This window comes from Micrasema longulum, unplaced genomic scaffold (assembly GCF_059751315.1).
Source record: "Micrasema longulum isolate JH-2025_06_02 unplaced genomic scaffold, ASM5975131v1 h1tg000929l, whole genome shotgun sequence".
Taxonomy (NCBI): Eukaryota; Metazoa; Arthropoda; class Insecta; order Trichoptera; family Brachycentridae; genus Micrasema; species Micrasema longulum.
In genome coordinates, this window is record NW_028278120.1 from 176,335 (window position 1) to 248,423 (window position 72,089).

The window sequence follows — 72,089 nt, forward strand, 5'->3', positions numbered from 1 at the left end:
ATAAAAGAAAATTCTTCAGTTTCAACATACTACAACGAAAACGAATAATATTTTTAAGAAGAAGATATAAAAGTTGAGACATTGATGTATCCGGGCCCATGAAGAATACAGTTACTGTTTCAGTTTTGGTGCCGAAGTACTGCGTCTATTGGCAAAAAAATAGTACAAATAGTTTCTTGCAATATAAATAAATAATATAAAATAGGGGCTTTACGTATTCAAATATGGTGCTATTTGACATGTAAAATTACAAGGAAATATGTATTCATTGCAGCATCACTAAGTAAAAAATTCCTATTCTAAAGCTACCACTCATTTTTTTAAATTGCGTATGAGTGTGCAATAAAAAAATTAAATAACGTAGACAAAATGTTTTTGAAACAGATGGATATCCTAGAATTTGTTACTGGCTTTGCTAGGAGTTGCGTTAAAATAAATTTTCACTGGTTCTCAAAAAATATTGTCCTGTTATTTTAATTAGGTATATAACAACATCTTAAAATAGTAGTGAATTTAAAACTTAACGTCGTTACAATTTACCTTTAGTGTATTTTATTTTATTCCGAAGAAGGACAAGAAAAAATCTGCGTAAAAACAGTTGGGATGATCAAGAACAATTGGTTATAAATTTTACGAATGTTACGAAAACTGACAGATGAAAAGTACTTTTTTGTACCAAAAATCCCTAAAAAAAAATTGGCTAAATACAGCACTGTTGACTTGGAGCAATGCCATATTAAATATTGATTTTAAATTTCACTTTGCTATGGCTTACCGTTAGAAACATAGATTCTATACAGAAAAAGTGTGTAAAAAATTTTGCTTAAAAAAAGGAAGATATATCCAAAAAACGCAATTTACACATTGATTATACATTTCTCGTTGCTGCGACTTACCCTTAAACAGTAAAATTTTATTCCGAAGAAGTCCGATAAAAATTTGGATCTGAAAATAGACCGGTTGATCCTAAAATTGTTTAATTCACGCATTTAACAGTTTAATTCACGCGGTTTGTCCAAAAATTTTAATACGAAATGTTATTTTAAATTTCACGTCTTTACGACTTAAAACCGTTAAAAAGTTTCATTCTTTAGCAAGGCAGGCCGAAAAAGGTTTAGTTAAAAAAAAACACCGTTAACTAGAAATTGCATTTAAAATGACTGGTCCAGATTTCACTTCTCTACGACTAACCGTTAAAAAGTTCGATTCTTTATCGAGTAAACGTCGAGTCGAATTTGACTCAAAAATAGTACGATTGACCTAGATCCAAATTTCACGTCGTTACAACTTACCGTTTCAAAAGAGATGTTGTAACAGGCAAACAGATACACACATGTATTTTGTATAGATAGATATTAAAATAAATATAAAAATAAAGTTATGAAACTTTTGAAATAAATAAGTAGTACCGTGTCGCAGTCGTTACGAAGCACGAGTTACGGTTTACGCTTTAAATGAAAACTTTCCCGCCGAGAGAATATTCTTCTCTCCGTGTTTGTAAAGCCCACAAATTGACTGCGCCATCTTGAAAATATGTGCCAAAATTACTTAACCTCAAAATGACACGTTTTGACCGTAATCTGAAGAGAAATGAAAACGGAACTTAAAAAGCAAATATTTTACAAGATTTTATGCCTGTTAAGAAAATGAAGGAGGTTTATTGTCAGCTATTAATCCAAATAAAATGTTATAATACGAGTAAATACTTTGCAAGATAGGCGCCGTGCCGTGCCGCAGTTGGTTAGATGGCTAACTGTGAAACTGGCGTTGCATTCGCGTTCGATTCCCGCCAGTTGCAAGAAAAAAAAAAAAGTATATTTTTCATAATTTTCATCCATATCCCGAATTTCCCACTTGCTGATAAGCCTCCATAATAGAGGCTTAGTGGGTTGCTCCACTAAAAAAAAGTTATTTTTACTGTCAATTTAAATAATAATTAGCGACGATAAAACATTAAAAAAGGCTATAAAAATAAATAGCGGAGGCAGGTAGAGTAAAATGAATTGTGTTAATCTCCCGAATCAATGTTGAAAAATCTACTCCACTACAATATTCAAGTAAACGTACAGTTTATTAATAATTTTTTGTGTATTTTTGAATATACATAATATATAGTTAAAATGGTTTTGATATTGAAATTTTCTTTCTGTTTTCTCCCAAAGTAATGAACCAGTACAATTATTTCTTTCGGCCTATAAAATACAACAAAACTTGTGAATATCACAGACTGGGTAAAGTGACTACTCAAAGAGCCTCTGACATATCTTGAGCTCTGAATATTTCAGGACCTTTTCATATCCCAATCAAAAAATAAATAATTAGTACAAAAAAAAAAAAAATTTTAAACTTATTACTAATAAATATATTTTATCCTTTTACTTAACATTATTATTCGTACCTTTCCTGAACATAAAAGTGGTTACAAAAAGCTTTAAAAATAAAGTAAAAAATAAGCCACCGATCTTTTGCGCCACCCAAAGTTTTTACGGTAACTTTTTCGTGCTTTAGAAATATCAATATCTCATTCTGACCCTCGCATTAGTGGGAGGGATCGACAACCAGCTAATGAAATAAATATTGCAAATAAATATTTTTAAAAATCTAGTTAGGAATTAATTCGTTCATTTTATGGCTCTGTAAAAAAACTTTTTTAAATTTGGAATTCCAGAAAGGAATATGATAGTTTATACATTTAAAGGGCTGTCTAACGCTGGCGACGAGCTTATTTTTAGCAAAAATATAAACATATGACGCCATTTAGATAGAGAGGATAGAACGTTACGTCAATTTTCATTTGCACACGGACCTCGCTTCCGGGACACCTATACTTCTAATCATGAGCACATTCCTCTATTTATGTTCAGTTTGCAAAAACGTGCAAATAGGGCTTTTAGTGCAATCATGAATTTGCCATGTGATAAGTTTAGCGACAACATTATTTCAAGAAATAATGTTTGCTTCTCATACTTTTATTTTGACATGTTCACAGCTAAAAATCACCTGTGGTACTACACTGAATTTTATTTACCCCCTAGAGAGCACTAGAGCTACGAAACGTCAAATTGATGTCGATCTATGAAATGTAAATGATCAGAAAGCTGTTTATAAAATGGTAAAAAAACGAACACGATTTGGTCAATTCAACCTAATTGGGTAATGCTTAAGTACTGTATAGTGTTCTAAAAGAAAATTCCCTTATTTGGTCTCTGGTATTTGTTTGACGTTTAATATCCAAAGCAAAGACGCTTGCAAAAAATATAAATTCCCAAATTACTTTCTTCAGTCCTGATACATACAAAAACAATATAAGTTATTGATAATATGCTGATAATTCAGTTTATGAACTGATATTTCTTAGTAGAACTGCAATTAAATTATAAAACGTTTTAAATGGGTTTCAGTTTTGTTCATCTTTAATATAGAATTATCCACCAGTGACCGGGTTTCGTTGTAAACGACATTGTTATACTGAAGAGAGACTAAAGAGGTTTTGTTTTATTTCCCACTATTCTGACGATACCGGTCATGACCAGTCGCGTGCACAGAGTTTTAAACTAGGGTAGGCAGTAGAAAAAAAATGTTTTATTTAAGAAATTTCTCTTACCAAACAGTTTCCTTTAGTTTGAATCACTATGTTGTTGACTTGTTTTTATTAAAATTACCTAAGACACATCGAATATCCAAATAAATGCTAAATTGATATTATATATTACAAGCCAAGTATTAAATACCTGAAGTGGCCAAAAACTTTGTTTACAATTCAAAAAGAATGAAGTCCGTTTATTATCTTATTTGTATGTCAAAATAAAACGTCTTTCTTTTTGTTAAATATTATGTTTTGTAACATCATCGTAAAAAATGCCAGAACGCTTCAAATCCAAAATGTATGCATTGATTAAATACACATTTTCGTCACTTTCACAAGTTTCACAAAACTCCATTTCATTTTTTTAATTAACAAAATAAACATAGACTCTATTCTCGAATGTAAAAAAGAAATAAATTTAAAGTTTTTTATCTGATATTTGATATTTGACTGTCTTTTGTAAAATAATAATTGAAAAAAACGCTAGATGTCAGTAACGTGTTAGTTTTTTCGTTCTAAAACAATTTCTAAAATAAGCGCTGTCTAAAAACTAACCCATACATGCGTAATTACAACTGAAAAATAACCCACACACACACGCATTTACCATGTATACAACACTAATACATGAAAAAAGATAGGCATATTTAGTTCGTGCCTCTGCCTTTAGCGGTGCACCGATCAGAACGAAATACGACTTAAAGCTAGGGTTTCCTAGGACAGCGGTCCCCGTATCTTAACGGCCGTAGTGAACAGTGATGCGATGGATAGCCGTCGTAACGTCGACTATAGAGTGGTTTTCTAGGGAAACGGTGTTAAATGGTGTTGATAACACCGTTTTCTTAGGAAACCACTCTCTAGTCACCGTTACGACGGTTATCCACCGCATCACCGTTCACTACGGCCGTTAAAATACGGACACCGCTGTCCTAGGAAACCCTAGCTTAACCGAAATACATTTGGCGCATTTTTCAAATTTTACAAATTCTAGTAGGGTAGGCACTGCTTAAGTGCATATATGGAACGCACGCCACTGGTCATGACGATACCCAGTCACCGATAAAATAAAATTTAGTAGTCAAACTTAAAAAAAATATACCTTACGTAGTTGTTAAATGTTGGCAACACCTGATCACTTCCTGCGCAGATTCGATAATTTATCATAAATTTGTTAACTTGTCGCATCTGCTTAAGAGCTTTTCTTAAATGGACACTCAATAGAAAACCTGAATTTTTATAGAATATAATATCTGTACCGTAAAGGATAACCCACGGGAGTCAGTCATACTTAACGAAACGTTCAGGAAACAAGATTTTGTGATTGTGTGATTTCCAAAATGAAATGAGATAATTTCAATTTATAAATAACTTTAGATGTAAAATAATAATTTTCTTGGTGATACTAAATACAAACCTTTTAAACTTTTACGAAGATGGTGAATGGGAATTAATACTTTAGTACAATTACTATGCGAAGCAGTAAATTTATGATTTTCGTGTTATATTAATCTTTTTGACTATTTTATAAAAAAAAAATAAAGTATTAACGCTGAAATGGATTTAGAATAATTAATTGTATTTTCAAAATCAATATTGTGGAGAAATGTTTTCATACACGAACGTAAAAAAGAATTTCAAAACAAATACGTTCGTAGCAAAACGCGACGTGTTTGGCCTTGGTTGTTGTGACATCAAGATTTGTAATATTGTTCTACACTAATATCAACGGTCACGAACAAATAAACATAAATCATGACGTATAAGGGGCGTGACCAATGGAATAACCGTTTTTGCGGGAATTCAAAATTACAAATTTAAAAGTATTTTTTATGCTACTAATAATTAGCAAAAAACTATTTTTTCACTGGAAAGTATTTCACTGTTCGAAAATTGAAATCAAGTTGGGAAAGAGTGGGGTTTGAACCCCGGACCCCTAAACCACGAGTCCGCAACACTAGCCACGGGACCACAACCCGATTGGAATGTGAATTGGATTTTCACATTTATTTTTAAATACTATTAAATTTCTACTAAATGTGTTTTATAATTTTTAGGTTTAATTTTTGTTGCTAATTCTTGGGTAAAAAAAATGTTTTAAAAAAAATAATTAAATTAAGTATGTTCATTTTGTTAGTTTTGAAAAAGGGAATTTGGCCGAATATGTTATAAATTAAGACAAAAGTAGATCATCTGAAAATACTGATGTTTTTTTTTTTAAAGAAGGAAATATCTGAATATTTATTTCAACATAAAAAACATTTTAATGACAAAAGTGGACTTCGGTGTTTTATTCACGTATAAAATAGCCCATTGCGATAATTTCTGCATTTTAAACGTCGAACCGACAAAAAGAGGATTCCCGTGTTTTATCACAAGGCACAGATATTATGTACTATCTTTCTGTCATAACGTCATCTTTTACATTAATATTTTATAATCAAGAGAACAAACTCATTTTACTCATATTTAAACATTACCAGCTTACTGAATAATGGCAAAAAAATAGGTTGATAAATTCACCGTGAAAGTTAAGTTAAGATAAAGAAAATATAAAATCGGTAGACGTTTTTAAATATTCCGAGGAATAAAATTAAAGGGAGATATTTTTTTTTATTTATTCGAATTCGTCAACGTTATGCTGTCAAGCGGATTTTTTCCGTGGTTTCAAATGGGCCAAAGGATATGTCTCTTCAGGTTTTTTCGTTTAACCTGAGCTACTGTAGAAACATCTTGAATGGTGGATGGAAGATGATTCTAACGTTGAGTTGCATGGATTCTATATGAGTTAGGGAATTAAGGGGGTGCTTTGAGAATTTTAGTATTTAAGTTGGAGCAGCAATTCAGAGCTCGTGATTCAGGGGCGGGCGGTGGGGTTTTTGATTAGGGAAGCAATTAATATATAAGTAAATGGTACATAATAATACACACTGCCCTTAAGAATTTAAAGACAAACTAAATACTATATACATATGATTAGAAATTGTAACAATAATTTTACATATCTATTAATAAATTGTAATAACAAATCATCCAACTTCACTGTTATATATACTATAATTAGTAACTGCGAAGTATTTTGTGGCATTATATTTTATTTGACAAAAAACATGACTTTTCAACGGAAAAGACTTGGTTACTATTTGAACCCGAAATATCAACATAATATGTAGTAAATTAGAAACTTTTTTCTTATAACAAATCAATAATATATTGATGTAATTTTTAAACTGAATTCTACATTTTATTTTGTATTCCCACTCCACGACAAAAGAATAACTGTAATATTATGTTCAGCGCCAAAATACCAAAATCGCATTCATGCTGCGCGGCGCGGTGCGGCGTTGCGTTCGCATCACATGTTAACTACGTGGAAAATAATGTATTGGTATGTTTCGATTGCTTCCGTTGCCCAGCGAGAATTTAAGTCTGCGTCTGCGCTCGAACAAGTTTTGGCAGAACGGGGTGCAAACCTCAAACTTTTGATCCGTATTTATTTATGTGATATGTAATATATTTTCTTTACTAACTTTGTATACTATGTGGAAATCTGTTATAAGTTCTGAGATTATACACTATATCTGTTTGTTTACTAAAAATATGTATGTAGAACTGTTGATTTCAAAAATAAAATAAAATAAGGGCCACTTAAACCAGCTAATGATGGGTCATAAGCCCTGTAGATGCCAAGATTTCTATATTACCTTCTTTAAAATGTTCTTCATCTCTGTTGTAATATGTTAATATTTATAACTCCCATGGGGATTAAATCTAGTTCTTGCCAACAAAAATTGGACAGACTCAGTGCCAATGCAATTGCTACATGTCGCTAGTGTTGATACATTTATAAAATGCCAATTAGTGTAATTTATTTATTTTTACATAAACGGCATCAATTACCTTTAACATATATTGAACATAAATTTGAAAAAAAAATACATGTATAAATACATAACAAAAAATTATAGAATTGCATAACCATAACAATGTAACAAGGAACCAAAAATATTGACGAAATAAATATGAAAAAACAAAAAAAGAAAAACATTTTTAAATGTAAGAAAAGTTTAAGAATAATATTGTGAGAGAAAAAAATAAATCAGATTCGTTTTATAAGTATCAAGTCCAGAACCAAATATATCAGCCTTGTCCTCATACTGATTACCATATCTGTAGAGCTTAGGGATAGACGAGTGCATGTGATAGTTGGTCCTAGAACTTGCTGAACAAAAAGGATATTTATGGCGGGTATGTCAACCAGGTACACGGAAACACACCAACTCCAGCAAATCAGGACAGTCTTTTAATGATATGATCACTTTACAAAGTTATATTAGGTCAGTTAGGATTCTTCTATCAGAAAGTCTTAAAATATTTGCTGAAGATAACAATTGATTATCATTAAATAAAGCAGCTGAAATATGAAGTTTAAAATTAAAATATTTTTTAAATTTCCTCTGGACGCGCTTGAGTGAATCAGAATGTACACGATAATGGGGCGACCAGACTGGAGAAATATATTCTATACGAATTCTAACCAGGGAGCAATAAAGTGACTTGATGGGTGCGATACTTTTAAATGTAACCCTACAAATAAATCCCAACATACTTAGCGCTTCATTTGAAATCTTGGCAACATGTTTGATAAATGTAAGTTTATCATCAAACATTACGCCAAGATCCCTAATTAAATCAACTATTTCAATTGTTACGTGGTTCAACAAATAGTTAAAAATTAAAGGTTTCTTACCTTTTGATAAAGAAATAACCTGGCATTCATCTATATTGATTTTAATAATTAATTAGTAATTATCAATATTAATAATTCATGGATTGTATATTGTAAAGTAAACTCTTTTAATAAGTAGATAGTCCCCATACACCACGAGAAACACAGGAAAAAAAGCCGTCCACCACAAAGTAAACGAATTCACTATCTGAAAGAGTCCATGCTCTGTCATTATCTGCCATTTTTACATTGAATTTGAGTACCTTTTGCTATTTTCCATGCGTTACAAACTTTTTCCTATCCAGCGTCCGTATACCAATGTTTAAAAACGTCCTTCTCATATTCTGTATTTTTTTTAATCTATCAAATTATTCTGATAAAAGTTATGGGGTTTTGCAAAATATAATTTCGTTTAACAGTAAAACAAGCTAGCACATATTATAATGTATGTGCGTAATAGTAATATACTTCCTAACTCCTGTTTGATTTCGGCCCTAAACAATAATTCATCGTACCCAATGTTTATCTAAGTTGCCAAGATCGGTGCTTGTGTGTACAGAGAGAGAGAGAGAAACCTTCATTTAATATTGCTTTAGCCAACGATGATGAGCTGGAGACGAAACTTTATAGCTAAACTACATACTTACTTTGTAAACTAATAACGCCTGGTGCGGCTTCTACGCCGTAGGGGTAGTAAATGGATTGTGAAACATTTTATTATTTAACTTGGCAACTGGTAAGCGATGTGTGTAACCAGTAAAAAAAGAGCTTTACATAACCGGTTTGTTTCGGGTTCGTGTATATTCAAGTGCCAAACCATATTATCCTATGAAATCCGGTGGCCCTTGTCTTGATTTCCACGGTCTCTGACGCCAAACACCGGCTGCGAGTCAAGAAAGCAACAGTACGTCTAAAGAAATTATATGTAAGGTTATTAATTAAAGTACAAAAAAGAGGAGGAAAAAAACATAAATAGAAGTTTTTTAAAAATAAAAATTAACATAAATTAATATAAATGAAGAAAATTTGTAAAAGTGATTATAAGTTAAAAATTAAAATGAAAAACATGCTCAAACGTAAAAATAAAATAAAATAAAAATAACATATTTAAAAAGAAAAAAAACATAAATATACACATACATATTTTAAGGGATTCAAAGAAACGATGAGAAAAATCTTTCAATAAGACAATAAACTTAAGTCAATTTAAAAACATGTGTTAAATTTATATGTGCTCTAATAATAACAATGTACATATATTTCATTTACAAGTTATTTAACACATATTTATAACCTTTTGCTTAAGATTTTTTTTTTTTCTTCAAAAATGTTTTTTCTTATTTTTTTATTTGTCTTTATTTTAAATGGGAGTCTGATTTTTTATTTTTCTCTTGTATTGTGATTATGTTCATGTTGGCTTTGATAATTTTTTTCCAAAATTCTGTGTTTTAAAAAAATATATATTATAAACAAACATCATCGTATTGTAAAATATCCCTTGCTTATTTGTTAATACATTTAATTCATTTAACATCAAATTTACAATTGTGTATCTGTTTTTTTATAAAATGATTATTAAAGCTTTGTTTTGTAATATGGTTAGTTTGTTTAAATTTTCTTGGTTTGATAAAAATAATATGCTGCTACAGTAGTAATGAATCCTCATCAACAAATCTTTTAATTCTTCCCAAAATATAATCTTTTTCGTAATAATCTAAGTATTTTGATGAAATCTAAGTTAGAAATCCATCATTACACCCGAATATTTAATTTCAGCTTTTATTCAGCATTCAGCTTTTCATTATCACTACAATTGACAGCATTACTTCTATTCTTTTATTTTCTATATTTATATGTTTTGTTTTGTTTGTATGTAAGTTTAATTTATTAATTTTTAGCCATAGAGAAACATCATTTAGATCATGATTCAATTTGTCCATTATTATTTTATAATTTTCTCCGGATATATATATTAACGCATCGTCTGCAAAAAGTCTAGTTTTAGAATATTTGAATGTCTCTACAATATCTTTTTTACAATATTTTAAATAATCCCACTTCGCTTGTTTATCTAAGAGAGCTCTTTCAACCTGTATCACAACACGGACTATCTCTTCGTTCTAGTAACGATAAAACCCCTTTATTACCCCTTTGTCGCTCTAATTTTCTTGCCTCCTCTTTCACAATAGTAGCTGCTCGATTATGGAATAATCTACCCACTTGTGTTACAGACGCCTCTTTTTATTTACATTTAAGTCAAGATTGAAATGTCACTATCTAAATATTTAAGTTGTTCCTTTATCCATCTTCTTTCCTCCCCATCCCATCTCCTCTCTTTAAACTTTAGTAATAATTTTTAAAATATTTTTATTTTGTTAATTTTGTTTGTAAATTTGTATAAAATTGTAAGATTCAATATGTCCATGTACTTGTATTTTTCAAACTGAACGGTTTGGGTAGGTAGGAAGAAATTGCCTTAAGGCAATTTACCCGCCCTTATATTTATTTATTTTATTTATTTATTCATATTTTTTCGCTTACAAACTATAATTAATAATAAAAATAATGTGACCTCACTGGGGTTTCCCGTGCCGAGGACACTTAACAATTTAGTTTTTTTTTTATTACATTTGAGAATAAACAAAGAAGACTCACTTAAAAAACAAACATAATTAACAAATATTCAGACAGTTTTAAAAATAAGGTATTTATATACATCTATATTATTTATTTAAAAAAACACACAATGAAAACAACAAAAACCTAACATAAGCCATACAGTTGTGGAGCAGTTGATTCAGCATTGGTATAGGCGAATGAGACAATCCATTTTACTTCTACCTAGCTCCACTATCCATTTTTTTATAGCCTTTTTAAAAATTTTCTCATTACTAATTGCTTTAATAGATAGTGGAAGTAGGTTATAGATTTTAATTGAATAATACTCAAAATCCCTTTGTCTGAAAGTGGTATTAGTTTGTATTTGTTTAAGTTGTTTATGTGTTGATGATCTAGTGATTATATTATTTGTATGTGATGTATTGTGGGGGTTATGTCTTTCATTTGAGTAAGAGTAGTTTTTGAATCTATAAGTGAGTATTGTTTTAGCGTATAATTGTTTTGGTGTCATAAGTTGTGATTTATTGAATATTTCTTCAGTAGATGTCTGTATCGGGACTCTGAGTATTATTTTAATGATGGATTTTTGTAAATAATTTTTATAAATTGTATATGTACATAAAGTGTAAAATAAATAAAATATCATAAATGTATATAAAAAATAGAACTGGTCCGAGAACAGATCCTTGTGGTACTCCTTATGTTATTTTTAGCGGCTCATTTCAATATCGATCGAAAATCCCGTGCGCGTACTATCGTATATCGTAAAGTGCTGCTTATTAAATCGACCGAGTGCTATCCTTGAACTAGTGTCAAAGGAAAGAAACCGTTAAGTCCTTCTCCTTTCATATTATTCCTGGATCGACACGTTGAATATATTATTACAACGTATATAGAAAATTCGAACATACCCAATTTTCTTCGAACACGTTTCGGGCAAAGGCGACAAACCCTTGTTTACAGTCCCAAGAAATCGAAGGAATTGACAAACATGGTGTGTAATAAATTTTGGTACGTATAAATAGTTTTTTTTTTAACAAAGAAGTTGCATATTTTTTGCCTTGCTTATTATGTACAAAGCTTATATCAACTGCAAAAGGTATGTTTCCTCTAATTTTTTGACTATAGTGTGAGGACCTGGTGGTGGAAACTCATACAAGAGAAGCCGGGCTATTGACAGGCATAAACGGATCTGACGTTCCACGTATAAATAGTACTTTGAGTTAGTATGCACTTTCTAGCGATGCGTTTAGTTTCTAATATTTAATAAAAAAATGTCATTCAACCTTTATTGCCAGCAGTTCAAAACACGACAAATCATCACCCGTCAAAAAAAGGATAAAGAAAACTGACCATTGAATATCCAATGGTGGTCCACTTCGATACCCTTTTTGTTGATCAATCCAATGTGGTGATTTGTATGGTTTTGATAAGCACAACGCGCGATAAAAATCTTGAAGAAATCAATCTTGATGAACAAGTCAAAGAGGAAACAAATGTGAATTATCACGTCCTCGCGTTTTTTCATTCACACTATCGGATCTTCTTCGAGAGCGATCATACGACCGAGCGAAAACGATGCGCGCCATCTTTGGGCGAGGGATTCTACTACACATTTAATTTAAAAATTCAATGAAATGTGAGGTAAGCAATCGATTGAATTTAACAGGGACAATCATCGCGTAAAATTGAACCGCCGCGCTGGCCACAACGCAACGTTATTAAAATAACCGATTTCTAATAATAATAGGAACAATCGATTTTAATAAAAAATATTATTTATTAATATTGAAAATATATGATTATTTGAATAGGGCTGTGATCCCGTGACTGGTGTTCCGGACTCACAGGCCAGAGGTCCGAGGTTCAAACCCCACTATACCCCAACTTGATTTTCATTTCATAACTCGTTGAAAATGGCCATCAAAATTGAAATATTTGGATAAATTATAAAAACACTAATATTTCTAATTAAACTTTGTATTAAAATTATTATTTATATAGTTTTATTAACCCCCTTGCAACCTGAATTCAATCATCATATTCATTCCCATTTCTGCATCTAATGATGCATAGGGCACTGCATTGGTACACCAACTGCAGCGTATCTTGATGTTTTCTTTTGTTACAAGAAGGTAAAATGATCAGTCTTACGCTTCAGGTGCCAGTCCAGGAACTATGAAAAGTTCTAGTGTTAAAACACCCCTTTGAATAAATACTTCGTATTAACCATGTCGGAAAACGAATTATTACTGGCAGTTGTAAAAAATATTTGAGTTGAGAGAATTATGTGAAAATTTCAGTTGTTTTTTTGCACTAGGCAATTGCAGGGCTTATGACTTGTCATTAGCTGGTTTAAGTGGCCGCTTTACACACGGTGTATTATTCACCATTCCGCTTATGTTTAAACATTAACATTTTCTCAACTCTTCCATCTGTTGACTTTTGTACTTGAGTGGATTATTTTCTTTCATCACAAAGATGCTAAGGCTACCAGATTTCAGAGAGCTCTTTTGGGCAGCTTTTTCGTTTGACAACGAGCAAATTTTCCGTGTATGTGGGCACCGCCAAAGAGACTTATGTCCTCAGATACGGTGTGCGGTATGTGATGGGCAAGCTGTTGACTTTTGTAAAGAAAAGGAGCTGAAACCTTTATCATGCGGGTGAGATTCATCCGGCTGAAGCATTTAACCTACTAGACAACGCCTCAAAACATTTTTTTTTTTAAATGCGTCTTCTCATACCAGTTTGTTTTGTCAACAATGTTTTGAGTATGTAAATGTTCATATTTCCCCCTTAAAAATGTTTTTCTTCTGTGTTGCAACAAATCGAAAAATTATGTTATATTTTCATGACCATTAAAAAAATAAAGACTTTGAATTTTGACCTGAAACCTGTCTATATACTTCATTAGTGAGAAGCCAGTTAGAGTATATCTCTACAATATGGACTCCTTACTACAACTGTCACTAAAACTCTCTTGAAAGACTTAAAAAAAAAATCTAACGGTATATAAATTTTAAACTTAGAATCAGTCATGAATTTTTAAATTAAGATTTTTTACTAAAAACATTAAATTTGTTAAAACTTAACGATAGAAGAAAAATTATAGACCTTTTAAATTTATTCAAAATTGTAAATTCAATATGGGATTGCCCTGAACTATTATCTCTCATCAACTTCAGGGTGCCTGGGAGAATGACTATACGGGTGTCACCGTTTTGTAGCAACAATTCACGGACAGTGTATGCTTGTAATGCCGTATTAAACAGACTTCATGAGTTATTCCCACGTATCCGATATATTAAGTGTAGGGTATTGTTCCTATAGAACAAACCTTTTGAACCTTTTCAAAGATGGTGAATGGTAATTATATTTATTTATTCATGCATTTCATAATATACACAGTTTATTGTTTACTTTGCCCAGCTGTATGAAAAGGTACTTATGGTTTTCTTGTTGTATTACTGTAAAATGTTTTATCATTTAAACTTTCTACTGAATTAAGGTTTAATTTTTTTTTATATAAATCTTAGGTGTAAGGAAATTTATGTTTTTAAAAAAATATTAAGTCAAATATTATTATAAATTATATAAAAGTAAAAGGCAGATTTTCCGTTTATGTTAATAAAATAAAAATAAAATAAATAAAAAATATTCAGTAGTAAAAAAATGTATTCAAAGTCATGATGGTATCCTTTCAAAGTGATAAAAGTGTGTATAAAATCTTCTTATATTTAAATATATTGTCCGAAAAGATAACTGAAGACAGTAATCAACAGCACTACCCAAGAAGGCTAGAAAAAATAACCTCTCGGAAATAACGACAGAGATGAGAGAAGTCATTAAGTACAGACAAAAATATACGAAGTACGTTATTGGACGGAATGTCTTCATTAAGGATATCATAGAAACATTGCTTTTCGAGGAAAGCAAGAAAGTAAGGAAAAAGTAGAATGCCACCACGTTGAACATACCATATTAATTACTCCAGAAAAAAACTCTGGAAGATTAAGAATAAAAAGAAAGTTTGGCGAATAATTCAATTTATTTTATCCAGACGTGTCATAATCATCATCGTCGAGCTTTTTAAACCCGGTATCCAGGCATTTATTTACGGGGCTTATGACCTGTCGTAGGCCGATTTTTTTTTTGTTTCTTCTAATTTTTATAAAATAAATATTTGTTAACATATTACAACAGAGATGAAGAACATTTAAGAAAAGGTAATATATAAGTCTAGGCATCTACAGGGCTTATGACTTGTCAATGACAGGCGCCGTGGCGCAGTTGGTTAGACGGCTATCTGTGAAACTGGCGTCGCGGGTTCGATTCCCGCCAGTTGCAAGAAAAAAATCCAAGAAAGATTTTTTCTCAATTGGTCTGGGTGTTGTGGTGTATTTTTCATTACCTCCTTCCATATACCGTCTATCCTACCTGCTGACAAGCCTCAAAATAGACGCTTAGCGGGCTATTCCTTTAAGAAAAAAAAACGAAAAAATCGCTGGTTTAAGTGGCCACTTTACACACTGTGTAACATTCACCATTCTGCCCATATTTGAACATCTATATTCCTTCAATTCTTTCATCTGTTGATGTTTGTGAAGTTAAAGAGCTGAAACCTTTATCTATGCGGGTGAGATTCGTGTAATTGAATTATTTCACCTGCATACTAGGCAACGCCTGAAAATGTTGTTTTTTCAATGTCTATACTTCTTTATGGACTAGGTGGATTTATCAACAATATTTTGAGTTTGTCCAAATTTTCGTTAAAAAATGGGAGTAATAAATATTAACATATTACAACAGAGATGAAGAAAATTTAAGAAAAGTTAAGATAGAAGTCTAGGCATCTACAGGGCTTATGACCTGTCATTTGCTGCTTTAAGTGGCCCTCTAGATGCCTGGACTTGAATAATTCAATTAGATGAATCTCACCTGCATAAATAAAGATTTCAGCTTCACAAACATCAACATATGAAAGAATTGAAAGGAATATAAATGTTCAAATAAAGGCAGAATGGTGAATGTTACAGTGTGTAAAGTGGCCACTAAAACCAGCCATTGACAGGTCATAAGCCCTGTAGATGCCTAGACTTCTATATTACCTTCTCTTAAATGTTCTTCATCTCTGTTGTAATATGTTAATATAAACAGCTCCCCAGGGAGTTGAATCCAGTCCTTGTTTACAAAAAATTGATCAAACTCAAAATATTCTTGATAAATATTTGTGTTTTTTATATTTATGATTTACCCAAATATTTCATTTTGAGGGCCATTTCTAACTTGTTGTAAAAAACTCGCCATTAGAAAATGGGAATCAACTTGGAGTAGAGTGGGATTCGAACCACGGACCTTGTAGCCGTGAGTCCAAGACACTAGCCACTGGTCCACAACCCGAATCAACGTTAAGTGGTCTTTTTACGTACTGTGGAAGATTCACCATACTGCCGATGTTTAAAGATCCACATTTTCTCGACTCTTCTATCTGTTGGCTTTTGTAAAGCAAAAGTGCTAAACAGATGGAAGAGTTGAGGAAATGTGTGTAAAGTGGCCACTTAAACCATACAATAACAGGTTATAAGCCCTTTAAATGCCTAGACTTCCATTCCCTTCTCTAAAATGTTCTCTATCCATGTTGCAACTTGTTAATTTACAGGTTATAAAAATTATACATGTCTCAGATTTGCACTCTCGCCTGATTTCATTTTTCCTAACCTTGCCATACATTAATTTCCCATACATTCATCTAAGAAATCGCATTTCAACCGCGTTCACTCTGTTCTAATACTTCCTCTGTCCGTTCCATGTTTCATTTCCATAGATAATGTTGGGAATAAAACTTCGTTGTACACTACAAGTCCAGCTTCAATCGACATATTTTTATTAGCAATAACTTTGCTCAGTGCGCCGTTTTTTTTGTTGGCCTCATTCACTAGTTTTTCAACATCGTTTTCTACTCTTCCATCTCTTGAAAACACGCTTCCCAGATACACAAATTCTTCTTTTTGTTCAAGACATTCGTTGTTTACATTAATTATGTAATCAATAACCCCACTTCTCTTGTGCGTAACGACTCCCCTGTAAAAACGAGTATTTTAAGTTGTGCCACTGTTATCCCCAAAATGCGACATGCATGACTGATAATTGGTAAAACTCTTCGATCAGAAATCTTCTGCAGTGTGCTATGCTGTATTAAATGATGATGATGATGGTGACATTTTTACTACTAAAATAAGTGGTGTTTCGTGAATATATTATTAGGTTACTCGGGTAGAATTTTCGTAAATAGTGTTTACAGTTCAAGTATTTTGACATTGTATTCAAATTAGTCTCACCCCAGCCACCACCCCCAATCCTCCCCGAGGTTCTAGCTCGTTTCACGGGTCTAAACTTCGGCGATTATTCTCCAACTCCATTAATTTAAATGGCCAGGGGTCAAGCGGACACGGAATTCCGAGACAATATTTATTAAGATACCCTATCAAACATTCTGTGCCTAATTGCAGCCGAATAGTTGAGAGACGAGTGTTTATGAGACTGGAGACTTCTCTAGTAATTATCTTTATTGTTGAGTGCAGGTAGGGGCAAATATGTATTACGGTATTTATAAAGTGACAAGTTAAAAGAACCTGTAAAGAGATGTAACATTATGCATGATAGAAAATAAAATATGTATAAATCGTTTAAAATATAAATGTATAATACAAAGTGGCGCAAAAGTCATCACCCTATCGTAGAATGCCATAATTTTTGCAAATGGCGGCAAATGTCAGTTCTGCTCTGACGTTTGTGAAGTAAACAGATACAAAATACACGTCAATAAGACATGAAGCGCTATACTCCTCAAGAACGTAGAAAAATTGTTTCGATTTTTTTGCCGAATAATTTGTCGGTGGTGTTTGCGCAGCGAGAATTTAGGCGCAGATCTCCTGGTCGTCCAACACCAACCGGGCAAACACGACGGCATTTAGCCGCTTGCCTAGAAGAGTATGAGACAACACAAGATGCTACCAGGTCTGGCCAGCCCCGGAGCAGCCATTTTGCTGAGAATATCGTGGCTGCGGCTGAAGATGTCCTAGAGGACCTCAGAGTATCATCCCTCTGATTTTTAGATGCACAATTTTACTCTGAATATCTACAACAAATGGATTTACCGACCAAGTATCAGTTAAAGCTTGAAAATTCAAACGACAATTTGATAATATTATTTCAATAACCCCCCTTTCTAGTGATTTTTTTAACAACCATTCAGGAGCTTCTCGTATTGCAAATAGTTCAGTTTGAAAAATTTAGCAAAAATTATCTAATTTAAATGTTCTGCCTGGTAATTTTTTATTACCCTTAAAAGGAACGAATGCTACTCCCACTTTGCAGTCAAGCAGGCTCCCATCCGTAAATATTTTTTTCATTGAGAGCAGAAGGAGGTATATCTGTGCCGAGTAAAATAATATTTTAGGGAATTCTTTCACACGGGTGAGGTAAATCAAAATAGTTTGCAGTTCTTTGATACTTGCGATCCTTTGATACTTGCGATCACCCCGGAGTATCAACAAAACGACGTGCTACGAAATTGAGGATCAATCGTCGGTATTTACAGATTATTTTGGTGATTTCAGCTGCTAGCCATTGACCACCAAGTACGTGTAACCTACACTCGAGCCATCCAAAATCTTAACCACGAGAAAGACATTTTTTTATTGATAATCATCATGAGCGACGAGGCCCATTTCCATATCTGTAAATATGTGGATAAGCAAAAAATATCATTTTTGGGGCACTAAAAATCCACGCTGAACTTACGAAGAGTCATTCCACCCACTTAAATTTAATAAATGATGTGATGTTTACGCCGGGGGCGTCATCCGCCCTATTTTTTTTTATAACGCCGCGGGCCGAACGCCTACTATGGATGGCGAGTGCTACAGAGCCATGCTTAACGACTATCTCCTTCCTTAATTGGATGAATTGGGATTGGAAAACATGTGGTTCTAACGGGATGGAGCAGCGACGCATACTGCACGAGTCACAACCAATATTCTGAGGTCTGCATTTCCGGGTAGCCTAATCTCTCTTTTTGGTGATTTGCACTGGCCGGCAAGATTGGCCGACTTAACCGTTCCGGTCTTCTTTTTGCAGAGTTTCTTGAAGCCACGATGTCAATACGCTTCAGACTTTTGAAGCTCTCGAAGAGAACATTCGTCAAGAATGCGAGAACCTATCGCTGGAAATTCTGGAAAGAGTGATGGAAAATGCCATAAATTGGGTCCGCATGGTCATCAATTCTGACGGCGCGGCGGCCACTTGGCTCATATCATTTTCTCGACTTAAAGGCAAAAAAAACATCAAATAAACACAATTAAAAAGCAGAACCAATTTTTTCATTCACAAAACAAATTAAAGCCTCGGGTCGCAACTTTTACGCCACCTTATGTAAATGGTATAAAATCGTTATTTATAAATAATTGTTTACTTCAAATCCATACAGACAAAAAAGCTTTACGATTTAACCACTTGATGGATTTACGACACGATGAATGCGGTTATTCTGAAACAGTGTTATATTTTGACTAATTTTTTTACGACAGTCAAGATTTTCATATAAAAATGCAATACGAAGTATTTTTTTACGCAAGTTCAAATAAACATTCAAGGCTCTCTTGCTGGGCCGCGATGACAATCGCTATCTTAATCGTTACATATCGAGACGGTATAAAGTAAAATCGATATTAATATACGAAAATGTGCATATTTGTAAAACAATCAAAGTTTTTTGGTCGATAACCTGCAACTGAACATGTTTAGAAAAAAAATCACATCTTCTATTTTTCATACAGAAAACTTTATTTTAGTTTGAAGATAAAATTATAAAGATACATTTTAATTTTCCATTGTAATGCGGGTCCTGGTAGTTCTGCAGTTTGATTTATGAATATTTTATCGGATTTGCGACGTGCAGAATACAAATGATTTATTTTTATATCCTCAGGAACTAATTCAGGTCTGAAAGAGTTAAAACCTTATTTAAAACGAATGTTTCAGTCTCTTATTATAATAATCAAACACCTGGAGATATTATCTTCCCCACGCTCCCTTTTCCCAGTTACCCCCTCTCGTCGAACAACTGAGCACTCCCAAATACAGGAGCATCAGTTTTGAAGATAGTCCCGAGGGAACGAAATACGTAGAAACACTTTATTTTAGTTGTGATGATTATTTGCTCAACGATATAATTCATAAAAGTATAAAACGTATCAATCTTTATTTTAATTTTTTTTTTTTACAAATTCAACAAGAAAGACACCTTTTATTTTCGTCTGATGATTTATTCCACCGCTTGTTGTTTTTGATTTTGTAAAAAAAAAAACAATGTTTTTGAAATGATATTCTTCGTATTATTTCTATTGATCTTGCGATCCGTTAAGACAGGATATCAATCTTGGCCCTTTTATGCAGACGTCCAACATTCTCAAGCTCAATCACAAATAACTATCGACGTGCTAATAAGCGACGTGATAACAATTTCTCACCATGGTTGTTTATCGTATTCGTGATCACAATGGAACATTCGTGAACACCTTATATATAATGTTAAAATATTTACGTTTCGCGACGTATAACTGCTCGCAATAACATAACATAACTCGAGTTGTGGTCCTGTGGCTAGTGTCTTGGACTCACGGACCAAAGGTCCGTGGTTCGAATCCCACTCTACCCCAACTCGATTCCATTTTCTAATAGTGAGTTATTTACAACTCGTTGAAAATGGCCCACAAAATTAAATATTTGGGTAAATCATAAGAACGCAAATATTTCTTTTTCAAAAAAAAAAAAAAAATAAATTCACAGGTGTAAATATTCAAAATATTCCCAAACTGCATTATTAATTAATTAATTTATTATGCTAGTTATAGCATTTAGCCGGCGGTAGGCAAGCCAAATGTCAAGAAAAGAAGTCGCCATGGTAATTGAAAATTATTTTTTACATTTTTGTATTAGATACTCCTTACTATTTTGCAAATGCTATATACTATTTTATTTTTTATAGTAAACGCTAATTTTTCGCTAGTGAACTGTATTTATTTACGAGGAAAACAAAAAAATCAACCTACACGAGCGTTGAATTAGAGATTAAACACGCGTTGACTTATGACTGCGATAACTTAAGCATTTTCATTGTGATCGCTCAAATGCTTAGCATGTTTTTAAGCACGTAAATAGTTATTTGTGATTCAGCTACTGCAGTCCTACTTTTGAAAACGGTTTAATTCGATGATTTGACCCGATGGCTACTATCAGGAAAAATCGTAAAAAATGAAATCGATTAGATATAAATAAGTCTTATTTGTATGTTTAATATACATTATTTTTGCTTGAAATATTTTACTACAGCTGAACACGTTTTAATAAATGTTATTGGAGGGTTTATTCTAGTCTCAAAAGCTATGAAAAGATTGATGAAATAAATCATCTTTTTTTCTACGCACTTCATCACATGGAGTGATCGTGCTTGGCAAAAGACGCTCAAATAAAGGAATTGATAGTTGAAAAGATAAAAACGGAGGTGGGAATTAGTCGAGAAATGTGAGTAGAATTGAATCTGGAAAGATGCCAATAATATCAGAATGTCATATTATGTGAATTTATTCATCAGTGTTTTTTTCTATATTTATTGCATATTTTCGGGATCAGCAAACTTGAAGTTTTTAAAAAATACAATCATAACAAATCAAAAAACATTTAGTTTACATTTGGTCATTTAACGCATTTGTCTAACAAAATAAAAAAACACACACAAAAGGCATCGGGTTCGATATCTGACAAGGTTGACATGAAACATTTATTTGACAACTGGAAGTCTAGAAATTTATGAAGTTAATGGTCTGGTCATACACACTATATGACCTAGATTTTGATATTTAAAGATTTAAGATTTTTTTAGAAACAGTATTAAAATGAAATTTTCTTTATGAGTATTTTTTCTGATTTTCAAAAATATTTAACATATTTGTACACCGTATGTCCGAATACGGTAGCTAAATCTATGCTTTTTAATGTTTTTTTGGATGGTCCTAGCTTCTACAAAGAAGAATTTATCAGAACAAAAAATAACAGAGATACGCCACTGGTAAATATCTAAAGTGTGTAAAAAAAATATTACTCAAATGCCATAATTCAGGGAGAAAATAGGGACTACTTTTGTATGAAGTAAAGTTAGACCTCGTTTCCTCTTAAGTATTGGAAAGTTTATAGACCCGAAATCTTTATATTAGATGGGTTCCAAGATATACAACGATTTGCTTAAAAAATACTCAAATATTGTGGGATAGGGAAATACGACAAAAAACTTATTTGAAAAATTAATTGTACATATTTTCAAAATCAGCTATTCATATTGTGAAGAAATGTTATCAAACATAACTTTTTTAATAAAATTCTTTGAAAATATGCCTCCAAAAAACGCGACATGTTTGGCCTTGAAAATAAGGATATAACTTTTTTTAAATTTATTTTCATAGTAATAAAGGTCTATGAAATACTGTCTAGTGAAAAAATATTTTTGTTACTTATTAGTAGCATGAAAAATATTTTTAAATTCGTAATTCTGAACTCCTGTAAAAACGGTCATTTCATTGGCCACGTACGATTCATGTTCATTTGTTCCCGTTCATTCTAATTTGTTCAGAACGTTGTCAGAAATCTTGACGTCACAACTATCATGGCCAAACATGTCGCGTTTTTCTAGAGACGTATTTAAAAAAAACATTTTTAAATTTTATATATGTAAAGATTCCTCAACAATATCCACATTGATTTTGAAAATAAAATAAATTATTTTAAATCTATTTCTAATATTTTTATCAGTATTCGGAGTATGTGATATTTCCCTTTTGTGACGTCAAGATTCGTGACGATGTTTCTTTTCAATCGAAACGTTCACAAAGTAAGTTCAAAATTAAACTGAATCGTGGCGTATTAGGGGCGCGGCCAATGCAATGAACTGTTTTCGGGGAATCGAAATTTTTTACCTTGAAAAAAAGGTTTTTTTTAAACTCTATTTATATTTTATTATATTTTATATTTTATTACTCAAAATATTGAGGAATTGTTTTGATTCCGATTAAAATTATTAATATCGTAATTTAATACAAAAGAAGTGCGAATAATGGAGTTGTCGAAACCAGTTCTCTCGTTCCATTGCCGAACAAAAAAATAAGCATTGTTGTTTATAACAAAAGTAATGAAATGGAAGCACTACAGCGATAATACAATGTCAAAGTACGAGTAATATTGTTATGATTCGAACTTGTAACGCGATTTATTTAGGAATAAAGCGAGTTATTTACCATTCAATACTCATGATATTATTTTAAGCGTCCTATGGGTAAAGTCCAACCTTATTTACAGGCATCAGGACATACTCTATTTCTATTTTAACATAGAATCACTCCAAAAAAGGCGTCTTACATGTGATTTAATTTTTATTTTCAAAATTCTAAATAATAAAGTTGATTCGCCGTACCTTTTGAAAAATATTGGTTTCCGTTGTCCTGTTCACTATACCAGATTAAATTCCTCTTTTTATAAAAAAAACTTGTAAAAACAATTCTACCACGAATTCATTTATTAGACGTACCTGTAGAAATCATAATGAACTCAGTATTGATGTAGACTTTTTTAACTGCACGTTGCATTTGTACAGAAAATTTCTTTATGGAGTTGATTATTTGGGATAGTTGCTGTATGTACATCTTGAGTGGTTTGTGCTATGTCTCTGCCAATCTGTACTCTTCGACATTCCTAACTCAATGACTAATTATTTAAAAAATAGCACTCCACGAAAAATACAGATTACCTATAATGACAGTTTTAGTGACATCGACATACTACATTGTAGATATCATATTTTTATCAGATCAGTTAAAGACATTTTAAATTTATCTCCTGCTTGACTTTTGACTTTTAATTTGATTCTTAATTTTGTCTTTCAATTTTAACTTTTTAATTTTAATTCTTAATTTTAACTTTTAATTTAAACTTTTAACTTAATTTTAATTTAAACTTTTCATTTTAATTTTAACTTTTACTTTTAATTTGAATCATTTGATTTTAACTCTTAATTTATACTTACCTACATCTGCTACCTGCATCGAATAATTTATTGTTAGTTGTAATTTTTTTTACAATTAAATTGAAATGTTCATGGAAGCAGAGAGAGAAGGAGGAAAGTAGAGTTGCTTTACAATGTCTTCTCCTTTTTATGAACTTTTTATGTAATATTTTTATTTTTACTTTTTTAGAGTTAAATTATTTTTCCCTTCTCCTCCTGCATTCATTAGTGTGAAATCTGTAATTGGTCTTACTTTTTAAAATTGTTCTTTTGTACCTTGTTTTATATAAAGACTGTATGATTTCATTAATAAATAAATAAATATATGTGCCGCATGTAATGTATATGTTTGTGTATGTTTTATATGTGCGTTCACGTGTGTGTGCGTGGATGACTCTGGGTGCGTATTCGGTATTTTGATTTTTTACCAATGATAAACTCCATGGAAAACGGAAGTGATAAAAAAAAGTTTTGTTTTTTTAAAAAATTAATACTATTTTTGTACTTACCTGTATTATTTTTGTAAGTGCCCCTAGGGCGTATTGTAAAATTAAATAAATTACCTAGTAGGGAAAATAATTTAGCCTGATGACTCTCAGCTACATCAATAAAGGTTTTTGCTCTTTTAATTCAGAAAACCTGACAGATGGAAGAGTTGACGAAATTTGAACATAGATGAATGTTGCACATTATCTAAAGTGGCCGCTTAAACCAGCCAATGACAGGTTATTAACTTTATAATCTCCTAGACTTCGATGTTCCCTTCTCAATTTTTTTTCTCTTTCTCATAAATTTCTGTGTACTTCCCAATTATCCAGAATTTTAATCAAGTGGGGTATTAATTTCACAACCAGTATCTATCAAAATACTTTATAATATAAATGAATTCAAACCTAACTTGCAAATAGCTCTTACAAATAGTTTAGAGTAATGTGCTACAATATTTATTTAAATAAGAATTTACCAAAAAAAATGCAGAAAAGCGTAAAGCTGTAATATTGATATTGAATGTAGGTATTGTAGAGTGTAGTACCTATGGACAGTGGTTTTGAGCTTTTGAAGGCATTACTCTTCTGTAAATTACAACTGCGTTCCGCCCGACCCTATCAATACTTAAGTATTAATAAATGTGTATGTATTTTTGTTTGGTTTATATTTACACCTGAGAATGGGTAATACTGATTACCTGAAACTAGTCGTGTTTTAATGTATAAACTCTTGTGTGGTAAATTTACAAAGTGTTTTATTTGAAATAAATTCAAAATGTTTTACCACAAAGTAAATGCTGAAACAATAAATGCTAATGGCAAATTTGAATATCAGCTTAATCAGGTTTAAACATTTTGGAAAAGGGATTATTCCAATACCACGTTATTTTAAAATTTATGTATTATTTGAGAGGAAACGCGGTCTGACTTCTCTTCATACAAACGTATTATCACACCGGATTATGGCAGTAGCGTAGTGATTTTTTACACCCTATAAATCTTTACTACTGGCGTGTCTATCGTTTTGTTTTTTTGATAAATAGTTCATTATGGGAACTAGGACCATCAAAAACCTTTAAAAGCGTCCAGCTTCATCCGCCGTCTTCGAACGTACAGCCAGATATTTTTTTATTATTATACTCTTTCTTAAATAAAAAATACTACGAATTCAGTTCAGTTTTGGGGTACGGGAAATGGGCCAACGAAATAATAATAATCAGGCCAAAAAATAATCAGTCTTAAGTGCAGTTGTCTTTTTTGCACAGTATCGAGAAGGCATTTGCGAAAAAATGACAGAAAATCAGTATCCTTTTGAGGGTTTTGAAGAGCATCCGCTGTATGGAACTCAGATAACGGTATTTCATTCGCTCGAGGAAAGCAGTAACAGGAATTCTCTGATTTGTTATTCTATGGTCAAACCACTAAGACACCTTTTTACAAAAAAAACATTGTGTATTACAACTTTTTATTTTATTTGATCGAAAGTGAGAATTTGTTCAAAACGTTTCAATCTTAATACAAAGAAAACGATGTTACAATCTATCTTCAAATACAATTAAAATTTTCAAACGGGATACTTAATTTTTGGGTCATTAGATAAATGATTAATGAAGCCTGTAAAAATAGACGCCATGAAGTCTCAGGAAAACTCACAAGATAAGCCTTCTGATTATTGAATTAAGGCTCTGCAAATAAAATAAAGATCGAACAAGTGCATCTCGTAAAAAAAAAAAAAAACAATGAAAATGAATTCATTATCATCTTTATTTCCTTTCCGCACCTAATGGTGCATAAGGCATTGCATTGGTACTCCAAACGCAGCGTATCTTGATCATTTTTGTTACATGAAGGTAAGATGATTGGTCTTATGCTTCAGGTACTAGTCCAGGAGCTATGAAATTTTCTAGTGTGAAAACACCCCTTTAACTAATAAATTTAAAAAAAAAATTAATACTATTTAATTACAGTACATCAACCTGTAGTAATAACTGTTTATAATTTTAAAGTACGCAAATTTTCATTGAGTATTTTAAATGCTAATAAGCAGAAAAAACTGCTTTAAAATGTAAAATTAGCGATATGATAACCCTTTTTAAAAATGTTATATGGTATGCATAACTTATTTATGTATACATGTTATAATTTTAAATATATTTACATTAACAAGAGTACATACTCCCAGCAATTATTTTTAGTTCTGTTATCAGATGCAAAAAATATTCAAAATGTTTTTTGAAAAAAAAATACGTTTTAGTATGTCATTATTATGGATAACTTATATAGCGCCATTTTCGTAACAAAATACCTCAAGGGCGCTTTACATAGTGATTCTTTTAAATTTGTAATTTAATTAAAATAATTTATTTTGTTGTCACATGCTACGGATTTATTCAAATGATTTAGAGAACAAGTGGGTTTTAAGTTTTTTCCGAAACATCACTTCACTTTCACAGCCTCGCACCTCTGCTGGGAGAGCATTCCATGCCATAGGGCCTGCGACCGCAAATGCGCGTTCCCCAAATTTAGTGCGCTGTTTGCGTAGAGGTATAATAACTTTTCCTCTTGCCGAAGACGTAGCTGATTTAAGCGTTAGACGCCTGTCAGCTAGTTCATCTGGAATGCATAGTTCCCTTAGATATTCCGGAGCAGACTTTTGCAGTGATTTATACATAAGCCAACAGAGTTTGTATTCTACCCTCTGTGGAAAACGTAGCCAGTGTAGTTCCCGAAGTAGTGGAGTGATATGACTGAACTTATGCTGTATACTGTATTACTGTTATACTGTATTAAGAATGCCATATACCTAATACAGCTTAAAAGTATGGGATTGATTAGATTAGATCGAAACAGTTTGTAATAGTTTGTTGAAGATGTAAGGATTCGTTTTGCGTACTGCCAGGGTTTTTGGTAATACACTGAGTACTGAGAATTCTTTATAATTCGTTGGTGCGAAGTGCACTCGAGAGTGGCTCAATGATTCGGGGACCGTGTGAGTTGAAGGACTCTCTTATGGTGGAGTGGGTTCAGAAAAAGTTACTTCGGTTTCTATACATGAGGGAGTGCGGATATTATCCATGGCTTTATCCCACTGAGTTCCTCCAGGGTATGCTTGGTTACAGCAGTTTGAAGACCAAAAGGAATGTATATTTAACTACGTATTTCTTCCGATTGTTGCGCGGTATTATTGAAAACCCTAAAATTATGCGGAGCATTGGCTTTTATGTTCCAGATAATTACCTTAGACAGCGTCAGCATAGACTGTTTCACATTCCAATATACAGGTCAAACCTGTCAATAGTTATGCCTGTTGTAAGGACTATCTCTATGTTAAATATTAATTTGGACATTGACATTTTTCACGTCTCTGAGGGAGTTTTTCGTTACAAGATTCTTTTACTTTTTTAACATAATATTCTCTGCATATAATGTATACTTACGTATTATTTTTCTATATATCTTATTTTAATTTATTATTTTTATATGTATGAATTAAGATATTCCATTTCATAATGTAAATATATATAAATAAATAAATAAAATAAAAATTACACATAACTATATAAAACAAATTAAACGAGAATAAAGGGGTTTTACAAAATATACACAATACAAACTTAATGGCATGGAAATAATTTCAAAATTATATAATACAATCTATAAAAAAAAAAAATTAAACTGCGTGTATGTACAAGGGAGTGTGTGATAAAATCTTAAAAATTGCATTCATCATAAAGTTAAAAAAGAAAGAATAAGTTTGTACAATTAACAAAATGTAATAATACCAATTACAATAACCTTTATTGGGCATCTAAAAAAAATAATCTTATTAACATATCAACAATAATATTAATACAATGCGTACATTAAAATGTTTATATATAATCTCTAATAGTAGAGTACAACGTGCTATGTATATATAAACAAAAAAAATTGAAAAGCGTATTCGAATGACACATATGATACATGATAAAATATAAAAAAGTATGACAAAGCAAAAACAAAATATAAAATCATTAAAAATTATGTATTTTATTTTTATTTTTTTTTGGAAAAACAACAGAAAATTTATAAACAATTTATATAATAATATAATATATGAGTCCAATTAAAGTTTTTCACGACTATACAATACTTTTTGTAGACATACTAATGAACTATGTATGTAAGAGTTTATTAAAAGGTAAAATGGCTAAAAAAGTCAATATTCAAAGTTACATATTCAAGACGCGCTTTCTCTGGATCTACTAATATTATTTAGTATAACACTTTTAGAAAAAACAATTCTTCGATTCGCACGTCCCGTTTCTGTATTTTGAAATTGGTACTTCAAATCTTTGTGGCAATTTATTAAAGCTGATAGTTTTTATGTTCATATTGAGAAGTAATTTTGATAATATTTTAAAAAAAAAAACGTTATGACATTACAACCCTTAAACTTGCCATTTCGTATGAAGCGTCTGCGCCTTGTGAATCTTGTGGGTTTATTCATTTAATAAAAAAACACACTTTGTTAAAAATATTTTCAAAAAATAAAATCTAGAGGTTTTTTCCCGAACAACCTGAAAACGATGCCTGAAAATATGAAGATTTTTATCTACCCCTGTAATAACGCACCCTGGAGTATGACATAAACTGACGAGACCCGAAGTAGGTTGTAGGTTCTACCCTTAAGGAAGATGTGCCTTGTCTCTCCCATCCCCTTTCGGTCGTGTCGTGAGGCTGCATATTGCTACCCTATAATCAACCCCTATCTCACAGTTCTTTTCAACAGAACCTGATCCGCAAGAGAAAAAACTCTTGACTGATTTGAATCTTCAAAATTTGGGGACAATACTAATGAACAGTAGTAATTAGGGAGTCCATCTTATATTTTATGGTTTATCTGATTAAAAATTCATCGTCATCATTTTCTTATCCACACCAAATGATGATTTCATAGGGTAAATCATTTGTTTTTGGTCGCAGTGTATCAGCGATCATTTATAATGTTTATATATGAAGGCAGGGATTTGAACCCAAAATCTCTTAATTTTTTATTTATTTATTTTATTTCATTGGACAGCCAACAGACATTTATAAATTTATAAGGCACAATTATACTATAAATATATATCAAAAAGTCTAATAGCCAACAGACACATTTAAATTTATAAGGCACAATTATACTATAAATAAATATCAAAAAGTCTAAAATTCATCTGTATTAAATTAAAATTTTAATTAATTTATAATAATAAAAAAATTAAATTAAAATCAATTTATAAAAAAATATTAATTCTAATTTAATCATCATTTATAATAAATTAAAATTTGATTTTTATTATAGACATTAAATTTAATTATCATGTATATTAAATTGAAAATTTATTTATTTACGATAAAAAAATAATAAAAAAAAATTCAATTTATAAAAATATACAAATTCTTATTTAGGGAGTTTGTAACATAAAATAATTAATGATACGCAACTTATAATATTACTAAAAATGTAAATGTAATGTATTTTATAAAAATATATCTTCTTTTGAATATTGGTAACACAGCTGCAGATTATAATACATATATAATATAACTATAGTTGACCATATAGTGCATATTTATTTTGTGCCTACATACAGAACTGCATATAACCTGCATAATATAGGCTGCGGCTTCAAGGCGCAACATCATAACTTGAATTTTTTGTGTAAATTTAATTTTTAAAAGAAGTTAAAGATATGTTATTAATATCAATACAATTTAATTTCTGATTACACATATTGCAGGTTGTACTAAAAAATGAATTTTGTAAAGATTTCGTGGAACATTTAGAAATTTTAAGGAGGTATTGGTTTCTGGTCTGCGTAACGGCACGTTATGGTAGACAAACGCGCTAACCGTTTGACACCAAGGCTTTAGAAAAAAAAATAGAAAAAAACGATTGCATATTAAAAACAGGATTAAACTAATAAAACTTTTAATTGACTCTACATTTATTGACTAGGCTACAATTAAAATTATAAAAAAGCTTTAAACTCAAATCTCTCATTTTATGGAAAATTCGGTTTTTCTTCTTCTTAAAGGCAGAGAGTCGTTAACATGTGGACAATGCAATAGATATCACAAAGTTGTCTTGTCCCAGCTTTTTGAACAGCATTAACCGCGCGGGACAGAACGCTGGGATAATACGAAAATTCGGCCGCAGTTCATTCGTGAGCGCTGTGAAAATGAATACACCACGACGTTTATTACGAGCGAATTTACTGTATAAAAATTAATGCCTCGACACGGGTTATGCCCAGTGAGGTATTTAGGTAGAAAAAAAAGCGAAATAAATAAATTAAAAAAACAACAATTAATAACTAAAAAATCTAAAATATTAAAAAAAAACCGCCTATTGCGTAACTAGATTCCAACAGAAATGGAGAACATTTTAGAGAAAGGAATATGGAAGTCTAGCCATTTACAAGGCTTATGACCTGTCGTTGGCTGGTTTAAGTGAAAATTTTAGGTTTGAAAAACCAACTTGTCCAAGAAAAAGTTTAAAAATATGAAAATTGTTTTTAGGCGTTGCCTAGTATGTGAAATAATTCGATCAAATGAATCTCTTCACAACAATAAAGGTTTCAGCCCTTTAACTTCACTAAAATTAACAGATGGAAGAATTAAAGTAATATGAATATTCAAACATAGGCAAAATGGGGTACGTTACACACTGTGTGTAAAGTGGCCACTTATTAGACTTAGACTGCCATATTCGCTTCTCTAGAATGTTCTGTTGTTAATCTTAATCACTCCCTAGCAGTGGCGAGCGGTGAGTTTTTAAATTGGTAAGCTATGAATTTTGATAAAATGTCCATAGCGGTAGTATGACATATAAAAAACAAGTCTATTTTATATTTAATAAATAATTCCTAACAAATGGCTCCAGCGGCTAATAGTTTCAGTAAAAATATTTTCTAATGTAGCACAAACATTTGATTTAAAAAATACAATTTAAAATAACATAATTGCAAAAAAAATGGAACCCCTGTGAACTCGAACCCCCGCCTTCATCATTAGAAAGCAAGGACCCAACCGCACAGCTATTCCGCGCTTTGGGCTAAGTGTCGAGAAAGTAATTAATAAACTGGATAATTCATTAGCGCACCAGTGCATCTTTGGTTAAGTCAGACTATTAAACGAGTAAGTTGCCATGAAATAAAACACTATTTCTTAATAAATGATAATAATTAAATAATTTTAAAGTATTCCTTACCGAGTACGATAGTTCACCAAACAACACATAAATTACGTTTTAAGAATCATTGTTTCATCAACTTTTATTTCACATTATTATTCGAAAAACGACTTATGTTATACATATTATAATTCTTCGTATATATTTATTCTTAACACTCTTCACAAGTAACGTTTTTATTATAACTCTAACTAAATTTTAAAAGTTTAAATGGATACTGAAGAATAACCTACAATATTCAACTGTCATCGTATACACAAAAACGAATTACAATCAAAAAACAATTAGCGAATCTTTGTTTTTTTAAAACCCACTAAAGGATTTATACTATATTATGGATTAAAATATCAATTCGTTTCGATTAAAATATCAATATATTAATAATTTTAAAGCAAATTTACTTTCAAACCACCGAAACATAAGTATGATCAATTACTGTCAATTACTTACTTATTATTGTAACTTTCGCGTTAAGACATACAAATTATATTCGTTATCTCTTTCTCACACATAACAAGTGCATATATTGTCATCTCCCTTAGTCTGTCGTAAGTTAAATTGATGTATTTTAAAGAATACTAGCCCTTATGAAAAAGTATTGAAAGACTAAATTGCATTAATGAAAGCTGCAAGATTTTATTGTAATCGCAAGTGTAATTTTTCGAACGAGATTCTAAAGTTTTAGGTTATTGACGTATTTGAATTTATGATTTTAAAGTGAGCAGAGTAATCTCGTGTAATGTAGTAGTAATAATTTTGGCCAATAGAGGCGCAACTGGTCGCTGTATGGAATAAAGGAATATATAAATTTACTTACCCAAGAAAAGAAATATATTTTTTTGGTGATGTGTTTTTTCCTAATAATACTACAGGATTATAAAACATTACTTACGATGTCAAAACAATATGGTAAGCTGCATGTAATCGATTATAAGGAGCATCCGCCCCTGCTCCCTAGGGGGTGAAATTCAGTATTTTGTTTAGAAACATTTGTATAAACTCAAAATATTGCAATATTATAATGTTTTCGAAAATTTCCATGTATTTTCTCACGTAACATGTCCATTATTTGTAATATTTCATATTCGCTGTTTTTGAAACGCGTAAATGCAAATACTTCTCTCTTGAGACATCCTTTGAGACGAGTATTACACCTCTACATCTCTTCCTACGTACACACCCTTGCACATTTTCCTTGTAGGAAAAATGCATACTCTGAATAATGCAAAGGGTTGTGTTGTAAAAATATTCCCCAAGATTGTAAATATTCAAGAAACAGTAAATTGCACAAAGATGTTTAGTCACTGACGTCGAAAGTCATTAAAATTGCGCTCTCGACATTAGTAATAACGACTTGAATATGTTTTCGATGTTGCTTTGCAAAATGAGTGTATTATTAATTTAAATATACAAAATTATGTTAAGCTTTTTTATCAACAGTGTTTTGAGTTTGTCAAAGTTTTCGTAGAGAAGGACTGGATTTTACCCCCTAGGGAGCTGTTAATATTAACAGTATGTAGGTGAAATAATTTAATCGCGTGAATCTCACCCGTGAAAATAAAGGTTTCAGCTCTTTTACTTCACAAACTTCGACAGATGGCTGTTAATTTTATTTATGAAATAATATTTTTTTTTATTTTATTTATTACATGTTGTTATAGAAACAAATAATCAAATGAAACACAAAATTAGCATTCTGCAATATTTTGAGTTTGTCCTAATTTTTGTGGACAAGGACTGGATTCAACTCCCTGGGGAGTTGTTAACATTTACATATTACAACAGAGATGAAGAACATTTTAGAGAAGTTCATATAGAAGTCTAGGTATCTACAGGGCTTATTACCTGTCATTGGCTGGTTTAAGCAGCCTAGACTTCCATATTACCTTCTCTAAAATGTTTTTCATCTCTGTTGTAATATGTTAATTAGCATTCTGCTTTTAAGGATTTGACTTCCATATTTACATATTGCTTTTTTTATTCTCTATAATATATAGAGGCTTTTCTGACAGAATGAATTAAGTCATAAAAACCAGTTCCGAGATAACCGTATTGAAAGCTTTTTATTCATTTAACGAATTATTTCTTCCTCAATTAAAAAATAAATAATTTAAAGCTTTAAAAAAGTCATTTTTATTCTAGGCATAGCATAAAATTTGAAATCAACATTTGGCACCAATATTTAAAAATATTTACAAAGACTGTTGACATGCATTCTGTCATATCCTCGATATATTATATGCTTGGTTTGAAAATATGAAAAATAATTAAGGTTAGTACTTTTGGCTTTAATTTCCGCCGTTGTTTTTCTTTGAAACCGATCAAAAATATAAATTTCATGACACGATGACAGATCACAAGCTCAATAAATGCCCAAATTAACATATTCTCAAAATCGTTATCTTTGCTGAATCAATATTTAATATTAATTTCAATCCCGTCATCGTTTCATCGTTAGGAAAACATCCATAATTTCTCCGCGAAAATTTGAACATAACTAAAACATTGTAAATTATTGTATCAACTAGAACGTTGCTGGAAATGTGTATCCAAGATATATATTAGAAAAATGACGAAGAATATTTTTTTGTGAGGAAATACATATGTACATAACATATATGTATATACTAGATAAATACAAAGCTTATGGCACTAGTTTGAAGGGCCAATTTTCTTTATAAAGAGCTAAAATCTTTATTGTTGTGGGTTTTATTCGGAGAAAGCAAGGTTTGAATACGTTTTTGAATTTTTATTTTACTTCTCAGACAAATTCTATCGCCATCTTTATTAAACTTGTACGGGAAACACATGGTGAAAAAAGCACTGGAAGGCTGGAAATGAGGTTTCAAAATTGGTGTTTGTCTTATCAACAACCTCAAATTTGCAGATGATACCACGTTACTGGCTAAAGACGAGCTGAAAATGACAGATATATTGGCTCGGGTAGCAGCAGAAAGTTGCAAATTTAGATTGGAAATAAACAGAACCAAAACGAAGCTCATGATTTTTGACAGAGCCAATATGCTACAAACATCAACTAGACTCTAATACCTTGAAAAAGTGCAAAATTTTGTTTATTTAGGCTTATCTGTGAGCTGTGGAGAGGGCGCAGAGCCGCGAAGAGTGGAGACGCTTTGTCAATGAAATGGCTGGTGAGAGCACCAATGATCACGAACCTCAGAACCGAGGAACGACAAAGAAGAAGAAGATAAATAATTGCTTTCATCAGCAATATACTGAGTACAAGTTTGTAGAAATATGGATGTAAAAACATTTACAAGGAGCATGATATGGCATTGACTGGTTTGAGATGAATAGTACCCACATCTTTAAAGATTTAAACTCCATTACGGAAAATACAATTTAAAACCATTGAAGAATTTAAATTTTGTTTGGATTTCTCCATCGATTTTGCTAAGTAAATGGTGCTCCAATTAATTCTCCTACAAAGTAAATAATCCTTTCACGTTTCAGAGATGAGAAAGATTGCAACTAAGTATGAATGAGAAGTGGATGGTTGATTTAAGAATATTTTCAACTTAATTAGAAGACTTTCAGATACTGATATATATATATATATATATATATATATGTATGTGTCTCAGCGTCTGCAAGTCTTTTAATTAAGTTTATATGAAGGTATTCGAAGCGAACGTAGAAATCTCCACCAAAACCGGAAAATTAGTTATTGATGCTAATGAACTATAACAAGGGCGCTGTACAATAAATAAATATCCCAGCACGTCTTGCAGCTACAGAGCGCATGGACAATAAGAAATCTAGCCCCTATTTACATTTTTATTTGAAAAAAAATAATATTTTCAATGAAGTTTAGAGTTTAAGTGATATTTTAAAAAACGAAATAAAAAGCAAATTTATAAAATAAGAAGTTAGATAACGACAAGTCTTGCAGCTACTGAGCGCATGGACAGTTGAAATTCTAGACTCCATTTACTAAATTTAGAAATTTGATAGTTGATAACATTTACATAATATGATAGCTCACATCACAAAAAGTCTTGCAGCTACGAAACACATCGACGAATGGAATTTCAACAACATAAGAATCATTTAAAAAAGTTAACAATAAAAAATATTTAAAAAAACACAATAATAATACATTGAGCAAAGAACATGTAACAGCATAAAAAGTAAAATATAAAAAATAAACAAAGATAGCATTCCTTAACTCTAAGTCTTGCAAAAACAAATTTCAATTATACTACTTGACACAGCAAACTTATCAAATTTTTCATTGAGTTAGTGAAGTATAATTAGAAATCTCACAATTCTTTTTTGAAAGTTTTTCGCAAATTATCTCAGGAGCTCAATGTGTTTATTTTTTCAGTGATAACGTGTGTGTTGGATTTGTTCCGACGTTTCGGCTACCATTGCAGAAGCCAAATACATAAGGTATATTAAGTTAATAAGAATAATGTTCGAATTAAAAGAAAATCGTAAATATTTTTAAAAATACAAAAAAATGGTATTAAAAAATTAATAATAGAAACAAGTAACTAAAATTGAATATACGTGTAAAAATATACGTGTAAAATTGAATATACGTGAACAATACGTGTAAAAATAATTTCAGAAAAAGTATAAGATAAAAATAACAATACACATCAAAAACAGAGAAAAAATTGCCTAAAAAATCAGTTTAAGGAACGATTTTATCACAATATTATATATTTTACATGTATAATTATTTTAAACTAACTTTTTTCCGTGCTATATATTAGTTTAAATTTTATTTTACTTTTTAATTTTTTTTACAATAAATGGTTGCAAATATAATTCTTCATTCTAAAAGCCTTACTCAGCTGATCCAACAACTAGTGTCAAAGTAAAAAGTAAAATAAAATATATAAATAAAATAACCGTTTCATTGGGTTGAACATAATTTCAGCTATACACGTAGGTAAAAACCTGTATTGAGCAGAATGTTTTACAAAAGAATAATGAAATTAGATAAAATTTGTTAATCTCATATTCGAAATGACGAAAATAAAAAATTGTATACTTAAAATATAGATACCATATGTTCAAATATGACCCGCAATTAGTTAAAAAAAACAACTTTATCTGAATATTCATCAATATTTATTTTATCCCCTTCAAATTAATCACCATTAGAGGCAATGCACATCATCATCATCATTCCCTTTCCGCACCTGATCGTGCATAGGGCACTGAATTCATATATCAATCGCAGCGTATCTTGATCATTTTTGTTACATGAAGGAAAGATGGCCAGTCTTACGCTTAAGGTACCAGTCTAGGGACTATTTAATATTCTAGGGTGAAAACACCCTTTTCAATTAATATTTCATATCAACTATGTCGGGAATCGAGCCCGGAACCTCTTGCATGGTTGGTTAATGCGCTAGCCATTACACCACGGGGCCGACGACACACACATTTCCCAACGTTTTTTACCAATCTTCATAATAGTTCTTGTAGGCCGATTTCGGAATAGCTTTCAGCTCCCTCTGCGAATTTTCTTTTATCCCTTCAATTAAGTAAAAATGCTTTCCGGAAAGTGGTAAATTGAGTTTAAGGAACAGGAATAACTCATCAGGTGAATACGGTGCATGGAAACGACTTTTACGTTGTTTTTAGGAAAAAAATCGCATGCATGGAGAGATGTGTGAAACGGCGCCTAATCGCGATACAATAACTCGGCGTTATCATTTCACATATCTGCTATTTTTGGACGAATATTCTCCCCTAAACGCTTCAATCTTTATCATCAGTGGCGTTAGAGTCTGTTGAGGGCCCTGGCTTCCTCCAGAATCTGTTCCAATCCTCCCTGCACCCTGCGGCTCTTCTCCCGTTCGTCAGGCTAATCGCTCTCACGTCACTTTTCACATTATCTAGCCATATAAATTTTGGTCAGCCTCTGCTTCGTCTATCTTCAGGAGTAGAACAAAGAATCTTTTTTGAGGTACAAAATTCAATCATTCTGTGCACATGGCCCAACCATTGTAATCTTTTTATTTTTATGAATTGAGCAATGTTGGGTTCGCCATGCAGTGCCTCTAATTGATTAAACCGTCTCCTCCACACTCCGTTTTGGTACAACACCATATATAATCCTTAATATGGTGTTGTACCCTTTTAAATACTAATACCTTGTTTTCATTTCTTTTGGTCGTAACCCAGCATTCGGCACCATATGAAATGACCAATTTGAGGAGAGTTTTGTAAACAATGGTCTTAGTTTTTCTAGTGAGCAATTTGGATCCCAGATTTTTGATCAAGCTATAATAACATATGCGTGCTGCCAAAAACCGTGCTCTCATAGTTCAATACTAAGAAGTAATATATTTCATTGACTGTTTGGCCTGTTGAAAGGAACTCCGAGTGCACAACACCCCGATAATCGAAGAAAATAGTGAACACCGATGATTTTAGAGCTACTTTGGCGTGGTTTTTTAGGATTTGGCTCAGTTGGCAGACGCCACTCTGAAAATTGTCGACCTGTTTCACGTCATATTTACACCCATATCATATCATTCGTATTGATGCGCTGAATGGTGGTATCGTCCATAGAAAGCATCCTTCAGCCACAGATTTTCGTTGATCTTTTTTAAAAAAATAAAGCAAAATTAGCAGAAAACCAAAAGACTTATTTATTTACACTGCTGCCATGAACTACAAGACAAATAGCGATTATTATTTAACACGTATGTTTATTAAAGTCCTACCAACTATCAATCTTAAGAAAAAAAAAATACCAATATCTTATGCGCGATTCTGTTAAGTTTCATATTCCGGGTTATATTTAAACATAACAATTTATCTTAAATTAAACATATTAAGTAGATAAAAATACTGGTTGCGAATTATGTGGGTATGCATTGGTCTAGTATTGTCACAACTTCTACATCCACTGTACCCACAACCACTGTTCACTTCCCACATCAGTATCCTTTGATCTTCCGCCACATTAAGACTTCGTGTCGTACATCGCGCGTTTATGTTGTTGAACGTGTGCTGCATCATAAACTTTGTTTCCATCAACCACCAGTGTTGAGCTCCAGATTTTCATTAAGAACGAAGATAAGGTTAGGTTAGGCCTCCATTCCTAATCCATCTCATTCGTTGGGGTTGTGGCTGCTTGACACTGCATACCGCATATCGAGGATACTCACTTATTTCAATTAAAATTAAATACAATCGACTCCGCTAAACAAGTAGTAGAGTAGATAAGTCGTAGAAGTCCTAGAGCTTTGCCTTTAGCTATTTCTTGCCCCGTATCTACGTGGGAATTCATTTTTCTAACAGATATAATTTTTTTTAGTAGTTTAATAAATTATTAATATAAATGTACAATTGATATAATAAAACAGTGAATCATAACAAATAAAACGAAAGATCTTTAAAAATTCAAAATACTTTTGAATTCCAATAATAATCATTCACTTCTCGATTCAGATTTGAGATGTATGTTTATCAAAATGGTAAAAATATTATTGAATTTAATTAAAATTCTTGAACAGATTGATTTGATTGTGTATTTTTATATCCATCATTTTAGATGTTCTGTGTAATTAATACAGAACGACGTATTTTGTGTAAACAATTTATTTGCTTTGAAAGTTCTAATGAAAATCTTTTCAATCGACGGGTATAGATTCTGTTCTGAAAGGAAATCAAATTCCATAGAAAAGTTTTCAATAGGCGAAAATTCAGTATAAAATGAAAACAAATCGAGGAATTTCTCTAAAGACCTGACTCGGGGATAATTACTTCGCAGTTTGTAATCAAAGTAAAAATAAAGTGTTTTAAACGAACTAAATGATAAAAAGACCCTCAAAATTATGTTTTAGGGGCGTATAAGATTATTTAAGTAGGTAGAGTAGATAGAACGCCGTATCACTCTCATACATCGGCTAATCTTCATGAGCACAAACCCCGATTATTCCAATTTTTGACACATCCATCTTCCTGTGTTTGTTGAATTTAATCATGCTATGTCTTCGCTAGTCTTCTTCGTTTTGTGCAACCATCTTAATAAGAATCGTAAATCCTTTTAGCCGTTCTTTTGCTGTCCATTCGCTCTACACGTTGAAACCAACCCAGCATTCCTTTTTTGATTTTGTTGATAATGCTAGTCTCAGTCTTACATAATGCACGGATCTCGACATTTGTGAACCTATTTTATATCTGAATGTTATTAAATAAATGCATATAACCACTTAACGACTTTGTTATGTCTATCGCTTTCGAGGCGTGCCCGTATTTTCCCCAGGACACCAATGCAAAACCCACTATACACATTTACCATAGTTGTTGCACAAAAATATATAACAAGCAAGACATGCATTTTTATAAGCAACCCTTACATACACTTACACTGATTAAGTTATGAAAATATTTTATGTTGTGGGAGAAATAGTTGAAAAAAACGAGGGGATGAAGGGAGGGGCACGAGTTTAATAGGTATAGGGTGACTATTACAATGGAACATCGTATAACAGGCTATATTAAACCGCCCGTGGCTTTGGACCGTAGAAGAACCGACGTGTAGAACGAATGGACAGCGAAAAAACGGTTAAAACGACAACTATGGTGAAGGTGAAAAAATGGGTTTAATTGATGTCCTGACGAAGACACGGGTACGTCTCGAAACCGGTAGACATAGAAAATTCAGTAAGTGGTTATTTACAAATATTTAATAACATTTAGTAAATTGTGTGACCAGAAGTAAATGCTTTAAATAATATATTATACTATTAAATATCGTAAACCACACATTCTCCTGAGAGATCGCATTTCAGCACCATTGAGCCTAATTTTATAATTGTTTTTCTAATTCCACACTTCGCTTCCATACATAAGTGTCAGCACCAGAACTCCATTATTAACGGCTAGTTTTGCTTCCTGCGACGAACATTTGTTTGCCAAGGTAGATGTTAATGCACCGTTTACTCTGTCCCCGGCATTTACCCTCCTTTGAATATTTTTTTCAGTCTTTCCATCCTTCATACTTTTCCGATACATGAATTCTTTTACCTGATTCAGTACATCTCCATTCACTTTGATATCACATTTAATTATACTTCTAGTTCTCTCAAAACTACTATTTTTAATTCCAAACGATTTTCCTTTAACATATTACAACAAAGATGGAAAAACTTTCAAGATAAGGTAATATGGAAGTCTACGCATTAACAGGGCTTATGATTTGTTATTTGCTGGTTAAAGTGGCCACAGAAATCTATATTCCTTCAATTCTTCCATCTGTTGAATTTTGTGAATTTTAAGAGCTGAATTTTTTGAATAATTGGGTGCATTTAATTAAATCTTAATCTTAAAAACTCCCTAGGAGGTGAAATGCAATCTTTGTCAACAAAAATTTTAAGAAATCGAAAAGGTTGGTAATTTTAATTTTGATTTTTTAGGGAAATTTTTAATCGTTTCAGTTTAATTTATTATTTACTTTGCTACGATATACGAAAATGTTAAAAAAGAAAAAAGGTCATGTGTATTCTCAACTAACCATTCAAATAGATCAAGTCAAAGAAGACATTGTGTGTTAGAAATACCACATTGTAAAACGAGGCTAGCCCAGAGACATGCATATTTTATAGGTCCAAAATCTTTTTTAATGCTAAATTTTTCATTGATCCCAAAATTTCAAAATTTTCTTTCTTTTAAAAACACGCACTATCCTGGATTCAAACTCTAAAGATATTAACTCTTTTTTCTTAGGAATATTTTTATGTTTTTATTATTTTTATATTTTCTATTTCCTTTTTTAATTATTTTAAAATAAAAAAGTACCTTATAATATTTTACAGCCTATTTTCTTTTCATTTTTTATATTACGTAAAAATATTATATCTGTCAATTTATTATAAAAAAATATTTTTATTGTTAACTTTTAAAAATAGTTCTTATGTTATTGAAATTCCACTTGTTAATCCGTTTTAAAGCTATAAGACTTTTAGTGATGTTAGCTATCATATTATATTTATCATATTTTGTAAATGCTATCAACTATCAAATATCTAAATTTAGTAAATGGGGTCTAGAATTTCAACCGTTCATGCGCTCAGTAGCTGCAAGACTTGTTGTTATCTTACTTCTGTTATTATAATTTGCTTTTTATTTTGTTTTTAAAATGTCACTTAAACTTTAAACTTCACTGTTAAATAAAAAAAATGTACAAAGGGGCTAGATTTCTTACTGTCCATGCGCTCTGTAGCTGCAAGACGTGCTGTTATCTAGCTTCTATATATCATAATTGTTATTTATTATAATTGGAGACGAGAAACTAGAATCCCAACCGTCTGTGCGCTCTGCGCAAGACGTGCTGGGATATTTATTTATTGTACAGCGCCCTTGAGGTGATTTTCACAAAAATGGCGCTATATAAATTATCCAAACCGTTATATGTATATATATATATATAAATATATATATATATACATATATAAAGGAGCAAAAATTCATAAACATTTCTTGTACACGAACACGCCTTGCTTTTGTGGGTTTTTTAAAAATATTTTTACTGTTAATATTTATTTAATTTTGTATACTCCGCTTTACCTCTTATGTTTACCGTAAAAAAAAGAATATAAGAAATACGTAAATATATATAAATAAAAATATCATTAATAATTATAAAAAATATGTTTTTGCAATGATATCACTTTTTTCCATTTCTACTAAGTAATAAAAAAGAAAAATCTTACTATTTTCTTTGCAGCTTAAAACATTATCAGAAGTCACATGTTTTTGTTACGTAACGGGACGTATCTGTACAATAACGTCAGACTGAAACATTCTAAATTTCCTGAAAACGATCTTTCAGCATATTCGGGGCTCCTTAAAAGCCATTTGCTTTCCATCATACAACCCCATATCTCTGACACAATTCTGCACCCTTGTTGCCTTAGTCGCTATATCGCCCCTATCTCCATCTCACGTCTTGTTAGCAGATGTCAGATGGCAGGGATTTGCGGTTTGAGTCCTTGCTAGATCCTGCAAACATGAAGTTATCTCGGTTTGCTTTTAGATTTGTAGTATAAGGATATTTCGTACATTAATCATGGTCAAATGTCTTATTAAATAACGCCTTTGATAAATTGTTCGCGTAAGAAGCGGTAGAAAGTAAAGGACTTTTGCATTTCTTTAAAACATTGTAAATCAGAATTATGTTGAATTAAATACCCAAAATCTATTTGTGTCGCAAACAGAAGTAATTTTGACAGAACAAGCTCTATTCACAAGAAATTAAAACGAATTTTAAACCTTAATTATTAATTTCAGCTGTCACTGTGATTTTATTGTAATGATTTGAAATTGTATTATTTTTGTATGATTGGAGCAAAACAATTGTTTTTGTATTGTTTTATCAATATAAACAATTGAACTAAGTTATGCAGAAAGTAGCCAGCCATAAAAAAGTGACACTGAGATAATAGCACTTTTGTAAAAGTCTAAAGAATCGAATCTACACAACAGTTGGAATGTTTTTGACTTTTGACAAATGATAAACAATGAATACATTATTTTTTTTAATATCACACACAAGAATCTAATTACCAATTTTACAAGATTTTTCTAGTTCCGTGGGTAGTTTCTGCAAATTGAAAAATACCGTTTTTGTGATCGACACTATTTTAAGAAGGTGATTTTTACAGTTTTTTTATGAAAGCGGCCTGGATGTTTTTTGCTAAACATGGAAATGACTTTAGTGCATCTGATAACACAAAAATATCACTTTTCAGAATTGTAGGCTGGCTGCTTTTTGCATAACTATGTTCAATTGTAGAAAGTATTGCGTAACAAATAGAAGAATTGACGTAACTAAAGATGATAAAATAAAATCAATAAAATGTTCTGAAACATGAATCAAAGAACCGTGAAGGGTGGAGAAGATGATGCGGGGGTTGGTGTTTTAAGTTTAAATGAATCAATTGATGAACTATAATCCCAAATGATATATATGTTGTACATATACGTATAATATATAAATATTTCGTTTAATAGGTTGAATAAAAATAACATATTTTACTAATTATAATTAAAATGTGGTTCCACCAAAAAATGTCCGCCGGAAAATTCTGTGCATTTTACTTATGTAAAAAGGTGTTTGATCAGTTCTATTGCGATCTTTTTACTTAGATTAAATTGCTTGTTAAATTATAAAATAATTTAAAATAAAACTTGGCCAGTCTATTTAATTAAATATATCCAAAAAATAATAACAATAAACTTATTTTTTATGGAGGTTTTTTTTATTTACAAAAAAGCTTTAACAATTGAATCGGGTTGTGGTTCTGTGGCTAGTATCTTGGACTCACGATCCAAAGGTCCGTGGTTCGGATCTCACTCTACCCCAACTTGATTCCCATTTTCTAATAGTGAGTTTTTTACAACTCGTTGAAAATGGCCGTCAAAATGAAATATTTGGATGAATCATAAGAACGCAAATATTTCTAAAAATAAAAAAAAACTCACTTAATAGAATTTTTACCCCGTTTCAAGACAGTCAAAATATTAACAAACAATAAACAATACGAATTAAAAACACTATCCTTAGGAAAAGGTAGTTAACTCCAAGATTATACAAAAAAGTGTGTAATATAAAAAATAATTGTTCTTCTCTCTTAACTCCTTTTAACACAAGGATCTTGCTCAAATCAAGAGGTAAAATTTTTAAATATAAAATTACAATGTGTATTTATAAATAAAAAATGCCAGAAAAGTTTTGGTTTTTTGAATAAATAAAGTAAAATAAATATAAATGGCATATTACAACGGAGATGAAGAACATTTAAGAGAAGTTAATATAGAAGTCTAGGCATCTACAGGGCTTATAACCTGTCAATGGCTGGTTTAAGTGTCCACTTTACACACTGTGTAACATTCACCATTCTGCCCATATTAGAACATCCATATTCCTTCAATTCTTTCATCTGTTGATGTTTGTGAAGTTAAACAGCTGAAACATTTATTTTTGCGGGTGAGATTCATTTAATTGAATTATTTCACCTACATACTGAGCAACGCCTGAAAATGTTCTTTTTTCAATTTCTATACTTCTTCAGGGACCAGGTGAATTTATCAACAATATAAATGGAACTAAAATTAACATAATTCTGATGTAGAGTTTATTTGAATTTTTAGCAAATTCGTTAAACAATTCGGCAGTCAAATGGCATAAGGAACCATCAGTAATTTTTTCGGTTTGTTAATTGTCAAGAGATTTAATAAATATTTAAGTAAATACTGATAGAAAAAATATTATTATAAAAGCATAATTTTTAATGGAAATTAATTATTTGAATCATTATCATCATTCCCCTTTCGCACCTAATGTTGCATAGGACACTGCATTGGTAAACCAATCGCAGCGTATCTTGATCATTTTTTTGTTTCATGAAGGTAAGATGATCAGTCTTACGCTTCAGGTACCAGTCTAAAGACAGTTTATCTGAGATTGAAGTCTTAAAATTGAATCTTATTTCAGTTCTTCTGGTTATTTTTTAAAACAACAGATAATTGCTTCTGCCACCTGACTACCCAACTAATATTACTCTTAAATCGATAAGTTCGGAATAATCAGTTACCGATTTCCTCGCATTTGCGACATTTTCAAGACTAGATACTCTTAAAGAAAATTAACTTACAACGAACGTCGAAGAAAAACACGACTACGTGAGCAATCCCGGTAGTGCTATACTAAAATTTCTTCAATTAAATTTTCACTGCCGTTTCTGAATCGAGTCTAAGTCCGATGAAATTTGAAACTATGTTGAGGTAGTTTCCAGGCTATTTGCAAACTGAAATTGTCTGCCTCACCTATGTATTTCCCCCCGGTTTCAGTTCGGCTTCCTTCCCATTACACGTGTAAGCGGGTGTGAATAGCGAACACCGTGCGATGCTCCTTGGAGACATATAAAATGTAACATGCTGTGAGGAAGGACCTGCTGGATACAGAATGGATGTGCTAGGGAGTGAATGGGAAAATGTTGAGATAGAATCAAAATTATTAACTTGGTTGTTCATTCAAATATCCAAAATTGATGAGTTTATTTTTTAATTTTTGGTATCCCTTAGTAGGTCTTTTTATCTGTTTTTATAGGCAGTCGGCATTACACAGAAAAGTTATGTTAGCAGTTGGCTGGTTTGTTGATTTTGGAGCGAATTTCTGTTGTACTTCGAAATTATATTTAAGGCATAAAATCCATATTATTAGAAAAAATGTGTATTCTTATGTAGAAATGAAGCACAAAAAAATTAGCTAGCTTACAGAAGAGCAACAAATAAAATAAAATATTTCTATTTTTAACTATTTTTGTCGGCCTCGTGGTGTAATGGTCGGTGCGTTTGCCTGCCATGCAAGAAATCTCGGGTTCGATTTTAGACATGGTTGATATTAAATATTTATGTTAACGGAAGTTTTCACACAAAAAATATTACATAGTCCCTGGACTGGTACCTGAAGCATGAGACTGATCATTTTACCTTCATGCAATTTTCTAGATACTCTGGCAAAAAATTGGCAAAAAATTTGGCAAAAAACACTTTTTTATTAGTTATTTTACTGTTTTGATAATCAATTGTTTACAAATATCCAAAGTTTGATTTAATTTTTGCACTGTCCTTAAGACAATAGTAGATCAAATAATATCCTACACTATAATCTCCTAGGATTCTGAATTACTTTTTCAAATAAATTCTCTATTTTTTTGTAAAAAATTGTCAATCTTGATACTCTCACTGGAAAATTAAATATCTGCACTGTCTACCAAGATTTACTTTACAAAATTGTTTTCATTTACAAAAGTCGGCATTTATTTATTTAAATCCATAAAAAATAAAAATTCACAGTCCCAACTTGATACTCTAGAATCTAAGTTTAGCGTGTCATTTGCTGTACCACCCCTTACTACTTGGACAGCACGAGAAAAAACATTTCTGTGGTTTTTAGAGCGTATTGTTACAGAAAACGCTCTAAAAATTTAAGCAAAATGAGCGTGAAGACGATTCTCTACAAGATGTCTGGCCAAATAAAAAAGTTTTCAGAAATTGTTCTTACTTAATGGCTCCAATCTACGTGGCTCTGGAGTAATGGCAGCGATTATTTTTTAAAATCTAGAATCTCATAGAAACTTAAAGCCACCGGAAAATTTATATAAACAAAAGTTTTCTTGGGTATAATAACAATCATTTTCGTTTTCTTGATCACGCAAAATTATTGTAAAATAAGAAAAATGATATTGGTGTCAGACATACACGTTTATTACATTAAAAAATACAATAAAGGCTTCGGGAGAGTACTCCATCCACCGACGAGTGATAAAATAATATTATAAATACGGAATACTGTAATTATAATAACAACTTAGATAAAATACAGAATAGATTCCTTAAACTTCTGGATCGTAAATCTCTTACATATTTTGACTCGTATGAAGACTCTTCTTCCTTTCATAGTTTAATTTCCCTTACTAAACATAGAAGCATTTCTGATCTGTCTTTCCTTTTTATTTTAAACAATTTTATCGGTAGTCCATATCTCTTTGAGCGTATTTCAATCATTTGTCCCGTAAAGTCAACACGACAAGTTTATTTTTTTTATAATTCTCTGCCCAAAAAAAAAATTATGTTCAAAACTCGTTTATTTATCGTAGCTGCTCCAAATTTAATTTACTTTAAACATTTGTCAGTGTGTAATAAGTTTATGTTCCTTTAATTATGTTTAGTTTATTATGATATCAAGTTTTTGAATTGGTCAACTATATTATGAAAATCCCTCTCCTACACTCTATTTCCTCATCCCTTAACCTTCTTACGAAATCTTTTTTTTTTGTTCATGTCTTATATAATTTATTATTTTTCTCTTTACTGTGTAACATGTTCTTTCATTATATTTGTGAAAAACTTTCACTGGATGTATGTACTATTTTTTATATTTTGTATTCTTATATAACAAATGTTGTTTTTCCTTAATAAATAAAATAAAAAATAGAAAAAAACTTTATTCTTGCTCGATTGGGCGAGTAACACGGCAAACCGTCCATATAAGTGATTATGCACAGCTTACCATTATATTTGACTATCCAGTCGGCCTCGTAGTGTAATGGTCAGCGCATTTGCCTACCACACAAGATGTCTCGAATTCGATTTCCGATATGGTCGATTTGAAATATTAATCTACAAGGGTGTTTTCACACCAGAATATTTCATAGTCACTGGACTGGTACCTGAAGTGTAAGACTGATCATCTTATCTTCATGTAACAAATAAAAAAAAATACACTGCGATTGGTGTACCAATGTACACACACCCTCACACACCCTAAATATATATACTCACCCTAACTAACATGTTCAACAATAATAAAACGGAAATACTACATAAGAGTACGCATAGTTTTTTAATTATGTTATTTTATTGTTACTATAATTACTATAATTTATTGATATACATTTAAAAAAAAAAATTACTACTACGAGATTATACTAATAATCTAGTAAAATTATATTCGATTATTTAAGTATTTGCACCTATCTTAAATTAAATTTTATTAAAATTAATCTTACATAAATTCTAATAACTGATTTAATAACACATAATGAAAACTTAATTTTGGTCTATGTTTAATTTTCAATTTTTCTTTTGTGACTATTGGTGTTCACATATAATTGGTGAAAGATGTTAAGTGTTATTATTTTTTTATTTCATAAATTGTATTTATATTGTGATATCTTTTACTGTTTGTGAACTGAAAATAAATAAATAAATAAATTAGGTGCGGAAAAGGAATAAAAATGATCCATTTTAATATTTTATTGTAACTTTATTTACAGAAAAACAAATAATTAATTGTTTTTCTTAATCATTGCAACTGTTTGTATTTTCGACAACAAAAAAATAATAAAGCGCGCCCAGCACCAGCAGTGAGCTAAGAAACTAGCCGATTACTTCAGCTTCATACAAATGAATATGCTACTCCTTCTTAAATCCAGTTGTAATTATTTCTTCCTAACGTAAACTTGCAGATTACATAAATTATTTGAAGATTTTTTTCCCTTTTCCAATTGAGTAATAGTATTGATTTACAGTAACTTTTATGCAAATAAATGTATTCCTATATATGTAGATATTTAGTTTTTCTGTTTTTATTTTTCACTGAATTACGATTTTTTATTAAAAAAAGAAATTTGTTAAAACTTAACGATCGAAGAAAAATTAAGCACTTATAAGACTTATTCAAAATTTTAAATTCAATATGAATTGCCCAGAACTGTCATCTCTCATGAACTTCAGGGTGCCTGGAAGAATAACTAGACAGGTACCACCGTTTTATAGCAACTATTCTCGGACAGTGTATACTTGTAATGCTGTATTAAATAGACTCCAGGAACTCGGTAATAGTTATTCCCACGTATCCGAAATATTTAGTGTAGGATATTGTTCTTAAAGATCAAACCTATTGAACTTTTTCAAAAATGGTGAATGGTAATTAAGCCTTTAGTTTATCTGTTATATGAAACAATGCTTTAAAATTTTCCTGTTTTATTTACCCATTAAAATATTTTATTATTTAATTTGATTTATACATTTATTTTAAATTGTTTTAAACTTCTACTAAATGTATTAAATACTTTTCAGGTTTAATTTGTGTTTCTAAATTTAAGTAATAAATGTTATATTAGAAAAATAATAAATGAAAATATGTTTATATTATAAGTTTATTAAAATAAAATTTTGCCGTATACGTTAGTAAAATCAAAAATATGTTTAGGAACTTGAATTATAGAACTTTTATTTTATTGGTTAGTTGGAAGAAATTGCCATATGGCAATGAGCCCGCCAATATACAATTAACATTATTTACAAAAAGTTAAATTTATAATAAATACGTTATGTATCATGTAGGTAAAAATATATGATCATTTTTTGTAACTTACCTGTAAACAAAATCACCGTTCGCTACTGGCGGGTAGTGCAATACTTACCAAGAGTCTAATGTTGGAAAGATGTGACATTTTGTCACCCATGTTGACAATAGTCGATTGAGCATGTCGATTGCTTTGTCATAATGCTTTTCTGGAAAACCCTCCGACAATTTAATTACATGGACGAACGAGAAAGTGGCAACACTAACAAATCCGTATTTTTCTATGGCTCTCCTGCCACACATAAATCTTTATTGTTTCTTGTCAGACTTCTTTCGTTTAATATTTTGTGTATAGAATATATATTAATAAATAAATTTTTTTTACGAAACACTGCAACATTGAAAATTAACTTTTGCCTTTGATATAACACACATCAACATGTTATTAGAAATATTTCGTATGCATTTAATGGATTTTAAAAACATATCGTATAATGCATATCTCAAAAACGTATTTTGACATTTAAGAGTGAAGAAATTATTTTGAAATCATGTTTCTAGCGAAACTTCATTTGATAATAGATTTAAAATAAGTACTGTTATATTTGTTTTACATTTGTCGATACGCCATCATCATAACATTAATCAGTGTTGTAAATTTTGGGTAAAAATACAACAAAGATACCTACTTGTCATTCAAACACGAATGCCGAGCATTTCACAAGAAGGAAGTTTGACAGCTTAAGTTACGATGTCGCATTCGATTGTCAATGTCCAGTGCTTTGGAGCACTCGAGATAAAATCGATTAGATTTCAATCGATTGCATTCGTATGGGTGATTCAAGAATGCTGCCACTCGTCGAATTACGGAAGTCGCATACGATTCTAAAGACGAATGAGTCAAGCATAAGGCCCCAGCTATATAATAAGTACGCATGTATTGATTAGGAGAAAAATGAAGCATTATTATTTCAAAATGAAATAGAAATTACAACTCAATTCAAAGCAAATCAATTTCATCATAAAAAATAATGAAATGGAAAAAAAAACACACTAAAACTGAAAACGATAATAGAATAATCTAAAAAAAACAAACAAATTATAATGGACTCAGTATTGATGTAGACATTTTTAACTGCACGTTGCATTTGTACAGAAAATTTCTTCATGGGGTCGATTATTTGGGATAGTTGCTGAATGTGCATCTTGAGTGGTTTATGTTATGTATATGTGCCGCATGTAATGTATATCTTTGCGTATGTTTTATATGTGCGTTCATGTGTTTGCGTGATGGCTTGGAGTGTACATTCGGTATTTTAATTTATTTTAGTTTATTACCTCCATGGAAAACGCAAATGTCAGCAATTATTCTTTTCTCACTTGAAATTCTTATTTATTATTTATTTTTGTGTCACATTTAATGTTTATATCTTTTGCATAATTTATAAAAACTTAATTGGTCTTTTTATGCACAATAAGTTTTTCTGGGTTATTATGCCGTGTGTCGTTCGTACTCTCTACCGACGTTTCGGATCGCGTTACAGCGTCCATCATCAGGGTTGATGTTATTTGTGTATAAATATGTGTTACGTTAGGTACTTAGAATTTTTACCGTGTCGTAGTCGTTTTTGTGTGATGTTATGTATTTGGGACTTGTACCGTGTCGTAGTCGTTTAGATTAATGTGTACCATTATGTACTTAGGATCTATACCGTATCACAAATCTGTGTTACATTGCAATCTTTATGCGATTTCTTTATGACTGGGTACCAGGATGTTTTTAATCGCATCCCATCATCTCTGTTTATGTTGTCGGGATGTTTGTAAATCTCAATTGCTTCTTTTACTAGTCGTGTTTGGTGGTTCTTTGGCCTCCCTAAGATTATCGGCTCAAAGGAAAACTTATGCCCCGTTTCTATGTGGTGCTCGGCCAAGGCCGATTTTTCGGGGTAGCCGAGCCTGCATGCACTCATGTGCTCCTTTACTCTCTTTGTTATATTTCTGGCAGTCTGCCCGATGTAAACCTTAGGGCAGTTTTTACAATCCAGTTTGTAAATGCCGTCGGTTTCGAGAGGATCCCGGTCCTTTGCTGATTTAAGAAAATCTCTTATTTTTGCCGACGTGCCGAAAATAGTTTTAATCTGGTGTTTTTTAAGGATTTTGGAAATTCTATCCGTAATATTCTTTACATATGGTAAACATATTTATACACAAATAACATCAACCCTGATGATGGACGCTGTAACGCGATCCGAAACGTCGGTAGAGAGTACGAACGACACACGGCATAATAACCCAGAAAAACTTATTGTGCATCTTAACGGCCGTGAAAATCTAAGAAGTTTGGTCTTTTTATGTTAAAAATTTGTTGCTTTCAATACTTGTTATGTATGACTGTATGTTTTCTGAATAAAATAAAATAAAATAAAAATTAAAATAAAATATAATATTTTTATTTATATCCCTACAGAGATGAGGTAGATTTTTTTTCAAATTCAGGATTATGGATATTCGAGCGTTTACAGGGCTTATGACCTGTCATTGGCTGGGTTAAGTGGCCACTTTAAGTACTACAACATTCCCCATTCCGCTTATTATTACTCCCCCTTGGGAGAAAATCCAGATTTGTACAAGTACACGTACCAAAAATAATGTTGTGTAAAATAGAATAATTTAGTTTTAAATTATGCCACTTTAGCGTATTGTTTCAATGCCGCCGCAATATCGATTCTCAGCAGGATTCCACCACTTGCCTGGTCATCAGCCCTGAAAACTTGAATCCCATATTTCCTTCTTTAAAAATTTCTCCATATCTGTTTAAATATGTTAACATAACACTTAATAAGAAAAAACTAAAAGTTAAAATAACTCAGAATGGAAAAATAAGCAAAGTAACTTATTAAAAATAAAATAAACGCATAGGTAACTTTCTTGTTAGCTCTGAAAAAATCTAACTCTAGGGGCCTACGCTAATTAAAAAAGCAATTTTGTTTGATTATGAACCACTTTCAAACTTTTCGTTATGTGGCATGGCTACACAAAACGAAACCAAAACATAAAATTGCTGCAATGCGAAATATTAAACCGGTAGAGAAAAGCGCTCTTTAAATTAACGCATTCCTGAACCCAGTTCGAAAATTTATTTCATTTGTAGTGTGTTCACAAAGTTAGTTATTTAATGTTGAAATACTTTGCTACGTTTTTGATAAAATTTTGAACAATGTACAGAATGCTTACCATCGACTAAATAAACAATGTATTAATTTAATGAACGTTGTTTCCATTAGTTAGTTTCTCTTCTTCTTCCTTTTTTTTTTTTTTTAAATTATTCCAGTAAAATGGCTATAAAGTGCTGAGCCAATTCTACCATATAAACATGAACATAAATATAAATATAAACAAAAATATAACAATAAACATAAATATAAACATAAAATAAAATTTTATATTGCAGCACTTATGGTGGTCTAACATATCGCGCCATCGCTCGAACAACGGTGATTGGATCCACTCTGCAGTGGCTTGGAGAATTTCGTTATTAGAGTTTTTTAGGCGTTTCCATAGGCTCCAGGCTCTTTGGCGAAGCAGGGCAGCGAAGGTGTTTATTCGTCCAGCTGTAAACATTTCAGAGGCACTGCAGTACCTAGGTAATCCGAATAAATGTCTGTATGTGTTGTTATACGTGATCCTTAATTTATTCCACGCTCCTTGCGTATAGTTGTTCCAAAGTTCCGCTGTATACATGGACGTCAAATACGAAGTAAATATGATTTTCTTCACTTCGTTACTGCATTGAAAGAAGCGTCTCGCTAGCATAGAGGCCCTGACATTGATGGCTCTTCTCTGTCTCTCTATGCCGCGGAAGTTGGTGACCATCATCCTGAACTCAACACGATCCTGACCTAATCTTATCAGCGCTGCTGTATCCAGCACCCCGAACTACCGTCTAAGATTTTTGAACTTGATGCTCTTTTTCGCCGCATTCCCCCCCCGCCCTCTATTTTTTCTTCCAGAATGAGTTGAAAAAAAGCCATACTAAATATGAGTAGAAAGAAAGATATATTATGAATTAGAATTAAAAGGGTGCCAAAGAAACGTGAACGAAGAGGTATGCCATTGTATGATGAACGTTGGAATTTTTTCACGAAGCACGTTTTTAATGAAAACAATAGGTTTTTTTGTTCATATGGCGAAATTGTATTTTTTACTGGAAAAAAATATTTTCAAAAGATACAAAAATTAATTAATGTAAGCCCTGTACTCGGGAGTGGAGTAGCAGTAAGCAGACTACAGGTAACCGAAGTAAGGCACCTGGAAGTTTCCCTAATTAGTTTACCACTTTACACATTATACGTTCGTGTGTACCAAAGGCAACCTTCTTCAAAGAGAGGCTTAACATTTCGCCTGTAGAATCGTATAACAATATTCTGTAATACAGTGTCTTCTTGCGCTGAAATTTGCGCTATTTACACTACGTATTATTAATTAATGGAGTTATTTATTCTACAATTCTGCCACGTTTTAACGAGTTGTATAATCATTAAAACTAATGCACTCATCATATTTTTCGGATCTAATTTTGCATGCGCAATTAAACCATTCTCCGCTTTATTCGACTCTGGATAGAACATGTAAAAACTGTAGGATTAATATTGTCAAAAATTGGAGTTCCTACCCAAGTTAGAGATTGACAGAGAAGACACGAGGTTGCTGTTTGATGCGTATTTATTACACGGCGAATAAGATACAGCACTTGGTTGTGTAGTGCGAGCGTAGCGGCGATGATGGATTGAAGAGACTTCACTTGAAATACATGCTGGAACTGAGTGACTTCGTCGAGCTGGACTGACTGACTGGTCGACTGGACTTGTTGAACTGACTGACTGAACTGAACTTGTTGGGCTGACTGACGTTGACTGCGTCCAGTGGTTTCTTTATAGACCACGTTCCTTTGTAGTTCATTTCTTCATAGTAGGGACGATGTGAATGTACTGCAGAACAAAACTCCCAATTTTATGTGCAATACTGTAAGAGTTGCATTATATGTTGTACTGGATTTAATAGAAAATTATGACATTGCTTTTTTCGGTCATCGCATTATTTCAGGTGAAACGTTTTAGCACGTGCGTGTCATCGATTATGGACTATGAACCCCACAAAATTAATAAATCAAATAATAACTGTACCTCAATCCTTCAACGCCCAATTTTAATTATTCCAAATAAAAATATATTTTGTGATGCACATACTGGGAAAAATAATGAAAAAAAAAAATTTTTTTAATTTTATATTTTTAGGTGTGTGGACAATATGTTACGTCGGACCTTAAAATATTTGAAATACAAGAAAATAATGAAAACAAGAAAAAAAGATTCTTATGAACATCTTTTTAGATAATAATGAAAGTTGCGGAAACAATTATAACTTCAAATCTTTAAAAAAAAAACAAAGAAATCACCATACTTTTGATATAATACCTGGAACTGACTTTTTGTTTCAAATTTAATTAAAAAGTTTTTACCCTGGTGGCAAATTTTAAAATAAATTATGTTGACTAGTATGTATACAATATAATAAACTATTGGTCGAGTATAAACTTGTTGGAATTCACTTTAATACACCGATTATCGGTATGTAGCAGACCGTCTACATTGGGCATTGTAAGGTTAAAAGATAAATCCCGGGAGTCACATTGAACGAATAGTTCTGGAAACAAGATTTAATGATTTTGCCATTTCCAAACATGTCAACTTTTCAACCAAATTAGGTGATTTCAATCCATAAAGAACTTTCAATGTAAATGAATGATTATTTCAATAATAAAAGTACACATTTCGATAGCGTATTTGGGACTACTGATGTTTTTTGCATTGAAAGAAAGTGGATTATAGATTTTTATTTCAAATTAAAAAACATTTTTATGACAAACGTGTACTTACGTGTTTTATTTACGAATAAAATAGCTTATTGCAAGAATTTCTGAATTTCAGCTTCAAAACGGCTAAAAACGGACTTCCGTGGTTCACCCTTATGATTAATATGAATTTAGCAACCCCTGTGGTGTTATGGCTAAAAATAGCAGGTAGTAAAAAAAACAACATTTTTATCAAAATTAATGTAATGTATTTGTTCAGATGGTTGTACAAAAAATTGACAAGTACTAGGGAAATATAACTTTCTTTTTTTAAACATTTTTAAAGTCATAAAGGTTTATGAAATTCTGTCCGTTTGTCGCGTTTTTATAGCAACATATTTTTATGTTTTTTTTTTTACATTTATGTATGAGAACATTTCTCCACAATATCCATATAGATTTTGAAAATACAATTAATAATTATTCCAAATCAATTTCATATATTTTTATTGGTAAAAGTAGTATGTGATATTTCCCTATTTCTTAATTCATTACTGTTCCCTATATTATTATTATTATTATCACAATAATAGTTTCAAAAAAATACATTATTAATTCAGACTCTCTCTGATGACACAATAGCTACCTACGTGTATATTAGGGTGAGCAGATTTTTTTTGTCCGAATTTTGAAATGAAAGGGATCTAAAAACTTAGAAAAAATATTAAAAAAAATATTTGATACTATTTTAGGCCCTCAAGCAGAGCTTGAAGTTTTCGAAAAAGTCAATTTTTGCGCCAAACCGGCTGTCATTTTGTATTTAAGTAAGAAAATCAGTCCAATTAAATTTTATAATGTGTATCAAACCTTATTTAATAAGCATCTAAGGGCGTGAGTTGCCTTTTTGTAATAAATAGGTAGCATTGTTTTAATGAGTCAGACGCTCAACGGAATCAGTTCCGCGGAGTGTAAACTTTTTGTGTTTCGGTGGTTTTAAAATGTGTTTGAATTTGTAATGTGATTAAATTATATCTTCACTAACAAAAAAATAATTTTATCAATATTGATTATTAACTAAATGTTCAGACAGTTATAAACTTCAAATCTCGGTTGAGGGCCAAAAGTAGTATGAAATATTTATTTTAATTTTAACATTCAATGTGATCCAAAATGCAACTTTTTAGACCCCTTTCATTTTGATGTCTAAAAAAATAAAAAACTTCATACATCATCGGCTCACTCGAATGTATATAGATAAAACTTGTATGAATAACATACGTTCTTCTTCTTGGATCCTTTAACTCTTAAAAGGCTATGCTACAAAACTCCTTTACATGCAGTGATGTAACACCGTGTTACCTCAAGCAAAATACCGAATATTCTGAAGTTCAAACATTTGATAAAAAACATAGAGACATACTATAAAATAATTATATTTCCATAAATTATAAAAAATCATAATATAGTTTTGTCATGTTATAGGAAACTAAATAAATACACCAGTCATATAACAAGTTTGCACTCCCGTTTACTACCAATAACTGATTGATTGAACGAATTTCTCATTTTGTTGTCTCTTTCACACAAACACAGAAATTGCCGCAGAACAGCGTCTCTGTCTTCCTTGTCAAAAGTTTTATTCTCGTGCTCTTTCTTTTACAGTATAACATATTATTTATTGTGGTATTGGCATAACTTTCATTCGCATAATTGAACGCAGTTATGTAGAAAGTAGTCAGCCATATAAAAGTGAAATAGAGGTAATAGCACTTTTGTGAAAATAATGAATAATCATATTTACACAACAGTTAGAATGTTTTTTACCTTGCGAAATGATAATAAATTCATGCATTCGTTTTTTTAATAGCAGAAAAAATAATTTAAATATGTATTTGACCAGTTTAATTGGTTTTTATAGTCTGGCTGACCACACAATCTAAGATGTAAATTTTGCAGAAAACACCCAGCCATAGTAAAACTCCGATGAATTAATTTTATTTCTATTATTTATTCATATTTTTTATCTTACAAACTATAATTAATAATAAAAGTAATGTGACCTCACTGGGGTTACCCGTGCCGAGAACACTTAACAATATACTTTTCAAAATATTTTTTCATTTGAGAATAAGCAAAAAAGACTAACTTAATAAACAGAAAATTAACAAAATGTTCCAACAGTTTTAAACAGTGCGTATTTATGTTTACAAATAATTTATATACATCTATATTATTTATATTACAAAACGCACAATAAAAGAACAAAAACATAACATAACCTATACACTTTTGGAGCAGTTGCATTATGCATTGATCACATTATTTTTACTTATATAAGAGTACTTAATTTTAAAGAGTCACTTACTTAATTTGTTACTCTGATAATAACTTAATAAAATATACTAATTATGTTTTAAGGGAACTTTGGTGATTTTTCAAGTCTGGCTGACCACACAATCTAAAATATGCATTTTGCAGAAAACATCCAGATCTAATATCTTATACAACCTCAGAATGTATTACGTGACACTCATTTTCGTGACATTTTGAAATCTGACTGTTTTTAGCAGAATATAGTATTGACCTTTTTCAAACCCATAACATCAATATCTCTTTTTTCAAAAGTGTATACGTGCTGCTTTCTGCATAACTTCGTTAAATTATTATTTGCATAGAAAGGGAAAAAAATGTATCAAAATCCAGCATAATTATACACATTTTACTTTCCTAATCAGGTGTGAAAATGTCCATTTGAAAATTACAACAAAAAAACAATTTCATAATCAATAAATATTAAGTTTTATATCCACACAAGAGTAAGCTTTTGCCCCCAACTCCGTCTGTCCTCTGCTATTGCTTTCCAGTTTTTAACTTGCAGGAGCTATGCTGCATCTTTTTTGACGTCGTCTACAATCCTTCTTCTACTCCTTGGATATCCAGTCACGACTCTTTTAGGTACCCGCGCATTATACGTTCTTTGCACGTGTCCAGCCCATCTCAGCTTGAATAGTCTTATATACTTATTTATTTAATCCAATATTAAATTCAAATACATAGTTAACAAAAAAATGTTTATCCAATAGGTACATTCAATATAATTTTATTTTTATTTATGGATGTAGCCACTCCACGGGCCCACAGGCACGTTCCGGAGTCAGTGTATTATTTATTTTATACATAATTGTACAAGCTTTCACATCAATTGTTGTGAAAAAAAAATTGAAAAGAAATACGAAAAAAGATTCTAAAACATACCTACATCAATAAAACGAGAAAAGGCTTTCAAGAAACTAAAATTATATTCTGATATATGAAACATATTCTTCAGCTTCCTGTCTAGTCTTTTGAGCAATCCATTTATGAACTCGAGCTTTGAAAATATTGTTTTTTATTTTGTTCACCAATGTGTCCTTGCTTAAAAAGTTGTATAATGTTAGTAGAATGCCTTTGTCCGTAATTTTTTTTCTTTCTTTGGGAGCAGAAGTATTGTTTTTTGTCTTTGCCTAGTTAAACAACAAAGATAAGAAGACGGTTTGGCTCGAGATGGGCAGCGTTTGAAAAGCTTGGTCGTACATTGAAAACTGACTGAATCTCCATCAACCTTAATAGTAAGTATTTGATTCCTTTATTTTGTCCTCAGGGTAATCATTCGCTACCACTTAAAGTAAAGCCTTTTCGCTGTATTGCATAGAACAAAAGCCTCGCTTTTTGGTTTTGTTTTCGGTTTAACAACAAACGTGTAATAGGCGCTTTCGGTTTGAGATTTCAATTTTCAACTTGTATTGCTGTAAACTAACTAACTTCATATTTAACAATCATAGAATGGTTTTTGTCCGTATGGGCGACTGTATTAGTGGCGTATTACTACTTTGTGTTTTGGCCAGAACTTTTAAATATGAGTTGAGAGACCACCCTAAGACAACTAAGAGTTACACATATCCATGAAACGAGCGATGTTGCGGATTAGTCATAGATACAATGTTAGAAATGAGATCATAATAATAATAACAGGAGTGCTGGACATTATTGAAAGACTTGCAATGTTGAAATGGCTTAGAGCTCAGACAAAAGATGGACAAAACGCCTCCAGTGCTGGCGCTTTTAAACTACTACCAGAAGCCCCGAATGACCCCAGCTCCACTGGAGAAACGACATTGTGAGGCATCCAAGCAACTACTTTGGTGTAAATAACACAATACTGTTTGGAATGAAGGTGAATGGGGTAGACCTTCGTTCAAGAGTGTACGGCTACAAGCTGAAGAAAAATAATAATTTAGTAGTTTGTGATATTATGATTTGTATTGAAATTATTTTAATTTCCAATAAATATCAGCCGTAATGGGTTGAAGAGGGTTTCAGTTTAAACTAAAACCCATATAAAAATTCGTCAGCAATTGCGTCAGCAAATGTCCATTAAACTAATACTTTTGGAGTCCTGTTAGATTTAAGAACTAGAAAGAAGTCCGCTTAAAAATCTTAATTACAGAACATTTTCATTGGTTTTACAACTTCAGTGTATCTTGATCATTTGATGTAAATAAGCAAAATCTATCCTTTGCTTCAAATTCAGTCCAGAGACCATAAACCACTTCAGTAAGTTGTCATCAATCAATCAAATATTTCATTTTGATTCTTCCCAGAATTTAACCCGGGACCTCGAAAATTCTTACCTCTATTTTACGTGAATATTAATTAAATTCTACCTTTTATGACCAAAAAAAAGAGTTTGGTAATTTCAATTAAATGAATTAAAATGTTAATGTTAAAGTCCTCATCTTTTGACCCTTTTGGAAGGAAATTAAGTGAATTTAACATGACCAGGTTTTAAAGATAAATATAAACAAAGCTTAAACAAGCAGAAAGAATAAACTAGGAATGAGATGTTAAAATAATATTTATTGGAGTGACTTTTTGTGGCCAAAGTGCTACGGGGAATTTGGATTTAAACATGTTTTCTTACACGCGGTAAATATAAGGGCATTTAATTGTGCAGCGAAGTTTCTCGAAAATGTGTGAAAAAAAAAGTTAAAATGAACTACTTTGAAGTGCGTTAAAAGTACTTTAAATTGACCAGTGATTTTCAGTCACCGACTAGAACTTGTGACGTCACTGACAGAGTAATTCCAAAACATAAAAAATCATAGCGCTGATAATACGATACATAAAAATATTATTTTTTTGCTTAGTATGATTATATATTAACTCTCTGATGAGCAAAAAGATCTGGCCTGACCGTCTTGTCTTTTAAAGTTGTGTATGTTTTTTTACTTAGTAAGAATGAAAAGATCTCACGACTTCCTCAATATCAGTGTGGCAAACACAACGGGTGCAAAAACTGCACGTTCATGGGCAGAATGGTGAATGTTACACAGTGTGTAAAATGGCCACTTGAACCAGCCAATGACAGGTCATAAGCCCTGTAAATGCCCAGACTTCCATATTCCCTTCTCAAAAATGGTTTCCCTCTCCGTTGAAATAAATTTAAACATCTCTAACATTTTTGCAAAACGTCGTGACCTTTTAAGAATGTCGTAAATAATTAGGTTTATTTTAGTTTTAAAGCTGATTTCGTACAATTATATTGATTTATATGACAAGCATTGTATTAAAAAAATAAATTAAAATGCCAGATACGAATGCTATTTCGTGTTTCAATATAGATGCCTGTAGATGCCTAGACATCTATATTACCTTCTCTAAAATGTTCTTCATCTCTGTTGTAATACGTTAATATCTGGTAATTGGTCGAACAAATAAGTGGAAGTGTACCAAGTATTTTTAATTAGTAACTTATATCTTAATATAAGTTATTGCATCATTACAATAGAATTTCATCAAGAATTGTCAGTAAATAATTTTAATAAAATATCTGGTAATGAGTAAGTGGTTCATTTTTATTTTTGTATTTTTTGTATTTTTATTTTTGTAGTGCAATATCATCAGCATCTTTGGTTGTGTTGTTTGCGTAGCTTCAAAACCGGTCGGTAATTAAATAAGATCTAATTTTATACATGCACACTGTGGATATTTTAATTTTCACATCGGAGAAAAAAAATATACCCTAAGTGAGATAAAAGATATAATTATTATAATCATCTGCACTGGTGGTGGCTTAACGGAGGGTTGCTTACGAATTATTTCATTTAATTGGGACGTTTTTAATTAAACTTCCGTAATGGTGGCAAAAATGAGAATAATTCTTACCCCCGCACACCGCCTCAGCCCCCGCGACACTAATGCCGCTGCCTACCCTATTAAATTACTGATTAAGATTAAAAACGTTTGCAAAATTAAGTTTTACTAATTTTTGCAGAGCGCTGATTTCTAATAGACGCTTGAAAACGTCCAAATAAAGAATTATGATTGCGTGAATTATCAAAAACACAAGGAAAATGAATATTAATATTTGAAAATAATATCGGTAGTAAATTAAAATAGATATTCTTTTTTTTGTACAATATTTTGAGTTCGTCCAAATGTTTGTCGTCAAGTAGTGGATTTCAACCCGTATGGAGTAAATATGCGGTACCAAACAATTTGGATCAAAAGATTATTTATTTTTAGTTTACTTAGATAAAAAAATAAAAATGTTTAATATTACTACTAAATACATTTTTTTATATACATTCAATACCTGTATTTATATAAAAGTTTTCTATTACGTAAAATAAATAGAAACAATTCTTGTGTACATTATGGAAAGTGACGTATTACAGTTATTTGTTTATTTTATTTTTCATCATCATCATCATTCCCTTTCCGCACCTAATGGTGCATAGGGCACAGCGTTGGTACACCAATCGTAGGGTATCTTAATCATTTTTGTTACATGAAGGTCATATTATCAGTCTTACGCTCTCAGGTACCAGTCCAGGAACTATGAAATATTTTAGTGTGAAAACACCCTTTTAAATAAATATTACATACCAACCACGTCGGGAATCCAACTCGAGACCTCTACACCACGAGACTGACTTTTATTTTTAATTATTATTATTTTTATTGGACCATTGTTTTTCCGTCACTCTCGCAAATCCTCTCTGTACTGTGCAAAAAAGAAAACTGTACTTTGGACTAATTTTGCGTAAATAAATCGACAAAATCGACTTTTGGCTGTCTCGTTTTCCGCACCTAAATTGAACTAATTTTTTTTTTTTTAAAGAAACATATACTGGCTGGAAGCGTAAAACCAATCAGTTTAATCACCTTACTTTTTGTAACAGGTGATCGAGATACACTGCATTTGGTGAACCAATACAGTTTCCTCTCAAGATGAGCAGGTTTAATAGATATAGTAAACATTTAAAAGGAGGTAATACGGAAGTCTTGCATTTACAGAGCTAATGAGCTGTCATTGGTTGGTTATTATTTATTCATACAAATATATACATTGCAAAAAAAACCTGTCTTTAACTCTATGAGGCCAAGAGCCCCGTGTTATACAGCACAATGGAAAATGAAGGCATGCATATAAATAAACAACACCAAAAATAAAAAAAAACAAATTATACAGAAACTCATATTTAAATAAATATCTTGCAGCAACCTCCTGCAACGGTCTCTTTCCTTAGACAAGGCCTCACTTGTACACTTCTCCTCAAAATGGCATCCGGGACATTGAACACTGTTAGGGCCGCAAAAGAAAAATTTATCTGAGCAAAAGTCGTACTAGTTTTATTTTTTATTTTTTTATTTATTCATACGTTTTATCATTAAAGCACTTTTTTGTACACTTTGCCCAGCTAACAATGGTTATTTATTTATTTATTTAAAAGAAACAGACAGTCGACAATGATATAATAACATATTAAAAAATACGGTTTAAAGAAAGACCAGTGATGTTTCTAAATAAGAATCATACAATAAATAAAATAGTAAAATAAATAAAACAACTTTGTTTTTAACCACTAATTTTTATTTTTCGCCGACCAGTTTCAAATCAAACAAGCTTCTCCGTCAAGGTTTACGTAACTAATGAAAGAAATAAAAAAAAGAAATCAATTTAGTTAATTGAAGTTTATTTTTATTTACTATTTTATTAATCAAAAAATTTTTTAAGTACTAAGGTTGTATTATTTTTTTTATTATTATTGTTGAGTTATTTTCAACTTTACTGTATTTATATTTAGAACATAAGACTTTATCGTGGTTATTGTTATCTTTTATTTAGTAATGTTATGTTTCTTTTTTACTTTTTTGTTTTTTTGAATTATATGTTCACTATTTTTTTAGTTTAAATGACTCTACTATGTACAACACGATTATTGTGCACTGCTGCGATTATTTCTGAAAATTACAATTTTTTGTGAAAGATTCTTTGAGCTTTTAATGTATAAATAAGTAAATTAATATCCGTATTTCTTCAATTCTTCCATTCGTTGATTTTAAAGAAGCAAAAAAGTTTAAAACTCCATTGTTGTGAAGATATTTATCTGATTAATTTATTACCTCGGCAACGCATAAAACCAATTTTCCAATTTTCATACATCTTCTTAGGCCAGTTAGTTAAGTTACAATACTTTGAGTTTGTTTAAATGTTTGTAGACGAAAGACTTGGTTTCGCTCCTAAGGGACTTATTAAGATTTACATATTACAACATATATGGAGGACATTTTAAAGAAAAAGAAGAAGTTCTCTAACTCTATTGCCATTTATTAATTTTATTTAAGAGTTGATATTTATGATATGAAAGAGAAAAAAGATCAATATATGGAGATAAATCTAGAGATAATGGTGAAAATTTTTGTCATAAAAAACTTTTTTTAATCGTATAAATTTTGTGACATTTTGAATCTCAAAGTGATCGTAAAAGCTTCATAAGTCGTCCAATTATTTTACATAACGAGACGGTTTTGTTGGTCCCTAGTCGCTTGTTACTAGTAACCAAAGTTTTGGTTTCGGTTTTGGTTTTGGTCAGTTTTGGCCGATAAAACGAGGTTCGGCCGCAGTTTCGGTTCCAAATTTCGGCTCATCCAAAACCTGCGGTCGAGATGTATCGGATCACGGATCAAAGGCGTTTCCCATTCTCCCCCCACCGATTTTCAATATGTTTTGCATGCAGACTTTGGGAAAGTTTTATTTTCTATTTTTTAAGGAAGTATTCCAAATAAACATAACTATTTACGTTTAAAAAAAAGCACAAATAAAAAATATTGGACTGTTGTCCATTCAAATAATTAGTTAATGTGTTGCCATTGTCTAGCATAAGAATTAAAAACTAGACTGATTTTGTCATGTGTCGACAGTGATAGTCATTAAAAAATAGCTTGATTAAAAGTACAGCTGCCAAACTAATGTGACTGGTGATGGAAAAGTACTGATCACTGATCATGTACCGGTCAAATCGATTTTATCTGTTTTTTCATGCAAACAAAAAAAAACGCAAAAACAAGCCTAATTAAGACCATTATTCACTAAAAAATAAGACAAATTATACTTTTTTATGAATGACATCAAATGAATTATATTTTTATTCAATCGATTTATATTGATCAATTTGTCCATCTCTAACATTTTCGGAAAATGATGTAACCTTGTAAAAACGTCGTTAATAATAAGGTTAAAATTAGTTTTCTTTTTGTTTTAAAGCTGATTTTATATGATTATGTTGATATATATAAAAAGCATTGTATTCAAAAAATAAATAAACATGCCAGATACGAGTGCTATTTCGTGTGTCAATATAAATCACTCCATAGACGTTACTACAAAGTAATGTCGTCACTTCTGCTAACAACTGTCATTTGAATCGAGCCATATTTTAAGGACTATAGTAGTTCAAAGATCTTTCATCTTGATATTTTTGTTATTATTTTATGGTCAATAAATTAAAAATTTTAAAGCGTGAATTAAAGAACCATTACATATAAGTTATATGTATAACATAACATCGAACCAAAAACTGCGAAAAAAATACATATTTACTGATTAATTTTATGCCTTTTATTTTATTTAACATTTATTCTAATGCACTTATAATAGTACGAATCGTATTTACATGGACCTTGCAAGTGATTAAAGCAAGCCGCTTGGCACAATTGTTCTTTGGATCAAATTCAGCCGATTTAGTCCGGCCCCCCCCCACGCTGGCGGGGGTGGGGAGGGGTCAAAAACTCATCCGCCGCGCCTCAGTCTGAGCTTTCAAGCATGCTCAGTTTAGCTACTAGGTCAAGTTTGGTATCGTTTTCGTCTAAACCAAGGGCGATAAATTCATTCTTGAAACCACTTTTTCAACCTGGCATCGTAAAAAATGGAAAAATTAGGAATAAAAGAAAAACACTTTTTTTTTGCTTATCCATCTATAACTTAAAAAATATAGCGATATTTACTATTTAAAAAATACTTGTAGATAGTCCCATTACTTTTATTTATAAAAAACATAAACGTTCGAACTTTTTATGAAAATAGGTTTAAACAAATAAATACCCTCCTCCCCGCCCCCGGGACGTTGCCTACCGGGCTAAATCGGCTTAATACGATCCAAGGAACTACTGTGCCAAGCAAATTGCTTTAATCACATTTTGCACGGTCCCTCTTATAGATTCTTCAATACAAACCCCACTGGCGCTGCAATGTTTGACAATAAAAACGTTTAATTTTTGGAGTTTTTGAAGTGAATTTTAATTTATTTAAACAAGTTTCTGTTTCAGCCGAAACTAGAATAGAAACCGCAATGAGGAAGTTTAGTGGCTTTTTTTTATATATCGTATTATCAGCGCTACAATTTTTTAAAGTTTTGTATTTCTGAAAGAACTCCGCGTGTAACGTCAAAGGTTCATTTCCGCTTATTCTCATTCAGTTCTTCCCATTGGTCCAGAAGCGACAAGCAGACCGGAAGTCTTCCATACCTCTCAGATCGTAGGTTGATTCGTATAAATCAGTAACGCCATTCAAAGTAGTGCGTTTTAATTTTAATATTTTTTATTATTTTTTCCGTACATTTTCAAGAAACTTTGCCGTACAATTTAATGCTTTAATTTTTACCCCGCGCAAGAAAACATTTTTTGTATCCAATTTCCCGTAGGGTTGAAGTTCCTCATTTGGTTTTGGCTGAAAATCTTGTTTCAGTCAGTCACTACTTGTAACCGTATTAGATGGAAGGTAAATTCTTATAATTGATATCTATTGAATCAAAGATGTTAATTGATGGGCCGTGGTCTTATACATAAATTCAGGGTGTTCGTGAGGTTAAAGTTACTTACAGAAATATAATAATATGGATATTCTGGTGGGTAGATAGCGATGTAAAAAATGTAGAATATTTAAGAATGTTTCGTCGCCGTTCAGAAAAAACTCGCTAACTCAAAAAACATCGTTGTAAGAAATCGAAATTTAAAGGCTTGCAGCCCGAGGAAAATAATTTTATTTATGATATGAAAGTTTTATGGACACACTTTAATACATTCTGTCTTTTTGATAAATTCAATTGAAGACTTTTTCCTTCTGACTCATCAAAAAAATATATATATTTATTTAACACTGTATATATATGCAGTATATGTGCATATAAGGGCGGGTATATTTCCTTAAGACAATTTCTTTCTATCTACCCAAACCGTTCAGTTTGAGAAAATTTTAAGTACATGGACATATTTTAAGGAATTATACTGTATCTTATAATTTTATACAAAATTGAAAATAAAAATTGACTAAAAATAAAAATGAAAAAATAACACTTTACTTTGAAGAGAGGAGAGGAGATGGGAAGGAAAGAAGAAGGAGAAAGGAACAACTAAAATATTAAAATGTTGACATTTCAATATTGATCTAAATTTAAATAAAGAAAAGAAATAGGGCGTCTCTAACAATAGTGGGTAGATAATTCCACAATCAAGCAGCTGCAACTGTGAAAGAGTAATCAAGAACATTAGAGCGGTGAAAGGGTATTAAAGGGAACAAAGATATAGTCCATGTAGTCATTGAGGTTGGAAGAGCTCTCTCAGATAAACAGGTGAAGTGGATTTTTTTAAATATTGCGAAAAAGTGATAGAATTTAAATGTTTCTTCTATGCCTGATACTGAGCCAGTGTAGTTGCGTGCGGTATTCGGTAATGTAGTAAAATTTACGAAAATTAAAGATATAACGTATATAAACATTCTGCAATCTGCATAATCGAGGAGTGGGAGTGAAGCATATGATAATAATACAATTTTTTTATTTTTTTTATTAATAATTATAAATCAAAAAAAGATTTTTTTAAAATTAATTTTAAAATAACGCATTTTTTTATTATGACAAACACGCAAAAAAAATATTGACTTGAATTATTTTTCAACTTTATTTTTTTTTCGTGCAACCGGCTCAAATACTTAAGTTATTCATAAATATATTCAAATAAACTTAAACTTTATTTTGAAATTCGAAAAAACTAACCATGGAAGTATCTTAAGTGGGCAGGTTCATTTTAAGTTCCTCATAAAGTTTCTGTTGACAACTGAGAACAACCTGTATAAGTGGTAACAATAACAGGGAGAAAATCCTTGATACGTTCTGTCACATCCCCCCCTGACCTCCCTCGCCAGTAAATAACGCCTCCTTCCATCTTGTCGGGCGCCCATATTTCAGAATCTATTCTTCCCAATAATATGCAAATACGTATCCTTTCCTAACCGAGTAAGCCACAGTTTCGTGTCAGAGCTTTCTCTAGTATTTTGGAGGATATTTCGGGCTTTCATACCTTATTTTGAGCCCCCAACACTACCCAGCGTTGCACTAAAGTGCGTACTTTATGGAGCTATTGTTTACCTCATAGAGAAGTTTTTCTATTTTCATCATACTTGTACTTTTTATTTAAAAAATGGGTATAAAAAAAAGGAATAACCTGCGATGCCTCTATTTAGAGGCTTTTCAGCAGGTATATGGAAATAGGAAGTAAAATACACATCATAAAACCCAGACCAATTGAGAAAAAAATATATCTTCAACTGGCGGAAATCGAACCCGTAACGTCTGTTACACAGTTAGCCTTCTGAACAACTGAGCCACGGCGTCTGTATTATACATTAATGTGAGAATATTACTTACAAACTCGAAAAAAAATCGTAAAAAAATAATATATGAATTCATACATATTCACAATACAATACGGTATAAAAATAAGTACTACGAGTGTCTTTTTTTTACTCGCCAGTATTTTATAAATCCTTATTAATTTAAAATAGTAAAAAAAAGGTATTTCCTTATTATCGATGATAATTATAACATTGTCAACTCAGGGTTGTGGTCCTGTGGCAAGTGTCTTGGACTCACGGACCAAAGGTCCGTGGTTCGAATTCCACTCTACCCCTCGTTAAAAATGGCCCTCAAAATGAAATATTGGGGTAATCACAAGAACGCAGCAAATATTTCTTTTCTTTAAAAAAAAAAAAAGATTTTATTTGTGAGACTTTGACATTCAAATTGTCGTGTTTGTTCTTGACATGACCACGATTATTTCACCACTAGTTACATATAAAATATTAACTGGCTATAATAAAAATTAAAAAAAAAAAAAAACGTTAATTGCGTCAGTTTTTTTGTGATTTGCTCAAAATAAAGAAACGCGGATTTTGCCAGGTTTACGAATAGTACCATCATGTCATCCTTTTCTTGCAGAAAAATAAAATATGTGACGATTGAGAGAAAAAATGTACTACAGAGATACAATATTAATTTTGATAATGAAGCTGAACATACCGCGGATATACTAAAGTTTTGAAAATTAAATTATAAATTCATTTTCAATACGTAACAAAAAAAAATATAGGAAAATTAAAAAAATTGATAGAAATGGTTTCTCTTTTTTTTGTATTAACACTAATGGTGAATCGAGTAAATAGATTCATATTTGCGTTTAAAAATAAATTCATGATGGCGGATAGTAGATGAATTCTCCAAACTGACAATATGAGCTAGTGGATACAGCCAACGATCAACTAGAAATGTACTCAGACCAGAGAAAATCAACATGTAATAACACTGAGTAACCTGGTGTTGAGTCCTTTTCCTTGTCGGCGAACAGCTATTGCTTTCTGGGAAATTGGTGATCAGGAACACTGCAGGCACTTAATTTCGTCTGGAGACGGCGGATGATGATGAACGGCGATTGACTGATGATAAATTTGTGGCGTTGTGTGCGTTATGGCAAAGTTATAACAACTTGCACGGCGAATAGCAGACAATATTTTTACATATTTAAAAAGTCCCCAGTCTACATGTCGGACTTAGAGATTCGTTGTTTGGTTTCTGTTTTACGGCCGGTTGTCACTTGACGCCGAAATAGTAACCCCTCTTGCTAACTGGGGCTTAGGATGCTACCGTTGACTATTGTTTCTTCGCTGCGATCCTCGACCCAACCTTCCCGACGACTGTCTTCCAACAGCCCATAGCCCAAAGTATGTCGGGACGGCCTGAAAGAAGATTTTTGCCCCTTCCGCCTGTTTCACTGTATTGTTGCACTTCATCTCCGCCATCACAGCCGTTGAGGTCTTCACCCGTAGCCCTGGGCAAGGAATCGCGTTATACTCCACAATACTGTGTCCTCATCCAAACTGAGTGATACAAACACTTCGATATACTGAAGTAAAAGGTGCCCATTCCAGCGAAGTGGACGGGCTGAATAAGAATTACTCCAGTGAAAACTGAAGACGTGGCTTAGTCCCCCAGGAGCCGGGTTAAAGATCTCGTTTTGGTATGACATGCAAAAACATGCCAACAAACCATCGCCCGACGCCGAGGGCTTTTTCAAGGTAATTAACAAATAAAACATACTTAATGTTGCAATATTCGTTCACAAAGTAATTGAGAAATTTAATGAAATAAAAATATAATAACAATTAACCACACACAAGGTATACGAAACAAAAGATTAAAAAAAAAAAGATTAACAATGAGGAGAAGCAGTGTCTCATTGTACAATGGTTTAAAATTGTACAATGAGTTACTTTAAAAAAATACAAGTATTGGAAAGCCTTCAAATATTTTTGATCAATTTTTTCAAAAGTATATCTTTGATAAATCTTTTTATAAAATGTAATGATATGAAGAGTTTATTTAAGTTCTTAAAATATTATGAACGAACTCAATGAAGTATTTTTATCTACTCGATTTCCTTTTCAGCATTTTTCCTGAGGATAACTATCGAGACGAAAAGAGAAGTCCAATTTTATTTAACGATAAAGAAATTTAAAAAAAAAATCTATTTAGAATCAACGTAAAAGGAATTTAAAAATAAATTAATATGATTATATTGCAACACAGATGAAGAACATTTTAGAGAAAAGGATATAAAAGTCTAGCTACGGAGCTTATAACCAGTCGTTGGCAGGTTTAAGTGGCCACTTCACATACTGTGTAACATTCACCATTCTACCTATATTTAAACATCTATATTCCTTTGATTCTTTCACATGTTGATGATTTTGAAGATTTAAAAACATCAGATAGTTCTCAATCACATAAATAAAGGTTTCAGCTCTTTCCCTTTACAAACATCAACAGATGAAAGAATTGAAGGAATATAGATGTTTAAATATAGGCTGACTGGTGAATGTTACACAGTGTGTAAAGTGGTCACTCAAACCAGCCAATGACAGGTCATAAGTCTTGTAGATACCACCTTCCATATTCTCTTATCTAAAATGTTCGTTATTTCTGTTGTAATTTATTGATATTAACTGCTCCCTGGGGAGTTGAATCGAGTCCTTGTCTAAAAAAAATTGGACAAACTCAAAATATTGATGATAAATGATGTCAATTATTTATTAGCCCTTCCAATTTTATTTAGTGGAACTCCGTCCATTTATCTTGGAGCAAGACGAGATGAAATGATGTGGAAAAAATGCCTCAGATAATTTTCCTTCAAGTCTGTCTTTACCTGTCTCTGACAGGCGTTACTAACCGTAAAAGAGAAACGTAAAAAATATCCACTTTTGGGGTCTAGTAGTAACACAATATTATAAATCGAAAATGAAATATTTTTATACCAGAAGACGCGTAGAATCATGTTTCCATACATCGCCCTGCGTCCAAAAATATATGATGATATCTGATATCCCGCCTGCGCGCATGCGTGAAGTGGCCGCGTAATGTTACCATACTGCGAACAATTTATTATCTTAGATAATTTAGATTTGTTTTTTTTTGTTCTTTAGATAATTTTGTATATTGTTTTGTTATGTTTTACCATAGTAAATATTTTACTGAATGGACCAAAAAATAAACAGGTACTTTAGTTTTGTTAATGTGAAAATAAAATCTAAATAACCATTTAGTTATTAAGCAGTTTGCTCAAGTATGCTTCTTCTGTTTGGTCTCCACAATATGTCACACATAAAGAAAGGTTCGAGAAAATTCAATGGACATTTTTTAGACATCTTAACTGGAGATGCAGGAATAACGATTTCAATTATATGTCTTCCTGCAAAAAGCACCACTTGCTTAGTTTAGAAGATCGCCGTTTACTATTAGACATGGGGGTCCAACATGACACACTTAGTGGACACCTTTATGGGCCGGCTCTTATGTCGGAGTTGTCATTAAATGTTCCTGGCTACCGCACCCGTCACACGTCTAGCTCTCTATTTCATGTGCTAGCAGTTCGTACGAACTATGTCCAGAACTCTCCACTTATACGTTT